Source organism: Oncorhynchus clarkii, chromosome 2 (genome assembly GCF_045791955.1).
Source record: "Oncorhynchus clarkii lewisi isolate Uvic-CL-2024 chromosome 2, UVic_Ocla_1.0, whole genome shotgun sequence".
In the NCBI taxonomy this organism is placed as follows: Eukaryota; Metazoa; Chordata; class Actinopteri; order Salmoniformes; family Salmonidae; genus Oncorhynchus; species Oncorhynchus clarkii.
In genome coordinates, this window is record NC_092148.1 from 69,095,464 (window position 1) to 69,146,746 (window position 51,283).

The 51,283-nt window shown below is 43.5% G+C and overlaps 2 protein-coding genes across 14 annotated transcripts; one reads left to right on the plus strand and one right to left on the minus strand.

Moving 5' to 3' along the window:
- Window positions 1-4,480: 4,480 nt before the first annotated feature.
- Window positions 4,481-33,151, minus strand: LOC139372854 (serine/threonine-protein phosphatase 6 regulatory subunit 2-like). Of its 13 annotated transcripts, XR_011627487.1 has the most exons (27): window positions 33,102-33,148; window positions 32,674-32,745; window positions 32,074-32,207; window positions 31,625-31,760; window positions 31,428-31,526; window positions 31,168-31,354; window positions 30,093-30,230; window positions 29,938-30,003; window positions 29,734-29,846; window positions 29,540-29,653; window positions 29,285-29,405; window positions 27,686-27,877; window positions 27,266-27,607; window positions 27,107-27,171; window positions 25,180-25,295; window positions 25,004-25,089; window positions 22,341-22,418; window positions 22,152-22,249; window positions 21,159-21,213; window positions 20,894-21,018; window positions 20,354-20,514; window positions 19,763-20,162; window positions 19,587-19,672; window positions 18,760-18,985; window positions 18,315-18,442; window positions 7,824-7,934; window positions 7,734-7,745 (listed from the first exon to the last, which is right to left on the minus strand). XR_011627487.1 is itself a non-coding variant. In XM_071112764.1 (26 exons), exons 4-26 carry the CDS (start codon window positions 31,750-31,752, stop codon window positions 4,901-4,903), a joined length of 3,114 nt encoding a protein of 1,037 aa, XP_070968865.1. In that variant the 5' UTR covers window positions 31,753-31,763; window positions 32,074-32,207; window positions 32,674-32,745; window positions 33,102-33,151; the 3' UTR covers window positions 4,481-4,900. The 13 variants fall into 13 exon arrangements, 10 of the variants coding, with proteins under 10 accessions (XP_070968865.1, XP_070968860.1, XP_070968796.1 ...); XM_071112764.1 differs by lacking the exons at window positions 7,734-7,745; window positions 18,315-18,442 and adding an exon at window positions 4,481-4,907 and having other exon boundaries at window positions 31,625-31,763; window positions 33,102-33,151; XM_071112759.1 differs by lacking the exons at window positions 7,734-7,745; window positions 18,315-18,442 and adding an exon at window positions 4,481-4,907 and having other exon boundaries at window positions 33,102-33,145.
- Window positions 33,068-47,607, plus strand: LOC139372919 (dnaJ homolog subfamily A member 2-like). Its single transcript, XM_071112783.1, has 9 exons — window positions 33,068-33,344; window positions 34,180-34,239; window positions 34,759-34,994; window positions 35,086-35,166; window positions 38,505-38,638; window positions 38,727-38,923; window positions 44,812-44,956; window positions 45,845-45,972; window positions 46,091-47,607. The coding sequence occupies exons 1-9, from the start codon at window positions 33,267-33,269 to the stop codon at window positions 46,277-46,279; spliced, it is 1,248 nt and encodes a 415-aa protein (XP_070968884.1). The 5' UTR covers window positions 33,068-33,266; the 3' UTR covers window positions 46,280-47,607.
- Window positions 47,608-51,283: the final 3,676 nt, after the last annotated feature.

Here is a 51,283-nt window from a genome sequence, read left to right on the forward strand (position 1 = left end):
CTCATATGTATATACTGTACACTATACCATCTACTGCATCTTGCCATCCTGATGTAATGTATCACTAGCCACTTTAAACAATGCCACTTCATATAATGTTTTCATACCCTACATTACTCATCTCATATGTATATACTGTACTCTATACCATCTACTGCATCTTGCCTATGCTGTTCGGCCATCACTCATTTATATATTTGTATGTACATATTCGTATTCATGCCTTTACACTTGTGTGTATAAGGTAGTTGTGAAATTGTTAGGTTATATTACTTGTTAGATATTACTGCATGGTCGGAACTAGAAGCACAAGCATTTCGCAACACTTGCATTAACACCTGCTAACCATGTGTATGTGACAAATAAATGTGATTTGATTTGACCTTTGCATCGTAGATAGCCACTAGGTAGCAGCTAGCTAACGCCCTTATCCCGAAGCTTTCACCAGTTAGCCTTGAGCCAGGCGCATCTCCCGGATAGCAAACAAAATTACTCCAGTTACAATACCTCTTTTGCCAATTAGCCTGGACCCCTTGTCAACACGGAGCCCTGCCGATCCACCACGACTGGTCTGCAGAGGTAAAGATAGCATAAAGATAGCAGGCCGGGGCTAGCAGAAGCGTCTTCATCGACTTCCGGCAAAGGCCGGTTGAGGGCACAACGGACATAACTTTATGTCACCCGCTTGCTTGGGTAGTAACGACTAACTAAAGGCTTCCCTGTTTCATCTATTGCTGTTCACTGGACCCTATGATCACCTGGCTACATAACTGATGCCTGCTGGACTGTTCATTAATCACTGTACTCCATTTAGTTTATCTGTCTGCCCCAGCCTTGAACTCAGGCCCTGTGTGTAGTTAACTGACCCTCTCTGCCCATTCATCGCCATTTTACCTGTTGTTGTTGTCTTACCCGTTGTCTTAGCTAGCTCTCCCAATCAACCCCTGTGATTGCTTTATGCCTCGCTTTATGTCTCTCTACTGTCAATATGCCTTGTATGCTATTGTTTAGGGTAGTTATCATTGTTTTATTTTACAGCAGGGCCCCTAGCCCCACTCAACATGCCTTTAGATATCTCTTTGTCCTACCTCCCACACATGCGGTGACCTCACCTCGCATAACTAGTGCCTACAGAGATGCAACATCTCTCATCGTCACTCAATGCCTGGGTTTTCCTCCACTGTACCCGCACACTACCATGCCCCTGTCTGTACATTATGCCCTGAATCTATTCTACCATGCCCAGAAATCTGCTCCTTTTATTCTCTGCCCCCAACGCACTAGACGACCAGCCTTTAGCCGTACCCTCATCCTACTACTCCTCTGTTCCTCGGGTGATGTGGAGGTTAACACAGGCCCTGTGTGTCCCCAGGCGATCTCATTTGTCGACTTCTGTAACCGTAAAAGCCTTGGTTTCATGCAGGTTAACATCAGAAGCCTCCTCCCTAAGTTTGTTTTATTCACTGCTTTAGCACACTCCGCCAACCCTGATGTCCTTGCCATGTCTGAATCCTAGCTTATGAAGGCCACCAAAAATTCTGAGATTTTCATCCCCAACTACAACATATTCCATCAAGATAGAACTGACAAAGGGGGAGGAGTTGCAATCTACTGCAGAGAGAGCCTGCAGAGTTCTGTCATATTTTTAAGGTCTATGCCCAAACAGTTCAAGCTTCTAATTTTAAAAATGAATCTCTCCAGAAATAAGTCTCTCACTGTTGCCACCTGTTATAGACCCCCTCAGCTCCCAGCTGTGCCCTGGACACCATATGTGAATTGATTGCCGCCCATCTATCTTCAGAGTTTGTTCTGCTAGGTGACCTAAACTGGGATATGCTTAACACCCCGGCCGTCCTACACTCTAAACTAGATGTCCTCAATCTCACACAAATTATCAAAGAACCCACCAGGTGCAACCCTAAATCCGTAAATATGGACACCCTCATAGATATCATCCTGACCAGCTCTGCTGTCTTCAACCAGGATCTCAGCGATCACTGCCTCATTGCCTGCGTCCGTAATGGGTCTGCGGTCAAACGACCACCCCTCATCACTGAGCAGGCCTTTCTAAATAGACCTGGCCCGGGTATCCTGGAAGGATATTGATCTCATTCTGTCAGCAGAGGATGCCTGGTTATTTTTTTTAAGTGCTTTCCTCACCATCTTAAATAAGCATGCCACATTAAAAAAAAATGGAACTAAGAACAGATATAGCCCTCGGTTCACTCCTTGACCAGTAAAAAAACATTCTGTGGCGTACTGCATTAGCATCGAATAGCCCCCGCGATATGCAACTTTTCAGGGAAGTTAGAAACCAATATACACAGAAAGTTAGGAAAGCAAAGGCTAGCTTTTTCAAACAGAAATTTGCACCCTGTAGCTCAAACTCCCAAAAGTGCTGGGACACTGTAAAGTCCATGGAGAATAAGACCACCTCCTCCCAGATGCACTGAGGCTAGGAAACACTCACCACCGATAAATCTACGATAATTGATCACACGACTAGAATTTGAAACATTGTGATTTGAGAAACACAAAGTAACAATAGCCTATTATCAAGGTGTTAGGCTATACTGGGCACTCACCATCATCACAATCATTATTCACATCATTCCAATTTAATGAAGTCACAATTATCAACTTTCAGTGAGCAGGCTATCTGGGTGAGGAGAGACATGGGTAGGCCTACCAAAAGAAAACATCTGAAAACTAAAATGATGACATTTCAGACACAGAAATCCAATGTTTATATAAATGCTTTCCCCCCTACATTTTAAACAGTCTAATAAGTCCATGTAATATAGGAAAACATTACCAAATCCATTTGGTCTATGTAATTTCATTTAGTCTCATTATGATATGGAAAATGTAGGCCATTTCATATTTGACCATATTTGAGTTGACTCTATAGGCTATTATACTAAAAGATCTACCCAGCATCTTTTAAAACTATTTTTATATTCACCTCATGTCTAAATAATGATTAACTTAAGATTCTCACCAACAGTGCAGAAGGCTATACATTGCACAAGACGAGTATAGGCTATTTTAAGAGAGAATGAATGCAAATGTATGTCGCTAATGAACAATAACTAGGCCCAATCGATTACCTTTGAACCGATCCTCTTTGAACTACCAGATCTGAATAAATGGGTTAGATGGATGGCTTTGATAGTCCAGCAATCGAATTGCAAGTCGTTCATATGCTAATCTGCATTGCTACCCTCAGCATTCATTATTCTTAGGTCAGAACAAGCAACAGGGACTTCACCAGAGTTTCATAACCAGGAACGCAGCCCTGAAGACCAGGGACTGACGGGGACATATACTGAGAAAAACATAGCCCTTTCTAAAATAATTTCCTGAAATTCTACATGACTGGATACATTATAATCATATTTTTTTATACCACACAAATGACAAGACGCTGCAAAATTCATCTGTGAAAAATGAGCACCTAGCCTACTTGGACACTTCTTTATAACACATCCATTTCAACAAAATGGATGTTGGTCTCAACGACAATCCGTATGAGACCAGCATGTTAAGCACATTCTTGAAAGATTTGGACCTGAACTAGTTTTTAATGACGATTCATTGCCATGTAGCCTTGTATTTTTTGGTTATTTTAAATAAAATGTTTTAGGCCCATTTCTTTTCTCCCCATATTTTTGTATTTTGGTAAGCTTTTTTGTTGATGAAAGGTTTTATAGTGAATTGATGTTAAATGGACAGTGTAAGAAAAATAGATAAAACAACAATACATTGTAGAAACTAGATATTGGCTGTTTTTAGCCTTCGGCCCCTTCTATAACCACATTAACAAATATACAATATTCTGCTCATATGAACAAATCTATACAGGCCTGGGCTACAATATTTGTAGCCATACATGATTTAATGAAAAGCAGAAACATACACATTTAATAACAGACTCAAATACAATCCTGCAAGTCTACAGCTGGCTCCACAGCTTCCCCAGTGCTTCACAGCTTCCTGGTGACTTAATGACTTAACGCATTGTGGCGGTGCTTCTCGACAGCAGAGCAGCACGGAGTGTGAAAGACAGAGAGGAAGAGTAACAGAAAGACAGAATGTCTGTTTTAGACAGTGTGTGAGAGACGGTATGGTGTTTGGCCTCAAACTCATCAGGAATCTGATTTGTGAGCAGCAGTGTCTGTACTGTGTGTCTCATATCACAGAGACTGAGGGAGGGAGATCTATCAGAAAGAATGCAGGTGTTTATTGTCTGCGAGAAGCTGTGTGTGGAAGTCGAGGGGTTATTGACTCTTTCTAACCTAAATAACCGTGTGTATGTTTTTGTGTTTTGGACTGCAAGTGGAACCCAACCACACTACCCACCTGAACTAAAGATAAACGTACTGTATTTGTGCTGGCTGCTGCTTGTGTGTGTGTGTGTGTGCGCGCCACATTCATAAATCATTTCAACACATTAAGCAATGACATTCAGAAGCCAGTATTGATGATTGACATATTTATTCGTTTGAGATCTTAACATACAGGCTAGGGTTTGACAACAGTAACATACTTATACATAAATGAACCACCAGCAGCCGCACCCTTTACAAAAGGCTTCTGACCTCAGAAAGCACATACACACGTATGGGTCAGATGCAGTGTGGTGTTGGGGTGAAGGTATGATGTAACCCTGTACAACTAGTTAGCTTTTTCAGACCCTGACTCAGGGTGGATCCTTCTCCCAGTCCCAAATCTAGCCTATTTCATTTGTCTCTACCCTCCACACCTTCCCTATACACTTCTCCTGAACCTAAGCCTTTACCACTTACACAACCCCTTTTTAATCCCCTGGACACTTCTGAGGAAGAAGACTATCTCTTATAGGATTGAGACCCAGCCCACTCTGGAAGACACTTTGGCATCACGATCTGTGGATAAAAACCCATCATATAACATAGTTATTTAAAAATCTAAATATTTCAAACTGATTCCTTTAAGTCAAACATCTCCTCAGCTGTGAGGAAAAACCTTGGTGGTTGTGACACCATCACAAAGTGCTTTAGAAACATAAAACCACATAACATTAAGGACATGCTATGCTCTGAGAGACAGGAGGGAGAGCTCTTTTTATACTGATGGGATGATATAGCATAATTATAGCATAGATGCAGTAAAGAGATCAATCGAACTTAACCAAAATAATGGAATTGCCATGGGAATGCGTGGGGAAAAGATCACAAGTCTCTAAAAACCAGAGTATAATGCTGGTATGGATGTCAACCCCAACACATATTCATGTCATCGTTACCAGTCAACTGCATTACAGTTCAAAACAAATTTGACAACCTCTGTTTTCTGTATACTAGCTCTGCTAACCAGCTTATATATGAATGTGAGTTAGCATTTAGCAATCATCTGCATTCCATGCAGCGAAATAACACAAATATCTGACTTAAGCACCGACATTGTGGGCCTGTTTACAATACAAAAATTCATGATATTTGTAACTGACGAATATCCACTTCGTTAGATCAGATTTGTTGAATGTGCGCCAATCTGGTCAACGGAACATATGCAGTCCATTTCCTCCATCACCAAAACTGTATGTATATGGAAGACATTTCCAATATATCAACCCCCCCCCCCCCCCCCCACCCCACACCCAGGTGAAAGCATGTAGCAGGGTTACAGGGTCTGATGCTGGGGTTAAAAACCAAAACACAGACGTCATTATTGCCTCATTTCAACACACAGCAAACCGCTTTCCGATACATCTGAATTGATACCAAAAATAGATAAGTGTTTATTTATATACTGTTTACATTATAATACGTTTACATTATACCACAACCTAATACAGGTTCAAATGTCACAATATCACATTTACACAGCTCTGTGGAGGGGTGATATGGAAGGGTGTGACTGTTTGTGTGCACTCAGGTAGTGGTTTATGTTTGACGCTTTGTGTGTGTGTGTGTGCACACTCAGGTAGTGGTGTGTGTGTGTATGCCTCACGCTGTGTGTGTGTGTGTGATATATATATATATATATATATATAAAAAATAGTATTTTCTGTGTGTGCGAATACTCACACTGAGTATGTGTGTGTGTAATCATGCTGTGTGTTTGTGTGACGTCACACAGGTGTGCTTAACTTGAGAATATATCCCAAATCTTCCACACACCGACACGCAAGCGAAGAGACCGCACAGACACAACCAATATCTTCACTACTTGTAATAGTCCACACAAAGAGAGAGAAAGATAGTGGTTGATTTTCATTATCATTCTGGATTTTCTATAATAAAATGATTGAGTCAAATAAATTAAACTAGGAACACATTTTGGCTTTGAGGATCTTACAGTCAGTACTTGACTACTCACTCCCCTCCTCCCCAGGCCTCAGACTTTGCTCTGGGCTGAGGATGACTACAGCAGGAGTAGAGTATCTCGTCTCTCTACTCAACAACAAGCTTAAGTGGAAGAAAAAAAACACAGCTGGAGAGATAATAACTAACAAGACGACATAAAGCTGGATCATGTGCGTGTGCTAGAGCTGCATGATAGCCCACAAAAATGAATAGCAATTTGACTCGTGATGAAGATCAAAACACTTGGGTGAACTGTTGGAATCATAGAAACACAATGACGTACAGGATCAGTAAAAAGTTAGGATACACCTACTCATTCAAGGGTTTTCTTTATTTTCTACATTGTAGAATAACATTGAAGACGTCAAAACTATGAAATAACACATATGGAATCATGTAGTAACCAAAGAAGTGTTAAATCAAAATATATTTTAGATTCTTCAAAGTAGCCACCCTTTGCCTTGATGACAGCGTTGCACACTCTTGGCATTCTCTCAACCAGCTTTATGGAGGTAGTCACCTGGAATACCTTTCCAACAATCTTGAAGGAGTACCCACATATGCGAAGCACCCGTTGGAGCTTTCCAGTGTAGAAAATAGTAAAAATAAAGAAAAACCCTTGAATGAGTAGGTATGTCCAAAATTTTGACTGGTACTGTATATTAGGAAGCAAAGTGGAAAGAAGCATTGTTCTTGTTTAGAACAATCTGTTGACTGCATTGACCGAGGAGGAGGAAATGCACTGCTTGATTGACAGGGGTAGAGTCTTGGTGTGAGTGTGAATATGCCGCAAGAGGGACGACAGAGTAAACTATAAAAACTTTCCTTACGTGGCTTAGTGGCGTTTTAAAACTATTGTTGCAACTTTGGATGTTGAGACAAGGACATTGCACATGTCAATATTGCGATGTCGATGTGAATTTGATTCATTGTGCAGCACTAACGTACACACACACACACACACACACACACACACACACACACACACACACACACACACACACACACACACACACACACACACACACACACACACACACACACACACACACACACATGTCCCAGTGTGTAGAGTGGTGATAGGTGTGTAGGAGAGACTTCAGCAGAAGGGCAGGGACAAACATCACATTAATCTGTTTATTGGTTGTTGGTGTTTAAGAGCTGTGGTCTGGATTCTGAACTGGCTTTTCTCTTCTGCTTTTGTCCTGCTCAACCACCATAGATGTCCTTGACATGGACCAATGACAGGACAGCACTGCTCACAAATACAGGATGTTGCATGTCATAGAGTGTTGTTGGGAAGTGGAGTGTGGTTGTGTTAGCTAGGGAATGGAGTGTGTAAGTGTCGAGGTAGCGCAGTACTAGGCCGGTCCATTTGCTGAGGAGGGTGTCTCTCTGTGGGGAGAGTAGAGGGTGGGGGTGGTGTCAGTGAAGAAGCAGGTACACAACACAGACAGACAGAAACACACTTACTTTGTGATGGTGGCAGGGCGATCTGTGAGAGGAGCAGCTGTGGCATTAAGCAGGTCTTCTCCACCCATCACCCTCTTTTTCTCCTTTTCCTTCTCTTTCATGTCAACCTCACTGTAAAAGTAGAAAGGCACAACTAAGAACATATTGTTTGTGTCTCAAATAGCAGCCTATTTCTTGTAGAGGGCACTATTATTAGACAGAGCCCTATGCGACAGGCCTATGTGGTTCTGGCCAAAAGTAGTGCACTATATAGGACTTTCTAGCCTTTTCAGATTTTCCCCTTGTAGACCTAGAGTAGAGAGGCATAGTGATAGGGTCAGAGAGGAACGGAGGGATGTCCAGCCAAAGGTCACACACACAAACAGTTAGTTATCATGCAGCTGCACACAAAGTTCAACGCCTTATTAACAGAATTAACATGTGGCCAACACATACCATTGGTTTTTGGTCTGCAAAGTGTTGTACACTAACACACTCCCAAAGCAACAAACACAGGCAACACACTCAGTGGTTGGAGACCTCATACACTACATAATGAGGAGAGGGGAGGAAATGGGGGAGTGGAATTGGGGGATTGGACGAGAGAGAAGACGAAATTAGAGAGTAGAGGAGAGGAAGAGAAGGAAAGGAAAAGAGGTGGGAGGGATAAGTATTGGAACAGTGGGAAGGAGAGAAGGTAAGATGAGATGAGTGGTGTAGACAGTAAGGCAGGGAGGGGAACATACTTAGACCAGGCACCAGAACAAATCAGTTGGGAGGGGCCTTTGATTTCCATAGGAGGGCATGTTTTTTCACGGGACCTCCCATCTGTGCACGTGCGTTCACAATTTTTTGAATAGATGTAATAGTAAAGACCATAGGCAGCTGGTGAGTTTCAAGTCTGGGGAAGCTTACAATTTATCCTACCAATCTGCGAACCAGTTATGATTATTTTTATATGCACATTTTTCATGGAACAGTTTAATCTCAAAATCATTGTCACGTGGTTAATAATAAAAGTAAAATTATAAAAATCTAAACATTTAAATGACACTATTGGGAGAGCACAAGCCTCTGCCATATGGACACATTGATACTGTGATCCACTTGCAGCTAAGCTAAAGAAATGAGAGCATAACTCAGATGTAGCAGTAGGCCTATAAGTTCCATCGTCAGTTAAGTCAAATACATTGGCCGACAAATAAAAACAGCAGAAAATATCCTGATGAAAATTCTGGTTGTCAAATCAAATTAATCTCTTTGTTCTGCCTCCCTTTCTATCTGTCTTGAACTATTGCTAGTGAAATGCAACATTCTAGGAACCAAAATGTTGCTGGTTCAAATCCCGAGCTGACTAGGTGAAAAATCTGCCAATTGAGCAAGGCACTTATCCCTAACCGCAGAGTTGTGTGAGCTCGGGACAGTAAGCTGTTTATGATGTTTCCACTGGGATCATCAGATCGTGATATTTAGCTCTTTCACGCGGCTTGGTGATAAGCGAGGCAAGGAGTGTTCGAAAGATATATTTCAAATACTGAGGAACTATCATTCGCAATGGATGCTTGACTTGTGTGAGGTGAAGAAAAAGAAATAGGTGGTGCACATGGTGAGTCAAGATAATCAGAAATAAGACACTGCCAAATGAGTACTTTCATACATACAGTGCATTTGGAAAGTATTCAGACCCCTTGACTTAACAAAATGTGTTACGTTACAGCCTTATTCTAAATTCGATTCAATTATTTTTTCCCTCCATCAATCTACACACAGCCCATAAATGACAAAGCGAAAACAGATTAGAAATTTTTGCAAATTTCTTTAAAAACTAAAACAGAAATACCTTACTTAAGTATTCAGACCCTTTGCAATGAGACTAAATTGAGCTCAGGTGCATCCCGTTTCCATTGATCATCCTTGAGATGTGGTAAATTCAATTGATTGGGCATGATTTGGAAAGGCACACTCCTGTCTATATAGTACAAGTCAAGTTTGGATACACCTACTCATTCAAGGGTTTTTCTTTAATTGTACTATTTTATACATTGTAGAATAATAGTGAAGACATCAAAACTATGAAATAACACATATGGAATCATGTATTAACCAAACAAGTGTTAAATCAAAATATATTTTACATTTGAGATTCTTCAAAGTAGCCACACTTTGCCTTGATGACAGCTTTGCACACGCTTGGCATTCTCTCAACCTGCTTCACCTGGAATGCTTTTCCAACAGTCTTGAAGGAGTTCCCACATGTGCTGAGCACCTGTTGGCTGCTTTTCCTTCACTCTGCGGTCCAACTTATTCCAAACTATCTCAATTGGGTTGAGGTCGGGTGATTGTGGAGGCCAGGTCATCTGATGCAGCCCTTCATCACTCTTCTTCTTGGTCAAATAGCCCTTACACAGCCTGGAGGCGTGTTGGGTCATAGTCCCACAACGCGCAAACCAGATGGGATGGCGTATAGCTGCAGAATGCTGTTGTAGCCATGCTGGTTAAGTGTGCAGTCATGCAGTCTCCTCTGAACAGTTGATGTTGAGATGTCTGTTACCTGAACATTTATTTAGGCTGCCATTTCTGAGGCTGGTAATTCTAATGAACTTATCCTCTGCAGCAGAGGTAACTCTGGGTCTCCCTTTACTGTGGCGGTCCTCATGAGAGCCAGTTTCATCATAGTGCTTGATGGTTTTTGTGACTTCACTTGAAGAAACTTTCAAAGTTCTTGACATTTTCTGGATTGACTGACCTTCATGTCTTAAAGTAATGGACTGTCATTTCTCTTTGCTTATTTGAGCGGTTCTTGCCATAATATAGACTGGATATTTTACCAAATAGGGCTACCTTCTGTATATACGAACCCTACCTTGTTACAACACAAGTGATTGTCTCAAATGCATTGAGGAAAGAAATTCCACAATTGAACTGTTAACAGGTTGAGCTAACATGCGCTAATGTGATTAGCATGACAATTGTAAGTAACAGCAAACTTTCCAGGACAGACATGTCTTATATGGGCAGAAAGCTTAAATTCTTGTTAATCTAACTGCACTGTCCAATTCACAGTAGCTATTACAGTGAAAAAAATACCATGCCCTTGTTTGAGGAGAGTGCACAACAACAAAAATGATCACGCCAACTGGCTTGAAACATTCACCTCTGAATTGAAGATTACTTCAATTCAGTTATCTTGCTATGATTTTTCATCCGGAGGGTCCCAGAGATAAAATGTAGCATAGTTTTGTTTGATAAAATCTATTTTTATATTAAAATGTAGTAACTGGGTTCTACAGTTTGAACCCCTGCTGTCTCTGGCTCCACACTCACCCCGCCCGGCCATCTAGATGTGTGAAAGTTTGTGTATGAGCTAATGATCCATCATGTAGGACATTCCTGGGAGTGTGTACACTTAAATATGTTGTATTACCTTATCATTTTTGTATATTCTCTAGTTATGTACTTGAAAATATATAAATTGACCAAAATGTATCAATTGTATCAACTGACCAAAATAAAGGTGAAATAAAAATTCAGCACATTTGGGCAAACTTGATACAAAATATTGTCCAGTATTGCAATGCTTCACTGGATCAATTTGAAACTTTGCACACTACTGGCATCTAGTGGCCAAAACCTAAATTGCACCTAAACTGCAATATTATATTATGGCCTTTCTCGATGGAACAAAAACAATTTTGAAAACGCATGTTTTTTTGTTTGTATTATCTTTTACCAGATCTAATGTGTTATAGAAAAATGAATCCATGCTTTTGTCACTTCTAGGTTAGACTACTGCAATGCTCTAATTTCCGGCTACCCGGATAAAGCACTAAATAAACTTCAGTTAGTGCTAAATACGGCTGCTAGAATCCTGACTAGAACCAAAAAAATTGATCATATTACTCCAGTGCTAGCCTCCCTACACTGGCTTCCTGTCAAAGCAAGGGCTGATTTCAAGGTTTTACTGCTAACATACAAAGCATTACATGGGCTTGCTCCTACCCATCTCTCTGATTTGGTCTTGTCGTACATACCTACACGTACGCTACGGTCACAAGACGCAGGCCTCCTAATTGTCCCTAGAATTTCTAAGCAAACAGCTGGAGGCAGAGCTTTCTCCTATAGAGCTCCATTTTTATGGAATGGTCTGCCTACCCATGTAAGAGACGCAAACTCGATCTCAACCTTTAAGTCTTTACTGAAGACTCATCTCTTCAGTGGGTCATATGATTGAGTGTAGTCTGGCCCAGGAGTGGGAAGGTGAACGGAAAGGCTCTGGAGCAACGAACCGCTCTTGCTGTCTCTGCCTGGCCGGTTCCCCTCTTTCCACTGGGATTCTCTGCCTCTAACCCTATTACAGGGGCTGAGTCACTGGCTCTTTCATACCGTCCCTGGGAGGGGTGCGTCACTTGAGTAGGTTGAGTCACTGATGTGATCTTCCTGTCTGGGTTGTGGCCCCCCCCACCCTTGGGTTGTGCCGTGGCGGAGATCTTTATGGGCTATACTCGACCTTGTCTCAGGATGGTAAGTTGGTGATTGAAGATATCCCTCTAGTGGTGTGGGGGCTATGCTTTGGCAAAGTGGGTGGGGTTATATCCTTCCTGTTTGGCCCTGTCTGGGGGTGTCCTCGGATGGGGCCACAGTGTCTCCTGACCCCTCGTCTCAGCCTCCAGTATTTATGCTGCAGTAGTTTGTGTGTCGGGGGCTAGGGTCAGTTTGTTATATCTGGAGTACTTCTCCTGTCCTATCCGGTGTCCTGTGTGAATTTAAGTATGCCCTCTCTAATTCTCTCTTTCTCTCTCTCGGAGGACCTGAGCCCTAGGACCATGCCTCAGGACTACCTGACATGATGACTCCTTGCTGTCCCCAGTCCACCTGGCCGTGCTGCTGCTCCAGTTTCAACTGTTCTGCCTGTGATTATTATGATTATGATTATTATTATTATTATTATTTGACCATGCTGGTCATTTATGAACATTTGAACATCTTGGCCATGTTCTGTTATAATCTCCATCCGGCACAGCCAGAAGAGGACTGGCCACCCCTCATAGCCTGGTTCCTCTCTAGGTTTCTTCCTAGGTTTTGGCCTTTCTAGGGAGTTTTTCCTAGCCACCGTGCTTCTACACCTGCATTGCTTGCTGTTTGGGGTTTTAGGCTGGGTTTCTGTACAGCACTTTGAGATATCAAATCAAATTTATTTATATAGCCCTTCGTACATCAGCTGATATCTCAAAGTGCTGTACAGAAACCCAGCCTAAAACTCCAAACAGCAAGCAATGCAGGTGTAGCACGGTGGCTAGGAAAAACCCCTTAGAAAGGTATCAGCTGATGTACGAAGGGCTATATAAATACATTTGATTTTAATTATATTCTCCGACATCAATCAATTTCACATTTCTAAACTTCAAAGTGTTTCCTTTCAAATGGTATCAAGAAAATACATATCCTTGCTTCAGGTTCTGAGCTGCAGGCAGTTAGATTTGAGTGTCATTTAAGGGGAAATTTTGAAAAAAAAGGGTCCAATCCTTAAGGGGTGTTAACAAGGCACACCTTTTATTTCAAATGCATTCCAGGTAACTACCTCATGAAGCTGGTTGAGAGAATGCCAAGAGTGTGCAAAGCTGTCATCAAGGCAAAGGATGGCTACTTTGAAGAATATCAAATATTTTGGGGTTTGTTTAACACTTTTTTGGTTACTACATGATTCCATGTGTTATTTTATAGTTTTGATGTCTTCACTCTTATTCTACAATGAAGAACATAGTCAAAATAAATAATAAATAAAAACCCCGCGTCCAAACTTTTGACTGGTACTGTAGTTGACAGTGCATGTCAGAGCAAAAACCAAGTCATGAGGTTGAAGGAATTTTCTGTAGAGTTCCGAGACAAGAATGTGTCGAGGCACAGCTCTGGGGAAGAGTACCAAAAAATGTCTGCAGCATTGGACTAACACAGTGTCCTCCATCATTCTTAAATTGAAGAAGTTTGGAATTAGAGGTCGACCGATTATGATTTTTTCAACGCCGATACCGATTACTGGAGGACCAAAAAAAAGCCGATACCGATTAATCAGCAATTTTTTTTAATGTATTTGTAATAATGACAATTACAACAATACTGAATGAACACTTATTTTAACTTAATATAATACATCAATAAAATACATTTAGCCTCAAGTAAATAATGAAACATGTTAAATCTGGTTTAAATAATGCAAAAACAACATGTTGGAGAAGTAAAGTGCAATATGTGCCATGTAAAAAAGCTAACGTTTAAGTTCCTTGCTCAGAACATGAGAACATATGAAAGCTGGTCGTTCCTTTTAACATGAGTCTTCAATATTCCCAGGTAAGACGTTTTAGGTTGTAGTTATTATAGGAATTATAGGACTATTTATTTTTATACCATTTGTATTTCATATACCTTTGACTGTTGGATGTTCTTATAGGCACTTTAGTATTGCCAGTGTAACAGTATAGCTTCCGTCCCTCTCCTCGCCCCTACCAGGGCTTGAACCAGGAACACAGACAACAGCCATCCTCGAAGCATCGTTACCCATCGCTCCACAAAAGCCGCGGCCCAGAGCAAGGCGAACAACTACTCCAAGTCACAGAGCGAGTGACGTTTGAAACGCTATTAGCGCGCACTCCGCTAACTAGCTAGCCAATTCACATCAATTACACCAGCCTAATCTCGGGAGTTGATAGGCTTGAAGTCATAAACAGCTCAATGCTTGAAGCACAGCGAAGAGCAGGAAAAAAAAGTGCTGTTTGAATGAATGCCTACGATCCTGCTGCTGCCTACCATCGCTCAGTCAGACTGCTCTATTAAATATCAAATCATAGACTTAATTATAACATAGGACCCCGCCCTGCGCAACTGGGTACTGGACTTTCTGACGGGCCACCCCCAGGTGGTGAGGGTAGGTAACAACATCTCCACCCAGCTGATCCTCAACACTGGGGCCCCACAAGGGTGCGTTCTGAGCCCTCTCCTGTACTCCCTGTTCACCCACGACTGCGTGGCCATGCACGCCTCCAACTCAATCATCAAGTCTACAGACGGTGGTGGTACAGTGGTAGGCTTGATTACCAACAACGACGAGACGGCCTACAGGGAGGAGGTGAGGGCCCTCGGAGTGTGGTGTCAGGAAAATAACCTCACACTCAACATCACAAAACAAAGGAGATGATCGTGGACTTCAGGAAACAGCAGAGGGAGCACCCCCTCTATCCACATCGACAGGACAGTAGTGGAGAGGGTAGTAAGTTAAGTTCCTTGGCGTACACATCACGAACAAACTGAATTGGTCCACCCACACAGACAGTGTGGTGAAGAAGGCACAGCAGCGCCTCTTCAACCTCAGGAGGCTGAAGAAATTTGGCTTGTCACCAAAAACACTCAAACTTTTACAGATGCACAATCGAGAGCATCCTGTCGGGCTGTATCACCGCCTGGTACGGCAACTGCTCCGCCCACAACCGTAAGGTACTCCAGAGGGTAGTGAGGTATGCACAAAGCATCACCGGGGCCAAACTACCTGCCCTCCAGGACACCTACACCACCCGATGTCACAGGAAGGCCATAAAGATCATCAAGGACAACAACCACCCGAGCCACTGCCTGTTCACCCCGCTATCATCCAGAAGGCGAGGTCAGTACAGGTGCACCAAAGCAGGGACCGAGAGACTGAAAAACAGCTTCTATCTCAAGGGCATCAGACTGTTAAACAGCCACCCACTAACATTGAGTGGCTGCTGCCAACATACTGACTCAACTCCAGCCACTTTAATAATGGAAAAATTGATGTAAAAAATGTATCACTAGCCACTTTAAACAATGCCACTTCATATGTTTACATACCCTACATTACTCATCTCATATGTATATACTGTACTCGATACCATCTACTGCATCTTGCCTATGCCGTTCTGTACCATCACTCATTTATATATTTGTATGTACATATTCTTCATCCCTTTACACTTGTGTGTATAAGGTAGTTGTGAAATTGTTAGGTTAGATTACGCTTTGGTTATTACTGCATTGTCGGAACTAGAAGCACAAGCATTTCGCTACACTTGCATTAACATCTGCTAACCATGTGTATGTGACAAATAAAATTTGATTTAATATGGTCAAATCAAGGAAACTATCATTTCGAAAACAAAACGTTTATTCTTTCAGTGAAATACGGAATCGGTCCGTATTTTATCTAACGGATGGCATCCTTAAGTCTAAATATTGCTGTTACATTGTACAACCTTCAATGTTATGTCATAATTAGGTACAATTCTGGCAAATTAATTACGGTCTTTGTTAGGAATAAATAGACTTTACACAGTTCGCAACGAGCCAGGTGGGCCAAACTGCTGCATATACCCGGACTGCTTGAAGTGACAGAATTTCCCTAATTATAAGAAATTCATGTTAGCAGGCAATATTAACTAAATATGCAGGTTTAGAAATATATACTTGTGTATTGATTTAAAAAAAAGGCATTGATGTTTATGGTTCGGTTTGGTGCAATGACAGTGCTAAATCGCCTATTTGGCGAAGTAGGCTGTGATTTCGATGAGAAACTAACAGGCACCGCATCGATTATATGCAACGCAGGACACGCTAGATAACTACACATGGTTGATGATATTACTAGTTTAACTAGTGATTATGTTTAGATTGTTTTTTTATATGATAAGTTTAATGCTAGCTAGCCACTTACCTTGGCTTCTTGCTGCCCTCGCGTAACAGGTATGCCATGCAGGCTTCTCGTGGAGTGCAATGTAAGGCAGGTGGTTGGAGCATTGGACTAGTAACCGGAAGGTTGCAAAAACAAATCCCCGAGCTGACAAGGTAAAATTTTGTTGTTCTGCCCCTGAACAAGGCAGTTAACCCACCGTTCCTAGGCCGTCATTGAAAATAAGAATGTGTTCTTAATAACCTCTTGAAGCTAGGGGGAACTATTTTTACGTTTGGAAAAATAACATTCCCAAAGTAAACAGCCTATTTCTCATGACCAGATGCTAGAATATGCATATAATTGACAGATTAGGATAGAAAACATTAAAGTTTCCAAAACTGTTAACATATTGTCTGAGTATAACAGAACTGATATTGCAGGCGAAAGCCTGAGGATAATCCAATCAGGAAGTGCCTCTTATTTTGAAACTTCTGTGTTCCTATGCGTGCCTGTCCTTCATTTAAAGGGATATCAACCAGATTCCTTTTTCTGTGGCTTCCCTAAGGTGTCAGTCTTTAGACATAGTTTCAGGCTTTTATTTTGAAAAAATGAGCGTGAACGATCACATTGCGTAAGTGGATAGGTGGGGGCTCTCAGAGTGAGTTGGTGCTCAATTGAGTAAAATGGCCATTGTTCCTCCCGCTGTTATGGAAAAAGCTACACACTCGGTTGATATATTATCGAATATATATTTTAAAAACTACCTGAGGAATGATTATAAAATATGTTTGACATGTTTCTGTTTCTGAACATAACCCGACAAACAAACGTTGGTATTTTGGGCATAAAAATAATCTTTATGGAACAAAAGGAACATTTGCTGTGTAACTGGGAGTCTCGTGAGTGAAAACATCCAAAGATCAAAGGTAAATGGTTAATTTGATTGCTTTTCTGATTTTCGTGACCAAGCTTCCTGATGCTAAGTGTACATAATGCTATTCCAGGCTATCGATAAACTTACACAAACGCTTGGATTGCTTTCGCTGTAAAGCATAATTTCAAAATCTGAGACGACAGGGTGATTAACAAAAGGCTAAGCGGTGTTTCAAAATATTGCACTTGTGATTTCATGAATATGAATATTTTCTAGTAATATTATTTGACTGTTGCGCTATGCTATTCAGCGTTGCTGATGCCAATTATCCCAGATGGGTGGTTCAGAGGTTAACTGACATGCCTAGTTAAATAAAGGTGTAAAAAAAAAAAAAAAAAAAAAAAAATCGGTGTTCAAAAATACAGATTTCCGATTGTTATGAAAACTTGAAATCGGCCCTTCCGATTAATCGGTAGACCTCTATTTGGAACCTCTTCCTAGAGCTGGCCGCCTGGCCAAACTGAGCAATCGGGGGAGAAGGACCTTGGTCAGGGAGGTGACCTAGAAGCCAATGGTCACTCTGACAGAGCTCCTCTGTGGAGATGGGAGAACCTTCCAGAAGGACAATCATCTCTGCAGCACTCCACCAATCAGGCATACATTGTAGCGTGGCCAGACGGAAGCCACCCCTCACTTTAATAACTCTACCTACCTGCTTCCGCACCGGTACCCCCTGTTTATAGCACCGCTACTGTTATTTACTGCTGCTCTTTAATTATTTGTTATTCTTACTTTTTTTTGTTTGGGGGGGGGGGGGGGGGGGGGGGGGGGGTGTTTTCTTAAAAATGCATTGTTGGTTAAGGGCTTATAAGTAAGCATTTCACTGTAAGGTTATATTCGGCATGTGACAAATACAATTTGATTTGACTAAACAGCCCATTTGTAGTTTGCTAAAAGGCACCTTAAGGACTCGGACTATGAAAAACAAGAATCTCTGGTCTGAACTCTTCGGCCTGAATGCCAAGCGTCATGTCTGGACGAAACCTGGCACCATCCCTACGGTGAAGCATGGTGGTGGCAGCCTCCAACCTGACAAGAGTTTGAGAGGATCAGCAGAGAAGGGAGAAACTCCCCAAATACAGGTGTGCCAAGTTTGTAGCATCATACCCAAGAAGACAAAGCTGTAATCACTGCCAAAAGGTGATTCAACAAAGTACTGAGTAAAAGGTCTGAATACTTATGTAATTGTGATCAGTTTCAACAAATATCTATTTGCAAAAATGTCTAAAACCTGTTTTTGCTTTGTCATTATGGTGTATTGTGTGTAGATTAACGAGGGACCGTCACGTAACAAAATGCGGAAAAAGTGAAGGGGTCTGAATTCTTTCCAAATGCACTGTATATACCTGTTGAAGCCAGCTCTCTCGTTCTTGACATTCATGTTAAGTCTGATGGTCTCCAGTCCGGCGGTAGTGACGATGGTCTCTGTAGTGACCATTTCCTTGGATACTATCTCCATAGTAACAGATTCAGTCTTTTCTTCCTCTTCCTCGCTGTCTGAGCCTCCTGATGAAGAGGTGTCTGATGCTACCAGGGGAGCCTTCCTCGCCACACACACACTCCACACACATGCTGCAGAGAAAACACACAATTATACACACATGCTCTGCAAAGTGAACACACTTTGCATTAGGAACACCTGCTCTTTCCATGACAGACTGACCAGCTATGATCCCTCATTGATGTCACTTGTTAAATTCACGTCAATCAGTGTAAATGAAGGGGAGGAGACAGGTTAAAGAAGGATTTTTACGTCTTGAGACAACTGAGACATGGATTGTGTACGTGTGCCATTCAGAGTGTGAATGGGCAAGACAAAAGATTGAAGTGCCTTTGAACTGGGTATGGTAGTAGGTGCCAAGCACACCGGTTTGAGTGTGTTAAAAACTGCAACACTGCTGGGTTTTTCAACAATTCCTGTGTGTATCAAGAATGATCCACCACCCAAAGGACATCCAGCAAACTTGACAACTGTGTGTAGCATTGGAGTCAACATGGGCCAGCATCCCTGTGGAACACTTTCGACACCTTGTAGAGTCCACGCCCCAACGAATTGAGGCGGTTCTGAGGACAAAAGGGGGTGCAACTCAATATTAGGAAGGTGTTCCTAATGTTTTGTACACTCAGTGTACACAAACAACTCACAATGCAGGGAGAGTACACACAGACTTACGGTTCATTCCCTGGCTGGGTTTAGTTTTGTCTGACCCACAGATCTCCGAGTCCACTGGAGAAGTGCATCTCAAACCTGTCTCTGAACTGAACACACAAACACACGTGTCAGAATATAATCCTATACATAAGCAGCAGAAGGTTAAAAAAGATGGGCTGAAACATTGCTGCACTCACCAGCAAAAGGGCTGAAAGTCAGTGAACTTGGCCCAGCCCTTCTCAGCCTCTGTAGTTACAGGCTGTGGGGCGGGACTTCCCCATGCGTCTACGGCCACTCCGTGCTTGGGGGCAGGGCTGTCCCATGGGTCTACGCCCACTCCAGGCTTGGGGGCGGGGCTAACCCATGGGTCTACACCCACTCCAGGCGTGGGGGCGGGGCTACCCCATGGGTCTACACCCACTCCAGGCTTGGGGGCGGGGCTACCCCATGGGTCTACACCCACTCCAGGCTTGGGGGCGGGGCTACCCCATGGGTCTACACCCACTCCAGGCTTGGGGGCGGGGCTACCCCATGGGTCCACTCCAGATGAGGGGGAGTTAAAGTTCACCTCCCCGAAACTAGCCGCCCAGCCAGGGCCTGAGAGAAACGACAACTCAGAAAAAGCACCAGACACACAAAAACTTATACTACCACAGCAACACACAACCAAAGAAAACTAGAACCACACACAACCACAAAAACACCCCACAAACAAAAACACTCCACAGCAAACCCATGAAATACCCCCACCCACACAAGCAGACCTGGGGTCAAATAGTCATCCTTACTCTGTGCAGTCTCTGTCTGGCTGATGTTCTTGCTGTGTTCAGTCTGACCTGTGACCTCATTAGGCACCTCCCCCTCTGTGTCAGAACCTGTTGACTTATCAGGAGTATCGCTCATCCCATCACTCTGAGCCGATCCAACAGACGTCTGTGGCCCCCCAAACCTGAGAAACCAAGAGAGAGCATTACGTGTGTGTGTGTGTGTGTGTGTGTGTGTCTGTATGTATGTAGATCTCCGGTCTAAATTGGATCACTCTGTTTTCAAAGAATTTTCCTGAGCATCAGGAAAAGCAAATTCTAGTATATTCAAGGTTTAAAAGGCTCCTAAAGTTTGTAACTTTAAAATGTCAGATTTGATTTTCCCTAACAAAAAAAATGCATTAACCCACACAAACATTTCCATTAACTATAATCCACATTTCCTGTTGAAGGATTATTTTCCTGCCGTGAGAAGCAGGCTCAAGTTAAGATAGCATATATGTAGGCCTGTGTGTGTGTGTACAAAGTCCCGGTGTGTTGTATTGTTAATGAGTTTGTGTGTACCTGGTCCTAGACTTGGTGTGCATAGTATAGTTGATCTCTCTCTCCTCCCAGATGTCTTCTTCCTCGCTGTCATCAAACAACTGGATCTTCTCTTTAGTGCAGGCCTCAAATGCTGCAGTCTTAGCCTGTGAGCGAACGCAAACACAATGTATACGTATAGATTCCCTGCATGACTGTACTCCAAGAGCATTTTAGGTAATGACAGACAGTAAATTTCAAAACTGGAAGCACATATGAGGTAGATACTATTGACTCAGTCACTCACAGTGTCCTCTGTGTCCACGTTGAAGTTGATCTCTTTGATCCGGTCAAAGGTGGCACTGCAGCACAGAACATACACACTCAGTCATAATCAAGTCAGAACCACTTAAGGAAGTTAAGTTTTAAGTTCCTCGGCGTACACATTACGGACAATCTGAAATGGTCCACCCACACAGACAGCGAGGTGAAGAAGGTGCAGCAGCGCCTCGTCAACCTCAGGAGGCTGAAGAAATTTGGCTCGTCACCAAAAACACTCAAACTTCTACAGACGCAATCGAGAGCATCCTGTCGGGCTGCATCACTGCCTGGTACGGCAGCTGCTCCGCCCATAACCGGAAGGCTCTCCAGAGGGTAGTGAGGACTGCACAACGCATCACCGGGTGAAAACTACCTGCCCTCCAGGACACCTACACCACCCGATGTCACAGGAAGGCCAAAGATCATCAAGGACAACAACCACCCGAGCCACTGCCTGTTCACCCCGCTATCATCCAGAAGGCGAGGTCAGTACAGGTGCATCAAAGCTGGGACAGAGACTGAAAAACAGCTTCTATCTCAAGGCCATCAGACTGTTAAACAGCCACCACTAACATTGAGTGGCAGCTGCCAACATACTGACTCAACTCCAGCCACTTTAATAATGGAAAAATTGATGTAATCAATTTATCACTAGCCACTTTATATTATTTAATGTTTACTTACCCTACATTACTCATCTCATATACTGTACTCTATACCATCTACTGCATAGTGCATATGCCATTCGGCCATCACTCATTTATATATTTTTATGTACATATTCATTCCTTTACACTTGTGTGTATAAGGTAGTAGTTGTGAAATTGTTAGGTTATATTACTTGTTAGATATTACTGCATGGTCGGAACTAGAAGCACAAGCATTTCGCTACACTTGCATTAAGACCTGCTAACCATGTGTATGTGACAAATACATTTGTTCGATTGAACTTACTTGATGTCACGTTTGTGCGTCTTACCTGATGTTGTCGCTGTGTTCTGAGAACTCGTCGTCATTGAAGCCAAACTGATCCACAAAGTTAGCAGTCATCTGCTGGATTTGGTAGTCTGAGAATGTCTGTAAGATATCAGTCATATAAAACAGACCTAGATCATGGTAGCTACCAGGACAGAGTAGGAGCAGTAGATGACTTTCTAAATTCGTGTACCTGTTGCAGTGACAGCTCTTTGGGGAAGGGACTCTGTCGGTCGTCGTCTTCACTGGAGGAGCGCAGGTTGTGAGACACCTGGAACACACAGAAGCCAGGGGTTTTACATGTGTATATATACTGAACAAAAAATAAAATGTAAGTTGTAAAGTGTTGGTCCTGTTTCATGAGCTGAAAAGATCCTAGAATGTTTTATTTTATTTCTTATTTCTCAAATTTGGTGCAAAAATGTGTTTACATCCCTGTAAGTGAACATTTCTCCTTTACCAAGATAATCTATCCACCTGACAGGTGTGGCATATCAAGAAGCTGATTAAACAGCATGATCATTACACAGGTACATCTTGTGCTGGGGACAATAAAAGCCACTAAAATGTGCATTTTTGTCACACAACGCCACAGATGTCTCAAGTTTGGCGGGAGCGTGCAATTGGCATGCTTACTTCAGGAATGTCCACCAGAGCTGTTTCCAGAGAATTGAATGATCATTTCTCTACCAAAAGCCATTTCTCTACCATAAGCCGCTTCCAACGTAATTTTAGAGAATCTGGTGAACCGGCCTCATAACCGCAGACCACGTGTAACCACGCCAGCCCAGGACCTCCACATCTGGATTCTTCACCAGCTGGATCCTCTCAGGCCAGCCACCCGGACAGCTGATGAAACTGAGGAGTATTTCTGTATGTAATAAAGCTGTTTTGTGGGGAAAACCTCATTTGGATTGCTTGGGCCTGGCTCCCCAGTGGGTGGGTCTATGCCCTCCCAGGCCCACCAATGGCTGCGCTCCTGCCCAGTCATGTGAAATCCATCGATTAGGACCAAATGTATTTATTTAAATTGACTGATTTCCTTATATGAACTGAAACTCAGTAAAATCTTAGAAATTGTTGCGTATATATTTGTGGTATGCAGAGTTCCCCCTATATTCATTTAGCTGCTAAACTGTTGCAAAATAAAATATTATATATCAAATAAAAAACAGTGTTCGGAAAGTATTCCGACCCCTTGACTTTTTCCAAAATGTTGTTACGTTACAGCTTTTTAAAATTAATTAAATGTTTTTAAAAACAATCTACACACAATACCCCATAATGACAAAGCGAAAACAGGTTAAATGTTTTTGTAAATTGATAAAAATACCTTATTTACATAAGTATTCAGACCCTTTGCTATGAGGCTGGAAATTGAGCTCAGGTGCATCCTGTTTCCATTGATCATCCTTGAGATGTTTCTACAACTTTGAGTCCACCTCTGGTCAATTCAATTGATTGGACATGATTTGGAAAAGCACACACCTGTCTATATAAGGTCCCACAGTTGACAGTGCATGTCAGAGCAAAAACCAAGCCATGAGGTCGACGGAATTGACCGTAGAGCTCCGAGACAGGATTGTGTCGAGGCACAGATCTGGGGAACAGTACCAAAACATTTCAGCAGCATTGAAGATCCCCAAGAAGACAGTGGCCTCCATCCTTAAATGGAAGAAGTTTGGAACCACCAAGACTCTTCCTAGAGCTGGACACCCAGCCAAACAGAGCAATCAGGGGAGGAAGGCCTTGGTCAGGGAGGTGAACAAGAACCCGATGGTCACTGACAGAGCTCCAGAGTTCCTCTGTGGAGATGGTAGAACCTTCCAGAAGGACAACCATCTCTGCAGCACTCCGGCCTTTATGGTAGAGTGGCCAGACGGAAGTCACTCCAGGTGGGCGGCAGTGCCTGTTAATGAGGAGTTCGCCAAAAGGCACCTAAAGGACTCTCAGACCATGCGAAACAAGGTTCCTTAGCCTGAATGCCAAACATCACATCTGGAGGATGGCACCATCCCTACGATGAAGCATGGTGGTGGCAGCATCAAGCTCGGGGGATGTTTTTTAGCGGCAGAGACTGGGGAAACTAGTCAGGATCGAGGGAAAGATGAATGGAGCAAAGTACAGAGATCCTTGATGAAAATACGCTCCAGAAAGCTCAGGACCTCAGACTGGGTTCATCTTCCAACAGGACAATGACACTATGCACACAGTCAAGACAACACAGGAGTGGCTTCAGGACAAGTCTCTGAATGTCTTTGAGTGGCCCAGCCAGAGCCCGGACTTGAACCCGATCAAGAGCCCTGAAAATAACTGTGCAGCGATGCTCCCCATCCAACCCGACAGCGCTTGACAGGATCTGCAAAGGGATAAACTCCCCAAATACAGATGTGCCAAGCTTATACCCAAGAAGACTCAAGGCTGTAATCACTGCCAAAGGGGCTTCAACAAAGTACTGAGTAAAGGGTCTGAATGCTAATGTAAATGTCATATTTCAGTATTTAAAAAAAACATTTTTACAACAAAAAAAAAACCTGTGTTAGCTTTGTCATTATGGAGTATTGTGCGTCGATTGATAAACTATTTAATACATTTTAGACTAAGGCTGTAACATAAAATGTAGAAAAAGTTACGCTACAGCCTTATACTAAAATGGATTAAGTTTGTTGTTGTTCCTCAATATATATATATATTTTAATGACGAGACACGCACTTAAATGGATAGTCGTTGGCTTATTGGCAAAGTCCCCCGCTTGTACCAATGCACACCCCCCCGGCTACCCTTGCCACCACTCCTGAAGAAAATGCTATGGGAATCACTGGTGTGCATTTGTGTGAGCAGGTAGGTATGTGTACCAGGTCTACAGTGTTCTTCCTGTTGGTCTCTGTCAGGGCCTGGTCTACAAAGCTCTCCCAGCGCCCCCTGCAATCCTTAGGCAGCTCTGCAACACAGACAGTAGAGAGCTTCACACATATTTACTCTACAATAAGCTTGCTATGTCCGTAGGCCTAAGTAACACATACAGCCCTACCTGTAATAAGGCTGCTGATCTGGATGCGGACTGGTCCTTTCTCCATGTTACAGACTACAGTATTAGCGATTCTTGTCAGGTGACCCATGTAGCCTCTCCTCATACCCCCCTCTGCCCTGAGAACACACACGTTCATGAGAAAATGTAACATGCACAATTACATTTATAAACGTTAACAACCTACACTCGTGACAAACCAATCACAGATGACAAAACAAGAGCAAAAACAGCTGAACTGTTGAATCTGTTTAACTTTAACAGTTTGAGGGCTCTATTAACAAACCTAACGCAGTGGTAAATCTAAGCGCTGGCAGAGCTTAATAGGTTCAGGGTGTGCCAGAAATATTTGTTATATTTTCAGAGGGAAATATGAGCGCAATAGCTGGCAGTGGCATGAAATGGCTGGGTTTTGATGAATAAACAAGCTGTCGGTGTGATGAGGGCTTGGCCACTCACTGGCCAATCAACATGTTCCATGGCTTAATACTGAATGTGTTTTGTTTCAAGTTCTGTAGGTTACTGACAGCATTTGCATTGTCATCAACACCAATTCGTCTTGGAGTACAGAATATTCTCTTTCTGGTCCATTGTGGATTGATCCTACAGTTTTTAAATTGCATAGGCTACAGTAACAATTAGCAACAGAAATGTTGTTATTTTATTTTTTAATCCAGTGTTTGCTCAATAGCCTGTTTGGAGTGTTGCTGGTCAACGTAACAATTCTCTTCAACGAGCCTAACCACGCCTACATGTCCTTACTCATTGCACTTCTCCTAAAATAAAAAAATACTAGGCTCCCATAAATTGTATGTGTGAGGCACGTTCTCAATATAGCATAGGCATACTGTTGCTATTGCATTATAGGACAGAATAATTTAATTAAGTCTAGAGGAGTGCGTCTTTGGTAACCAGATGAGGCACTCTTTGGAGATGGATACTCGAACAAGCAAAATTAACTCAGACGAATAGACCATTTAAACACCTTTCATGGAAGGCTACTTTGCAATGCCAGGATAAAAAACACAACGCATTGCTGTTGAACCAGCCTTAGTAGCGTCGGGTAAGGGCAGCTTATTGAGGGCTTGATATCAAACAAAAAAAAGCAATCTGTTTATTAAAACACCAACATTATTTCTAAATCGGACGGGGTCAGAAGCGTTATATCATAAAATCGCTTCTCTCATTCCATGGCACCATGTAAACACGTAAGCCTAAATGTCTTTACTCATAACATTCACATGACTACACAAAATACAATTGTATCATTGATATGGCATTATAGGAGGACTGAATAGTTTGGAGGAGCATGTCTTTGGTAATCGGATAAAGGGCGCTCTTTGAAAATGGAGATGGATAGCATGAGGGCAAAAACCTAAAATATTTCAAAGCACTCTCAGTAGACCATTTAGAAGCCTTCATTCGTAGGCTACTTGGCTAATGGCCAGGATAAAAAGATGCACCTATGCGATGCTGTTAAACCAACTTTGATTGAGGGGAGGGTAGGCTATGCTTGGTTTTGAAATAAAATGAGGGGAAAGCAATTGTTTTTTTATGTTTGTAAATACAAGATTCACGGGCACATCCCTCTTCCATGGGCACTGTGCATTATGGCTGGTAAGGCTGCACTTCCACTCTCAACATCCATGTCATTATTAATTGCATTACCCTTAAGACATGCTTTTTGTGAGTCTTAAAACTTCCCATTAGCGCTGCATGAAGTTTTCACTTTTGCGCTTGTTTTTAATGACACACCTCAAATATTGCCACCCCTCCTCGCGCTAATGTTAGACAGGTAAATTGCCGAACCTGGCGTTAGGGCTGGAAAATGCCACCGCACCAGTATTTAGATTACAAAATTGCAAACTAATGTGCGTTTGACACTTGCGCCTCCTTAGGGCTCTATTTTCTCCAGCACTGAGTGTCTTACTGAGTCTTATCATTCTCCTCCCAGGCCTCCAATATCCTCTGAACCAGACGACAGTCCTGAAACAACTACAGATGGAGAGAGAGAAAGAAAGAGAGTGAGGGAGAGGGAGACCTTGAGAGAGAATATGTTAGATAAACACAGGCAGACAGAGACACGTACATGGGTCACCAGTGGGTTATGTGTGGAGATGTCAGGAGGAACAGAGGGCAGTGGTGGTTTGGGGCCAGGCAAGGCATGGTTTTCCTGGGGCTCCTGCTGAAGCCTGGGTTTTTCCTGGGTCGGGAGGCTGCCCTGAGGATTCTCCTTCTGGGGAAACATGGGATTTTCCTGGGCCACAAAGCTGGCCTGGGGAATGTCCTCCAGGGGAACCAAGGGCCTTTCCTGGATAACCAGGCCAACCTGGGGGCTCTCCTCCTGAGCAGAGTGGCTGAGAATGGCTGCCACACACAGTTCCACTTGGAAGTGCAGGAAGTTGTTCCAGGTGTACTTAAAGAACAGGTCCTGCAACACACAACACAAACAGGTTAACAGATAAAATATGTATACAAACCAGGACATGGTGTGTGCGAGTATACTCACCAGTAGGAGGCTTATGGTCTGGAGTCTGCAGAGCTCCAGTGTGACGGTGTTGTTATAAATCGTGTCGTCAAAACAGGTGTAATAACTCATGTTAGTGGTCTGTAGTAGGGAGGCCATTAGTCTGGCCACATGGAGACGACAGTTACCCAGTGGCACCTCCAACACACCTAGACTGGTCAGCATGGGGGTCCGCTAGAAACACACGCACATAGACACAGATGTAATTTAGTTTTATGGTGTGATGAATAGCTGACATTACAGCTCCAAGAATGTATAACACCGCAAGACTGGAAGGGTGACATAGAGAATACAGGATGTGTGTATGTTGAAGGTGTGCATAGGCTTGCACAGTATACTGAGGTACTTGGAAATAGCCACAGAATGGTTTTTCAATAGCGTCAACATTACAACTATTTATTTGAAGTTTTTCCAAAACATTTTTATATATACTTAAGTAAATACCTGCAGTCAACTTGTGCAATATGTTAAGAGATAAAGCAGATCTCGTTCCTCATTTCACCGGTCACATTACATTATGAAGCTTACCTTAGTTCCACAGAACAGTTGAGCCATCTCCTGTTTGTTTGTAAATAGCACAACGGGAGAAAGCGGGAGCAGGTTGAGTCCAGCTGTGTATTGACAGGGGTCGCGTTTTATATTGAAAGTTGTGTTTTTTTGCTTCAACAGAGTGATCAGGGACATGCAACTAAAGTTATCCATCACAGAAAATATATTAGTGCAACACATTCGGCAGAAAATAGCTTAATTTTCATCAGATGACAACAGAAGTGCTACTCTATTTGGCTGGCAGCCACATAAGTGAATGAGCTTACAATGAAAAAGAATGGTATTTTTTTTGCAAAAACAATGCATGGCTGCCATATTTCTAAAGTGTATTTATAGAAAGAATGTAGCCAGCTACATTTCCTAATGTTTTGTTTTAAGTTAATCTAGCATTTTACCTAAGAAAATTAAGCTGGCTACACAGAGAAAGGTACCGGTAAATGTAGCTACACATCAGTCAGAGCGCTGTCTGGTGATAGAATGCCGGTTCATTCGTGAACTCTCATCCGAGTGGAGAAGTACAACTGAAGCACAAAATGCGTTCGATCCCGAGCAGAAATTACAATAAGAAGCATTTTAGATCTGCGTCGAAAAAAACGCAGCAAGATATTTCTGCGTTGTATCTTTTTTTCCTGCATGAAAAACACCCTATTTTACACTGCTGCTACTCATCATCTATGCATTGTCACTTTAACTATACACCCACATATTACCTCAATTAGCCCGACTAACCGGTGCCCCCGCACATCGACTTTGTCCCAGTACCACCTGTAAAGATTCGCTACTGTTATTTTCACTGTCCATTTCCTTTTTTTTCTCCACTGATCGCTCGTTCACCATTACTTGTGCTAATTTTGTTAGCATTCTGGTAATAGACACCCGATGGGCTATTTAAAACGTTTTTTTGGTGCCCCCTTGTGTACTAATACCGTAAATCCCAGGATGAGAAAAGGACAATATGAAAACCGCCCAACCCTGTGTGTGGGTGGGTGTGTGTGTGTGTGTGTGTGTGCGCGCGCGCGCGAGCGAGTTTACCCTGGGAGGATCCAGCAGTAGTTGGTGGTAGTGTTTGAGGTGGGGTTGGACAGCCTGCAGGATGCTGCTGACGACACACCTTTCATATCCCAGAACACACACATCCAGCACACCTTCCACTCTGGAACACACACACACCAAACACACAGTTAGGATTTGTGAAAATCTGTGAGTCAAAGAGGGGCTAGCCTATGACCAAATTCCTATACATCCTATTTGGTAGGCTTTATAGGAATGTGAGAATGGAACACCAACCCCGGCCTCCTGATCTCCAGTAAGGTGAGAAGGACTTGAGTTCCGTAGACGATGCAGCTCTCTTTGCTCTCTCCCACAAACATGTTGTCCAGCAGCTGACTCACACACTCCTGCCTGCAGGAACACAGGACAGAGGGAATTACAGGTAGGTAGGTAGGTGTGTGAGTGTGAGAGAGAGAGAGAGAGAGACTTACGACTCCAGCACGGCAAGCAGAGGGTCGGCCTCAGAGTTCTCTTGGAGCTGATTGGTCTGGTCTCTGCTCAAACGGATGATGTCACACACAGTCTGGGACGCATTTGACTGTCTCTGAAACACATTTGGCTACATTACTCCTCTGACAGCACTGTAGTCATCAGTAGATTGTGTGTGTGTGTGTGTGTGTGTGTGTGTGTCTCACCTCCGTGTCTTTCCCAGGGTGAATGAGTTCTATGAGCCTCTGAGCCAGCCGCTCTTCATTCAACCACTGCAGAGGGAACACAAACACACCATTACATATTTTAAGTCACACCGAGGGTGTGTGTGTGTGTGTGTGTGTGTGTGTGTGTGACATACATTGAGTGTGTCTTGTCGGAGAGGAGCAGGATCGACACAGCTGATGAGGCGTAGCAGGAGGTCCATCATGGCCGATGTGTTGATGTGTTTAAGAACCAGACCCAGGAAACCCTCCTTTCCCCGCAAGAAGGAGATCACCTACAGAGACCACAACACAACCACCTGTCACCCAGATCAACTGAAAATAATCTATATTGTTGAAATATAGGTTCTAACCAATTTTATTAATCTACATTAGAGAGACGAAATCATTGCTCTGCAGGAAACGGAACACAACAACCAGATTAGAACCATTAAAGGGATGCTTCAGGGTTTAGGCAATTAAGCCTTTTTCCCCCTACTTGCCGAGAGTCAGACAAACTCATGGATACCATTTTTATGTCTCCGCATGCAGTTTGAACAAAGTTGAATGTAGTATATTGTTAGCATAGCGCAATTGCTGGAAGTCTCCAGGAACAACTAGCTCCTCTCAAAAGCAGGGTAATAGACCTAACTACTCCAAAGCTGGGTGGTTGGTAATTTAGTTTTATAAGGCTATACAAGTCAATATTCTATAAATGTGTTAATTTGACTGATTATCATAAGAAACAAGATTATATCCAATTCCTCATCCTGCTCCGTTGTCACAGAGATCGCAATGCTGTATCTGTCCCATTATTGCGCCTGTGAGCGCATGGGTAGTGCCACAGACAGATACAAAATTGCAATCTCTATGTGACAAGGGGACAGAATGAGGAAGTGGATAGATCCTTGTTTCTTGTGATTATCAGAAAAATGTACGAATTTATTAAATATTGATTACTATGTATTGCTTTGTAAGAATATACATGACCAACCACCCAGCTTTGGAGTAGTTAAGTCCATTTCCCTGCTTTTGAGAGGAGCTGGCTAGTAGTTTGTGGAGACTTCCAACAAAAGCACTAAGCTAACGATATACTACCTTCAAAATGCACACACAGACATAAAAATGGTATCCATGAGTTCATCTGACTCTGGGTAAGTAGGAAATAAGGCTTAATTGCCTAAACCCCGAAGTATCCCTTTAACTGTGTGTAAGATGTGTTTGTTACTGTACCTGTTCGGTCTTGCGTGTGATGAGGTTTCCAATGGTCTTGCTGAAGAAGGATGCGAGGAGGGGGTTGAGGGGAGGGGGCTGCTCCAGGAAGGAGTACAGGATGTCCAGAAGAGGCTTCTCTCCCCCCAGCTTATCATTTATCACCCCTACATCACTCGTCAGCAGCTCACATGCTATGTTAGGATGCCTGGAACACACACACGCTCATTGAAGCATCCCAGTGACTGACTGGACGTACGTGCATGTGTGCATCGACTCACTTGAAGCGTTTGATCTCTTCCAGACCAGCAGGTGGCTCTGTGGTGATGAGGTGCAGCAGCTCTTGCATGCAGGTGTCCTGGGACAGGAAGACCAGCAGCCTGGGGCCCAGAGAGGAGCCAACAGACACTTGTTAGCATTGGAAATGCTAAAGCTAATGCTAATAAAAAGTGTGCAGGGGCTAATGTTAAAGGCTAACCTGCGGTTCTGGGCCTTGCACTCCTGCAGTACATCCTCCTCCTCCATGAGCTCAGTGAGCGTGACATCGTCCTTCTCAAGCAGGGCCTCCAGCTGGGACGACGTGTGCAGGTCAAACTTCCAGAACATGGCTGCTGCTGCTGGGAGGAGAGACACAGTGAATAGAAAACACCAACTTCACTGTGTATCATAGGTTTTGCAACTTTAATTTTTCTGTTTGGTCTTGTGTTTTATGAGGTTTCCTATTGTCTTGCTAAAGAAGGATGCAAGGAGAGGGTATGATTTGGGGGAGGGGGTATGATTTTTTTTTGGGGGGGGGGGGGGGGGGGTGACAGTCAGACACACACTCAGTTTACAGGGGAAGCACTTTAAACCTGAAGTGAACAGATAGTCTAGATTATATCTTTAAGTGAGCATAATGTGTCAGGTGTGAGTGTGTTTTCTTCTTACCTTAGTAAAATGTGTGTCCTAGGTCAGACCTCTTCAGTCATTTATTTCAAATATGCAGGTAGGAACGGTCATGAATCTGTATGGATGATTACACACACACTCCCTCACACACAAGCCATCACTACCTCTGCAACCTGAAAGTGATAGAGAGAGATAACAGTAATTAGTGTCTTCCAGCACACACAGCTGACTCTCCTCATCTTTAGGATGCAGTGCTGCGTAGCAAGGTGGCTAGCTATCCATGACTGTCAAATGTCTGAGCATATATTAGCTAGCTAGTAGAATCCGGATGTTGTTGCTAGCTTACGCGCTGCTAATTAACGTTAGACTGCGTATATAGCCAGGCTGATTATTGCAATCTTGCCATGTCACAGCTACGACTCTGGGAACTATCATCTCCACGATATCGCGGGGTTGAGAATTCTCAGCTAAACTACGACAAGCACCTACCTTGACTTTAGCTTCAGTGCGTCAGTGTTGTTAATTAACCTGCTAGCTTAGCATTTTGTTTACGTTCCAAACCAGCCAACTGGTGATGCACGTCCAGGTTATTTAACCAAATATGTCAGTAATCTGTCGAGTGTTTTCTTGTCAACTCACCAGAAGCTGCCTGACCCTTCCAACTGTGTATAGGACAATCCCAGGTTCAGTAAATTAGTTGTCGCTTTTATCCTGGAGATTGGAGCAAGACAGAAAAGGATTCTCACATATTTTAAATCAAAATGGCGGACACTATTGCGGGAACGAGCAATCAAATCTACGCCGAGCATGTGTGGTTTATTGGTGTGCCAAAGATACTGCGCTTCTTGAATATTCTTGACAAGTCCCTCCAAAATGTGTAGCACCCTTAAAACATAGCACAGACTGCATGCCCCTAGTAAAAAATAACATAAGAGATTATTAAAATGCTAACTAGGTGGCCCAGTCAGAAGGGTACTTCCAACATTGACCAGCCGGCGTTATTCAAAACTGCAACTAGCCTAGAGATAGGTTTATACAAATAAATATGAATATTTGTAGCTACATGCCTCCATAATCTCTGCTGCTCTCTGTAGCCTATCAGCTGACTGTCAGCACTGACCCATATTGACGCATTGCTTATGACGTTCCCACCCGGCTTGTTTATCTTCTCTCGTTTCCTTTCCTCGGCAGAAGGTATTTCTGTCTGTAGTTGACTAACGTTAGCTAGCATTATGGCCAACGTTGTGGATACCAAGCTATACGACATCCTCGGAGTTTCACCCTCCGCCTCAGAAAACGACCTAAAGAAGGTAAGTGACTGGTGTTTTGTAAATAAATAATACACAATCAGCGCCTACAGGAAATTATATGATCGCAAAACAGGGTTGATGTGGCCTTACCAACACTATTCAGATGCTAAGCTAACCCAGCTAGTTAAACTATCGCTAGTTAACGTTAGCTAGCTAATCATGCGAGCTAACAAGTGCATATTCTGGGGCAAATATCTAATGAAAAGTAAGTATTTCTCTGATTTGAAAATCGCGATTTAAGACAGCTAGTTAACTAGTTAGTTAACTACCTGTTGAGAATTTGGTTATATGTATTTTATAAGTGAGAAACTAGGCCTACCGTCCTTACGCATAGAAACGTAGCACAGGCAGCGGCCGATCGTTGCTAGGCAGTGCAGACTAAGTTAGCTGCAGGAGCTAGCTAACGTTAGCGTAAGATGCTGCGCTAGCTGGCGTGAGTAAAGCAAAGCTGACAGACTAAAACCATATAGAGGTACTAGGTATGTTATTTGCTAGTTATAGCCAGCTAGTACATAATGAGCTCGGGATGTATCTCATTTGTCTGGTAATGTTGGCTAACTACATATATTATTGTTAGCTAATATGGTCTAAAGTTAGTTACTCTGTCGTCATGTTTTTGACAGATACTACAGATTGCTATTTTACTAGGGATTGTCATGAGGAGGATGATTATGTTAAGCATGCTAGCTAGCTAACGTTAGAATGTTTTCAGATTCACCAAGTGTTTCTCTTGCCGCAGCAGGGTAAAGCTACGCAGTTAGAAAATGTTGGCCCTACAACAGCCCACTCCCAGACAGTGACTGATAATGTAGGTCTGTCTCTCTCTTGTGTTCAGGCATACCGCAAATTGGCCAAAGAGTTTCACCCTGATAAGAACCCAGATGCAGGGGACAAGGTAAGAGACGGGCAGTTACACAAATAACACAATCAAAACTTGACACAGTACACACAAAACGATTCACATCAGCACATAACACTGATCAATCCACATCATGACCACTAGTCATGGTAGTACCATCACATGGGCCTATCTGTATTGTGCAGTAACAGAGGCTGGTATCAATCGCTTTTGGTATTACTCAAATGGCCTCCTCTCCATAGCAAGAGTGCACCAGCTAGTCTGTTGAGGCACCCTCTTTCCTGGTCTCCTTTGGTTCATCTGCAGCACTGCCCCAACCAGCATCTTCTTCTGCATCGCTATCATCTGACCTGTGTAACATCAGTGCAGATGAAGGAGAGGAAACCTATACTATTGAGATAAGAGGATCTGTGAGACAACAACGTGATGATTATTCGTGTGGATTTAAAGTTAACAGTATGAAAAATGTCACCTGATTATGTAGAATGTCTGTGGGAGGTAGTTATGATGGACAATGGCAGGTTCCTCCCTAATGATCCCCCCCATCTCTCCCAGTTTAAAGAGATAAGTTTTGCGTATGAGGTGCTGACCAATCCAGAAAAGAAGGAGCTTTATGACCGCTATGGAGAGCAGGGGCTGCGGGAGGGAGGTGGTGGAGGGGCTGGCATGGATGACATCTTCTCCCACATCTTTGGAGGGGGGCTGTTTGGCTTCATGGGGGGGCAGGGACGTGGAGGGGGAGGACGCAATGGAGGGCGCAGGAGAGGCGAGGACATGGTGCATCCCCTCAAGTGAGTGACAGTTATTCTCCCTTCACATCTATGGTCCTCATCCAGACATATTATTTGAGTTATTCCTTACCCTGCCTACCTGTCTTAACAGAGTTTCACTGGAAGACCTCTACAATGGTAAAACAACCAAACTACAACTCAGCAAGAATGTCCTGTGTGCTTCCTGCAATGGGTGAGTCTACACACACACACACACACACACTTTAAAATAATATAATTCGCATGGAGATCAATGTTGGTAGTTGCTGAGCTACTACACTTTTTTTAAATACACTGAACAAAAATATAAATGCAACAATTTCAAATATTTTACTGATTTACAGTTCATAAAAGGAAATCAGTCAATTGAATTCATTAGGATAGGATCTATGGAGTTTACATGTCTTGGAATACAGATAGAGTATTTTTTATTTTACCTTTATTTAACTAGGCAAGTCAGTTGAGAACAAATTCTTATTTTCAATGACGTCCAGATTTTCAAACGACAGATTTGTACCTTGTCAGCTCGTGGATATGAACTTGCAACCTTCGGTTACTAGTCCAACGTTTTAACCACTAGGCTACCCTGCCGCCCCGAGTATGTGAGCGGAGCTGGAGCGTCGACCTGACACTATACGTGGGCATAGAGTTGATCTGTTGAGGCGGTATGCAAATTGGAGTGTGTCTAGGGTTTCTGGGATAATGGTGTTGTGAGCCATGACCAGCCTTTCTTCATGGCTACAGATGTGAGTGCTACGGGTTGGTAGTCATTTAGGCAGGTTACCTTCGTGTTCTTTGGCACAGGGACTATGGTGGTCTGCTTGTAACATGTTGGTATTGCAAACTCAGTCAGGGATTGGTTGAAAATGTCAGTGAACACACTTTGCAATTGACCAGAGCATGCTTGCAGTACACGTCCTGGTAATCCTTCTAGCCCTGCGGCCTTGTGAATGTTGACCTGTTTAAAGGTCTTACTCGCATCGGCTGCGGAGAGTGTGATCACATAGTCTCCCGGAACAGCTGGTGCTCTAATGCATGTTTCAGTGTTATTTGCCTCGAAGCGAGCATAGAAGTAGTTTAGCTCATCTGGTAGGCTCATGTCACTTGGCAGCTCTCGGCTGTGCTTCCCTTTGTAGTCTAATGGTTTGCAAGCCCTGCCACATCCGACGAGTGTCAGAACCGGTGTAGTACGATCCGACCTTAGTCCTGTATTGACGCTTTGCCTGTTTGATGGTTCGTCGGAGGGCATAGCGGGATTTCTTCTAAACTTCCGGGTTAGTGTCCCGCTCCTTGAAAGCGGCAACTCTACCCTTTAGCTCAGTGCCGATGCTGCCTGTAATCCATGGCTTCTGGTTGGTGGTATGTATGTACTGGTCACTGTGGGGACGACATCATTGATGCACTTATTGATGGAGCCAATGAGTGATGTGGTGTACTCCTCAATGCCATCGGAAGGATCCCGGAACATATGTGCTAGCAAAACAGTCATGTAGCTTAGCATCTGCTTCATCTGTACACAATTCATCACAATGTGTTTCTTTGTAGGATATAACTTAAATAATTCATTTTTGTTCCTTCTTAGGCTTGTCTGGCTCTTGACCTATTTAGTGTTTTATATGCTGTTTTAATATGACATGTAGCCTATTTGAAGTTCTGAGCACTTACATTCACCTTTTAATGTTTATTAAAATACTTTTCATTCAAATCATATGGTTTGGTTTCAATACTTAAAAAATAAATGAAAGGTCCAGGTAGTCACAGAAATAGATGGGTGTTGGATAAATTGTGATTTTAATGAAATGATTGGATTTGGAGCTGCAATATTTTTTATTTATTTTTTAGCTCGGAGCGTTTTTTGTCAGAGCAGTTGGAAAGGACGTGGGATTTCCATTTTCAATTCTGCTCACATACTCTGACAGATATGTTGGTCACAGATACCAAGTGGGTTGGTAGGGGCGTGGATCAGAAAACCAGTCCGTATCTGGTGTGACCACCATTTGCCTCATTCAGCGCGACACATCTCTGTCGCATAGAGTTGATCAGGCTGTTGTTTGTGGCCTGTGGAACGTTGTCCCACTCCTCCTTCAATGGTTGTGCGGATTTGATGGATATTGGCGGGAACTGGATACGCTGTCATACACGTCAATCTAGAGCATCCCAAACATGCTCAATGGGTGTGTCTGCAGGCCATGGAAGAACTGGGACATTTCCAGCTTCCAGGAATTGTGGGCAGATACTTGCGACATGGGGCCGTGCATTGTCATGCTGAAACATGAGGTGATGGTGGCGGGTGAATGACATGACAATGGGCCTTAGGATTTTGTCACGATGTCTCTGTGCATTCAAAATGTCATCAATAAAAAAGGCAATTGTGTTCGTTGTCCGCAGCTTATGCTTGCCCATACCATAAACCCACCATCAACATGAGGCACTCTGTTCACGACGCTGACATCAGCAAACCGCTCGCCCACATGACATCGTACACGCTGTGTGCCATTTGCATGGTACCAGTTGAAACCGGGATTGATCTGTGAAGAGCACACTTCTCCAGTGGCCATCGAAGGTGAGCATTTACCCATAGATGTTGGTTACGACGCCGAACTGCAATCGGGTCAAGACCCTGGTGAGGACGGTGAGCTTCCTTGAGACGGTTTCTGACAATTTGTGCAGAAATTATTTGGTTGTTCAAACCCTGTTTCATCAGATGTCTGGTTGGCTGGTCTCAGACAATCCCGCAGGTGAAGAAGCCGGTTGTGGACGTCCTGGGGTGACGTGGTTACATGTGGTCTGCGGTTGTCAGGCCAGTTGGACGTACTGTCAAATTATCTAAAATGACGTTGGTAGCTTATGGTATATAATTTAATGTTCATTTATCTGGCAACAGCTCTGGTGGATATTCCTGCAGTAGCATGCCAATTGCAAGCTCCATCAACTTGAGACATCTGTGGCATTGTGTTGTGTGACAAAAATGCACATTTTTAGTGGTCTTTTATTGTACCCAGCACAAGGTGCATCTGTGTAATGATCAGGCTGTTTAATCAGCTTCTTGATATGCCACACCTGTCAGGATGGATTATCTTGGAAAAGGAGAAATGCTCACTAACAAGGATGTAAACACATTTCTTAAAAAAAATTGAGAGAAGTAAGCTTTTTATGCATCTGGAAAGGTTTTGAAACATGGGACCAACACGTTGCGTTTTTATTTTTGTTCTGTATAAATATCTTTAGTGGACAGAGAGATGGATGCAGGACTAAACATTCATGATATAAAAATGTATAGTTTTTACCATATTTTGAAGCTGTATACCGTTTGTTTACTTTGTTTGTAAAACAAGGTTATATTTTGGGTTGTGATGGGATATGACAATTGAACAAAGTTAATTTATAAGTTATATTATTTTAGAATCAATGGGTACAAGTCCAAAAATGAATGTAGGTGTGATTGCCCCTTTAACATGAGATATATATATATATATTATTATATATTGTTTAATGTGATACTTGACTCTCCTCTCTCTGGTCTGTCTCCAGTGCCGGGGGTAAGGCGGGGGCGGTGCAGAAGTGCGTGGCCTGCAGAGGGAGAGGCATGAGGATCATGATCAGACAGCTGGCTCCTGGCATGGTCCAACAGATGCAGTCAGTCTGCACAGACTGCAACGGAGAGGGTAGGACCACACACGTGGTCTGCAATAATGAATACACAATAAAAATATTTTTTTTGTTAGGAAACTAATCTGTTTGTGTTTTGTATAGGGGAGGTGATCAGTGAGAAGGACCGCTGTAAGAAGTGTGAGGGTCGTAAGGTGAACAAGGAGACCAAGCTGTTGGAGGTCCATGTTGATAAAGGCATGAGGCATGGCCAGAAAATAAGCTTCACTGGAGAGGCTGACCAAGCCCCAGGCACTGAGCCTGGAGACATCCTACTGGTCCTACAGGAGAAGGAGCATGAGGTAAAACGCACACACACTGTAGCAGAGAGTACTCAAAAATTTAAATAAACTGCTCAGGAAACCACTCAGTGTTCAGAAATTCTTAATCTAATTTTGTTGGTTGCAAACACATTTAGCAGATATTGCAGTTTCAGCTAAATGCTTATGTTTCTAGTTCCAACAGTGCAGTAACAATACGAAACAATACACACATCCCCCCCCAAAAAATATATATACATCTCAGCAAAAAAAGAAACATCCTCTCACTGTCAACTGCATTTAACTGAACAAGTTCCACAGATGTATGACTAACAGAAATGTAATAATGTGTCCCTGAACAAAGGGAGGGTCAAAGTAACAGTCAGTATCTGGTGTGGCCACCAGCTGCATTAAGTACTGCAGTGTATCTCCTCATGGACTGCACCAGATTTGCCAGTTCTTGCTGTGAGATGTTACCCCACTCTTCCACCAAGGCACCTGCAAGTTTCTGGACATTTCTGTGGTAAATGGCCCTAGCCCTCACCCTCTGATCCAACAGGTCCCAGATGTGCTCAATGTGATTGAGATCAGGGCTTTTCGCTGGCCATGGCAGAACACTGACATTCCTGTCTTGCAGGAAATCACGCACAGAACGAGCAGTATGGCTGGTGGCATTGTCATGCTGGAGGGTCATGTCAGCATGAGCCTGCAGGAAGGGTACCACATGAGGGAGGAGGATGTCTTCCCTGTAATGCACAGTGTTGATTGCCTGCAATGACAACAAGCTCAGTCTGATGATGCTGCTACACACCGCCCCAGACCATGACGGACCCTCCACCTCGATCCCGCTCCAGAGTACAGGCCTCATTCCTTTGACGATAAACGCGAATCGGACCATCACCCCTGGTGAGACAAAACCGTGACTCGTCAGTGAAGAGCACTTTTTGCCAGTCCTGTCTAGTGACGGTGGGTTTGTGCCTATAGGCAATGTTGATGTCTGGTGAGGACCTGCCTTACAACAGGCCTAAAAGCCCTCAGTCCAGCCTCTCAGCCTATTGCGGACAGTCGGAGCATGGATGTAGGGATTGGGCGTTCCTTGTGTAACTTGGGCAGTTGTTGTTGCCATCCTGTACCTGTCCCGCAGGTGTGATGTTCAGATGTACCGATCCTGTGCAGGTGTTGTTACACGTTGTCTGCCACTGCGAGGACGATCAGCTGTCCGTCCTGTAGCGCTGTCTTAGGCGTCTCACAGTACGGACATTGCAATTTATTGCCCTGGCTACATCTGCAGTCCTCATGCCTCCTTGCAGCATGTCTAAGGCACGTTCACGCAGATGAGTAGGGACCCTGTGCATCTTTCTTTTGGTGTTTTTCAGAGTCTGTAGAAAGGCCTCTTTTAGTGTCCTAAGTTTTCAGAACTGTGACCTTAATTGCCTACCGTCTGTAAGCTGTTAGCGTCTTAACGACCGTTCCACCGGTGCATGTTCATTAATTGTTTATGGTTCATTGAACAAGTATGGGAAACAGTATTTAAACCCTTTACAATGAAAATCTGTGAAGTTATTTGGAATTTTACGAATTATCTTTGAAAGACAGGGTCCTGAAAAAGGGAAGTTTCATTTTTTTCTGTGTGTGTGTGTGATACCTTCATGCATGCATATACAAATAATTCAAAAATCATGGGTGTTAATAAGGAATTGGGTCCCCCTTTGCTGCTATAACAGCCTCAACTCTTCTGGGAAGACTTTCCACGAAACGTTGGAAAGTTGCTGCGGAGACTTGGTTCCATTCAGCCACAAGGGCATTAGTGAGGTCGGGCACTGATGTTGGGTGATTAGTCCTGGCGTTCTAATTCATCCCAAAGGAGTTTGATAGGGTAGTGGTCAGGGCTCTGCACGCCAGTCAAGTTCTTCCACACCGATCTCGGCAAACCATTTCTGTATGGACATCGCTTTGTGCACGGGGGCATTGTCATGCTGAAACAGGAAAGGGCCTACCCCAAACTCTTGCAACAAAGTTGTCATTGTATGTGTGATTTCCCTTCACTAGAACTACAGGGCCTAGCCTGAAGAATATAAAACAGGCCCAGACCATTATTCCTCCTACAACAAACTTTACAGTTGGCACTATGCATTCGGGAAGGTAGCGTTCTCCTGGTATCCGTCAGGAGTTTTGCCAGATGGTGAAGCGTGATTCATCACTCCAGAGAACACGTTTCCACTACTCCAGAGTCCAATGGTGGAAAACTTTACACCACTCCAGCCGGAGCTTGTCATTGCGCATGGTGATCTGACTTGTTGGAAAGGTGGCATCCTATGACTGTGCCACGTTGAAAGTCACTGAGCTGATTTTAGACCCCTATCAGCAACGCGTGTGGCTGAAATAGCCAAATATGACGCGGTGTCCACATACTTTTGGCCGTGTGTGTAATAATTTAAAAACTATATACACTGCTCAAAAAAATAAAGGGAACACTTAAACAACACAATGTAACTCCAAGTCAATCACACTTCTGTGAAATCAAACTGTCCACTTAGGAAGCAACACTGATTGACAATAAATTTCACATACTGTTGTGCAAATGGAATAGACAACAGGTGGAAATTATAGCCAATTAGCAAGACACCCCCAATAAAGGAGTGGTTCTGTAGGTGGTAACCACAGACCACTTCTCAGTTCCTATGCTTCCTGGCTGATGTTTTGGTCACTTTTGAATGCTGGCGGTGCTTTCACTCTAGTGGTAGCATGAGACGGAGTCTACAACCCACACAAGTGGCTCAGGTAGTGCAGCTCATCCAGGATGGCACATCAATGCGAGCTGTGGCAAGAAGGTTTGCTGTGTCTGTCAGCGTAGTGTCCAGAGCATGGAGGCGCTACCAGGAGACAGGCCAGTACATCAGGAGACGTGGAGGAGGCCGTAGGAGGGCAACAACCCAGCAGCAGGACCGCTACCTCCGCCTTTGTGCAAGGAGGAGCAGGAGGAGCACTGCCAGAGCCCTGCAAAATGACCTCCAGCAGGCCACAAATGTGCATGTGTCTGCTCAAACGGTCAGAAACAGACTCCATGAGGGTGGTATGAGGGCCCAAGGTCCACAGGTGGGGGTTGTGCTTACAGCCCAACAACGTGCAGGACGTTTGGCATTTGCCAGAGAACGCCAAGATTGGCAAATTCGCCACTGGCGCCTTGTGCTCTTCACAGATGAAAGCAGGTTCACGCTGAGCACGTGACAGAGTCTGGAGATGCCGTGGAGAACGTTCTGCTGCCTGCAACATCCTCCAGCATGACCGGTTTGGTGGTGGGTCAGTCATGGTGTGGGGTGGCATTTCTTTGGGGGGCCGCACAGCCCTCCATGTGCTCGCCAGAGGTACCGAGATGAGATCCTCAGACCCCTTGTGAGACCATATGCTGGTGCGGTTGGCCCTGGGTTCCTCCTAATGCAAGACAATGCTAGACCTCATGTGGCTGGAGTGTGTCAGCAGTTCTTGCAAGAGGAAGGCATTGATGCTATGGACTGGCCCACCCGTTCTCCAGACCTGAATCCAATTGAGCACATCTGGGATATCATGTCTCGCTCCATCCACAGACTGTCCAGGAGTTGGCGGATGCTTTAGTCCAGGTCTGGGAGGAGATCCCTCAGGAGACCATCCGCCACCTCATCAGGAGCATGCCCAGGCGTTGTAGGGAGGTCATACAGGCACGTGGAGGCCACACACACTACTGAGCCTCATTTTGACTTGTTTGAAGGACATTACATCAAAGTTGGATCAGCCTGTAGTGTGGTTTTCCACTTTAATTTTGAGTGTGACTCCAAATCCAGACCTCCATGGGTTGATAAATTTGATTTCCATTGATAATTTTTGTGTGATTTTGTTGTCAGCACATTCAACTATGTAAAGAAAAAAGTATTTAATAAGAATATTTCATTCATTCAGATCTAGGATGTGTTATTTTAGTGTTCCCTTTATTTTTTTGAGCAGTGTGTATATATATATTTATATTACAGTATCAGTCAAAGGTTTGGACACACCTACTCATTCAAGGGTGTTCTTTATTTTGTACTATTTTCTACATTGTTGAATTAATAGTGAAGACAAACTCTGAAATAACACATATTAAGTCATGTAGTAACCCAAAAACTGTTAAACAAATCAAAATATATTTGCGATTGTTCAAAGTAGCCGCCCTTTGCCTTGACAGCTTTGTACACTCTTGGCATTATCTCAACCACATATGCTGAGCACTCGTTGGCTGCTTTTCCTTCACTTTGCGGTCCAACTCATCCCAAACCATCTGTTGGGTTGAGGTCGAATACATAGCCTGGAGGTGTGTTGGGTCATTGTCCTGTTGAAAAACAAATGATAGTCCCATTTTAAGCAAAAACCAGATGGAATGACATATCGCTACAGAATGCTGTTGTAGCCATGCTGGTTAAGTGTGCCTTGAATTCTAAATAAATCCCTGATGGTGTCACCAGCAAAGCACCCCCACACCACCTCTTCCATGCTTCACGTGCTTCACGGTGGGAACCACACATGCAGAGATCATCCGTTCACCTACTCTGTATCTCACAAAGATATGGCCGTTGGCTCCAAAAATCTCTAATCAGACCAACGGACAGATTTCCACCAATCTAATGTTCATTGCTTGTGTTTCTTGACTCAAGCAAGTCTCACACAGTCTCCTCTGAACAGTTGATGTCTGTTACTTGAACTCTGAAACATTTATTTGGGCTGCAATTTCTGAGGCTGGTAATTCTAATGAACTTATCCTCTGCAGCAGAGGTAACTGCTGCGATCCTCATGTGGGAGCCAGTTTCATCATAGCGCTTGATGGCTTTTGCGACTGCACTTGAATAAACTTTCAAAGTTCTTAATTTTCCATAATGACTGACCTTCATGTCTTAAAGTAATGATGGACTGTTGTTTCTCTTTGCTTATTTGAGCTGTTCTTGCCATAATATGGACTTAGCCCTATTTGGTAAAAGGCCATCTTCTGTATACCAACCCTACCTTGTCACAACACAACTGTCTCAAACGCATTAAGAAGGAAAGAAATTCCACATTAACTTTTAACAAGGCACACCTGTTAATTGAAATGCATTCCAGGTTGATACTCTTGATGCTGGTTGAGAGAATGCCAAGAGTGTGCTAAGCTGTCATCAAGGCAAAGGATGGCTACTTTGAAGAATCAGAAATATAAAATATATTTTGATTTGTTTAACAATTTGTGGGTTACCACAATGTTCCATATGTCATTTCATAGTTTGTGTTCACTATGATTCTACAATGTAGAAAATAGTAAAAATAAAGAAAATCCTTGGAATGAGTAGGTGTGCCCAAACTTTTGGTGTGTGTGTGTGTTTTGTACAAAAATATAAATGCAACATGTAAAAGGTTGGTTTCATGAGCTGAAATAAAAGATTTCCATATTGACACAATATGAAATTGTCCATATTCACACAATATTTTTCCTCTCAAATGTGTTGCCCAAATGCATTTACGTCCCTGTTAGTGAGCATTTCTCCTTTGCCAGGATAGTCTATCGACCTGACAGGTGTGGCATATCAAGAAGCTGATTAAACATCATGGTCGTAACACCTGTGCACCTTGTGCTGGGAACAATAGAAGGCACTCTAAAATGTGCCGTGTTATCACCCAACACAATGCCACAGATGTCTCAAGTTGAGGGAGTGTGCAACTGGCATGCTTACTGCCAGAGAATCAATGACTATGTACATCGGACAGCAGTCTAAGTTGGAGGGCAGAGTCTGGGTGGTAGCCGGCCAGTGACAAAATGTTTTAGCTTCCTCTCTGAAGGTGGCCCTCAATTCCCATCTCCTGAGTTTGAGACAATCCTTAAACGCTCTTGCCGACCAGAGAGGTTGAGTCAAAGTACTGATAAAATATTAATTATTGAGTGTGTTCTGCAGGAGTTCCGTCGTGATGGCCATGACCTCCACATGACCCAGCGTATCGGCCTGGTGGAAGCTCTGTGTGGCTTTCAGTTGGCGGTCACACACCTTGATGGACGCCAGCTCGCTGTGAAATATCCCCCTGGCAAGGTCATAGACCCAGGTAAACACTCACCACTCCACAACACACACACACACACCGCTTCAAGTTTGGCCTAGTTTTTTGGCTTGGTCATTAAGAAATGCAGCAGCCATGACAAGCCAAACGAGAGATGTTTTGGGGGTGTGGTTTAATGTGGTTGTCTCTGTACAAACGCTTGCCACATCCGAACATACAGTCACTCGTTTGTACAGCACACAGAATTCACTCACGCTTATAACTTGAAACAGTCTAACCAGGTCTTGTGTCTTGAAGTCGCTTAGGCTTGCTAGTGCTAGCCAACTTCTTTCGCCAATTAGCTTCAGCTGGCTGGTGTGCGACCGTGGCAAAGTTGGTTTGACATCGGATAGCCTAACTCTGGGGCTAGTTAGTGACCGTCAATAAATAGAAAAATGGGACAATATTGTCATGGTGCACACCTTTTTAAATGCTTTCGATATTTCTACAATTTATAGATGGTTTGAGGTGTTTAAATAATTGAAATTGGGAGCTATTGACATTTTAAAATATTGTCCCATGTACACTGTAATTTACTTATGGTCCCTAACTTGCCCCATAGGGATGTCAAATAGAAATTGACCTTGGTCATTACGATCGGGTCGCATGCAGCTGCGGTCCGAATTCATGATTACTTGTGTGCTGCCAGCTGTGGGCAGGATTGAAATAAGCCCAACCAAAGGAACACTTACGGTACCCTTCATTCCGTGACGTACCATTTTTTTTGGTGAATTACTTTATGATCATACTACTTTGTAGTACATTTTGACATGATAATTCTGACTCCTATCGATGCCAAATAGGACGTTTTCAAAACGAGAAGTTGCTTTTTAGGGGCAGTCGCTCTTTAACTTGATCTATTTTGCTTTCCCTGTATCATTACGTGTGTGTCAGGTTGTATCCGGGTGGTGAAGGGAGAGGGTATGCCTCAGTACAGGAACCCATTTGAGAAAGGCGATCTGTTCATCAAGTTTGATGTCCTGTTCCCTGACAACAACTGGATCAGCCCTGAGAAACTCACCGTGAGTACCCCTGAGAACCAAATAGCCCGCCTAAGGTGTCTGGTGCATCACACATTGTCTTAACCTTTACTTTGTGTACGTCATTTACAGAATGTGTGTTTTACATGTGTGTGTTTAGGAGTTGGAGGACCTGCTGCCTGCGCGTGCAGATGGACCAGTCATCTCGTCGGAGGCAGAGGAGGTTGACCTCCAGGACTGTGAGGTCAGAGGTCAGGGGTCAGCGGGGGCCAGAAGGGAGGCCTACAATGATAGCTCTGATGAGGAGGGGGGGCCGCACGGCCCAGGGGTACAGTGTGCCCACCAGTAGACTGAATACACACCCCGACTACCCTCTCTCTCCAGTCTGTGTGCCCATCTGTTGTGAGGGAAGGGCACCTCCCTACTGCACCCTGCCCCAGGTCCCATCAGGACCCTCCATCCTCTTCATTCCACAATCAGAGTGTGTGGGTGTGGTCAGCAGGCTATGCTGGATGTGTGGTGGCCATTTGACATCCTAGGATTTTAGGCTCTACAGCTATCTTTGGAAACGTCATTTGCGAACCTTGTGTATAAAATGAAAATATTGTCTTTAAAAATACAGTCATTTATCTTCTTCAGTGTCGTAGTCTAGTCTGTCACATCAGCGCATGCTGAAAATACATTTAACACAGGCCTACCATAGCCCCTGGCCTACACGGCAGCCTGCTGAGCCACACAGGAAGTGATTGCATCACATTCTGTAAGCTCAAACTCCTCTCATCACTGAGTTACCTGAGGACTTCCTGGCTCAGATTTATCTCCACCAATCACATAGCTTGAATCTTTAGGCTTATTTACCTTTCAGTCAGAAAAAAATGTTTCTTCTGCGTGAGGATTGTGTGCTTTTGCGCATCTGTGTGTGTGACAGAGCTTTTGTCTGAGTAGCATACTCTATTCCTCTTTCTAAACTCAGGCAAGGCTCTCTCTGTGTGTGTGTGTGAGATGCTGGCTTCTCTACTCATAGCAGTATGTATTCTGTGTGTAGTGGCAGTGTGAGTGATGACCTCATGTTTATGCTCAATTTAAGATAAAAACATCTGAATTTGTTGAACTTGTCCCACCTTGACCATGTCACCTTTTAACCCTCGACCCCAAACCTCTGTATTATACACAACTCTCCATGCCAGTAGAACTGTCACATGCCATCTCCAACGTCCATTCCCTTAGCTCTGTAAATACCAGCCACAACCCCATCCCCTGTGCACAGTTGCATCTCAGTACTCTTCAGCTGCCTCCTCCCTTCCAATCCAAACTCCTGTCCTTCATCTGCACTAATGGGACAAAACAGCAGGGTCATGTTTAGTTGGCACAAATTAGATTTTTTTTTGATCACAACCTAAAAAAACACTTTAATTTCCAGTTTCAAAATATTTAGCTAGTCTGCCCTATTTCCTTTTCCTGTCCAGTTCTGTGAGATCAGTGCAGATGGAGAGGATAGGAGGCTGCTTTAGACTGTAGAGATGTAGTCATGTGACTGTCACTGTAAATATGAAATAGGCCACTGAAGGGACACAATTCAGACCAACAGACAGGCTTTATTTAGTAAGTGATATTATTGTTGATGCTCATGTTTGTCAGGATGACAATTGAACTGTATAATAAACTCTGTCACCATCAGCTCTCTGCCTCTGTTCTTCCACTTACCAGCATGCTACAGTATTTAAGCCGATGACAGACAGTTTAATTTTTAAAAAAAAGTATAGCTCTTTGAAGTCCACTGTATTTAATTAAAGGAAAGCTGAATCTTATGCATACACTAAAATCATTACTGAACTGCAGCCAGGCAAGTGAATGGGGTGGGTAGTAGTATAGCAATTGACAGATTGAGGGGAACAGCCAGAGCAAGACTTACCGATCAGAATTCTAGTGACCTAGATGTGTAGTAATGGCATCGCTATATGGGTAGTGATAGTATATTAGTTAGTGTTGGTGGCTAGCCTGAGTGAGTCAGCAGTGTCAACTGTCTGCGCTGTGGAGTTCCACTGGACCCAGCAGCTCCTTATAGCCTGCTGTATTCCTGGGATGAGGGAGAATAAAGAATGAGCAAGAGGTGGACATTGACACCAGTCTTGTTACCTGTATCTCTTACATATTACTTGTGTGTGTTAACTGTCTCATTTAGACTGCATGACATAGGAGTGTTCCCTCTTCAGCTGTTCCAGTTTCTGTCTGATCTTCTTATCCTCCTGAGAGAGACACATACAGCCCAGAATTATACACCAACCTCCAATGCCTAACAAAAGGGTATATTAGATGTGGTAGGTTATGTGTGTGTGTGTTACATGGGGCAGGTTGTGTGTGCGGTGTCTATCAGTCTCAGGCCCATTAGGTCCTCATGGGAATTCCTGTTCTGGATTATTGACAGCCGCTCCTGGACCTGACACAGGAAGTATCTCTTTATAACTAAGCTGCTCTCTTTTTTTCCCCCTTGTTGTGCCTCTCTTCCTAAAAAACACAAGAGTATGTCTCTCTCCCACCCTCAGTGGTTGGTCCCCCCCCCCCCCCCCCTCTGTCTCACTCTCAGTACCCCCCACTCCCCCTTTGTCTCACTCTCAGTAATATAAATGGTGTTATCCTATTTTATACATGTACAAGTATATATATGTGTGAATTGGAAAAGGGCACAGACTTTTCACCCTTTCGGATTGGGGATTCGAACTAGTGACCTTTCAGGTACTGTCCCATACTCTAACAGCTAGACTACCGGCCGCCCAAGTAGTCTCTCTGTCTCTCTTTTGTTTCCTCTGCAGGTCCAACAGGCTGCGCATCATTCTCTCTCTCCATTGCAGAGAACGGCTCCAATGTCCTCTCCATCACACTCCGCATCGTTCTGTCTCCCTCTAGAGTAGCATGTGGGGTTTTGTGGGTCTCCTGGTCTGATGTAGGAGGAGCAAGTCCACTCATGGCCCAGTGCTCTGTCTCTCACTTCCTCCCTCTCCCCTTCCACAAATCCCTGGTAAGCGCTCTCATTGGCTCCCATAGAGCCCAGGTAAGCACTCTCATTGGCTCCCACAGCAGTGAAGTCATCAGTGTGTTCCTCATTGAAAGGAGGACTGCCCTGCCCCCTCAGCCTCCTGCTGGGCTATGCTCCATGTTGGAGTCTCCTCAGTGTGTGTGACAAGTGTCTTTTAAAAATATATATTTTACCTTTATTTAACTAGGCAAGTCAGTTAAGAACATATTCTTATTTTCAATGACGGCCTATGAACAGTGGGTTAACTGCCTGTTCAGGGGCAGAACGACAGATTTGTACCTTGTCAGCTCGGGGATTTAAATTTGCAACCTTCCGTTTACTAGTCCAACGCTCTAACCACTAGGCTACCCTGGTATTTTCTGATTGCTCCATCACTAGCTCCTTCTGCAACACACAGAGGCTGCGTTTCAAATCATAAAAGACACCTTATGCCCTTGTGGGAATCGTCCAAACGATTAGCCAAGCAAAGGAAGTTCGCAACGTAAGCCCCCAGCTCTTGTTTTTGATCGAGATTGCGAGTGTACAATTACGCCCTATAATTCAATTCGCGATGATTGTACATCCGCTAAGAAAAGTCAGCCAAAACTTAAAACCTCAACGTCAATATGGAGAAGTTAACATACACAACGTGTAAGTAAAAACAAATGTAAATAAGTTAGAAATGGTGCTGCTAATCCACATGGTGGCACAAACACGTCTCGTAAAAGTATGGATGTTTTTGTTTGGTTAGCTTTTGGAAATTGTATAAATAAAACATTTTCCTTCTTCAGAAGTTCCAGCTAGACAGGCTGTTAGTTAGCTAATTAATTTGCTAGCTATTATATGGTAGGTGTATATAATAATTGTATTGTTAATACAAGTAGACATGCAATCATAATGACTGACTGTAGCGCATATAAAGCACCCACAAGCTACAGGTGGCTGAAAACAATCTTCGTGGGATGAATTTCCGGGTAAGTGCGGTCCATTTAAAATTACTTCCTCCCTCCCCCTTGCCCTGCAAGTGTAAACTCGTCAGAAGTGTCCACTTAATTTGAGGGCTGAGGGGAGAGGGTGTCTTTTAAGTGTTTGGAATGCAGCCAGAGTTATCACACAGTTACAGTATTATCAGACAAAACCTTAAGAGAGCCAGACATAGTAGACGCCCTGGCCAGTGGTGGGGCGCTGGTCAACCTCCGAGCTGGACTGGAACAGAGACAAGTCCAAAACCTCCACCTGGTCTCTCTCTGACTGTGTCCTCACACTGTCTGTCTCCAGCTGTGTCGTTGCAGTGTGTGTGTCACAGTGACCACTCTCATCCTGCACACTGACTTCCTGTTCCTTTGCTGCAGTAGACATGACGTACAGAACCACAACACACACACAAAGAATACAGAGTTCAGATCTGTGTGATTTTAGTGTTTCGGAGCCTAGATCTACAGTGGGGCAAAAAAGTATTTAGTCAGCCACCAATTGTGTAAGTTCTCCCACTTAAAAAGATGAGAGGCCTGTAATTTTCATCATAGGTACACTTCAACTATGACAGACAAAATGTGAGAAAAAAAATCCAGAAAATCACATTGTAGGATTTTTTATGAATTGATTTGCAAATTACGGTGGAAAATAAGTATTTGGTCACCTACAAACAAGCAAGATTTCTGGCTCTCACAGACCTGTAACTTCTTCTTTAAGAGGCTCCTCTGTCCTCCACTCGTTACCTGTATTAATGGCACCTGTTTGAACTTGTTTTCAGTATAAAAGACAAATGTCCACAACCTCAAACAGTCACACTCCAAACTCCACTATGGCCAAGACCAAAGAGCTGTCAAAGGACACCAGAAACAAAATTGTAGACCTGCACCAGGCTGGGAAGACTGAATCTGCAATAGGTAAGCAGCTTGGTTTGAAGAAATCAATTGTGGGAGCAATTATTAGGAAATGGAAGACATACAAGACCACTGACAATCTCCCTCGATCTGGGGCTCCACGCAAGATCTCACCCCGTGGGGTCAAAATGATCACAAGAACGGTGAGCAAAAATCCCAGAACCACACGGGTGGACCTAGTGAATGACCTGCAGAGAGCTGGGACCAAAGTAACAAAGCCTACCATCAGTAACACACTACGCCGCCAGGGACTCAAATCCTGCAGTGCCAGACGTGTCCCCCTGCTTAAGCCAGTACATGTCCAGGCCCGTCTGAAGTTTGCTAGAGAGCATTTGGCCTGGAAACAAGGCAGATATATGAAATTGACACAGTAAAGTCAGAGACTTATTCCCATTGTGGTTGCCATGAAGGCCTCACCATGTCTCCCAGTCCTGTCTGGCTGCCAGCAAGCAGT

What these genes read in the sequence shown, in the direction of transcription:
- LOC139372854 (XM_071112695.1), bottom strand. Translation starts at nt 31,752, where the DNA reads ATGTTCTGGAAGTTTGACCTGCACACGTCGTCCCAGCTGGAGGCCCTG. An exon ending in GAGGAGAATGATAAGACTCA is followed by an intron (nt 25,296 to 27,106) that starts GTAAGACACTCA and finishes GTGTGTTCTCAG; the next exon opens with GGCAGAGGGGGGTATGAGGA. An exon ending in GACTTTCAGCCCTTTTGCTG is followed by an intron (nt 19,673 to 19,762) that starts GTGAGTGCAGCA and finishes TTGTGTGTTCAG; the next exon opens with TTCAGAGACAGGTTTGAGAT.
- LOC139372919 (XM_071112783.1), top strand. Translation starts at nt 33,267, where the DNA reads ATGGCCAACGTTGTGGATACCAAGCTATACGACATCCTCGGAGTTTCA. An exon ending in CAGAAAACGACCTAAAGAAG is followed by an intron (nt 33,345 to 34,179) that starts GTAAGTGACTGG and finishes TCTTGTGTTCAG; the next exon opens with GCATACCGCAAATTGGCCAA. An exon ending in TACAGGAGAAGGAGCATGAG is followed by an intron (nt 38,924 to 44,811) that starts GTAAAACGCACA and finishes TGTGTTCTGCAG; the next exon opens with GAGTTCCGTCGTGATGGCCA.